This window comes from Lolium rigidum, chromosome 6 (genome assembly GCF_022539505.1).
Source record: "Lolium rigidum isolate FL_2022 chromosome 6, APGP_CSIRO_Lrig_0.1, whole genome shotgun sequence".
Taxonomy (NCBI): Eukaryota; Viridiplantae; Streptophyta; class Magnoliopsida; order Poales; family Poaceae; genus Lolium; species Lolium rigidum.
In genome coordinates, this window is record NC_061513.1 from 150,155,539 (window position 1) to 150,227,627 (window position 72,089).

Sequence of the window (72,089 nt, forward strand, 5' to 3'; positions counted from 1 at the left end):
GTCCAAGTCTTTCACACTCAAATCCCACCAAAGCAACGAATGCTAGGATGAGATTGGAGAGGAAGAACAAAGGGGAAAGTCAACCAAAGACTCCAAGATCTAGATCCCAAAAGATTCCCTCACTTAGAGAAGAAATGGTTTGGTGGAAGTGTAGATCTAGATCTCCTCTCTCAAATCCTCAAGAATGAGCAAGAATGGTTAGAGGAATCAAAGGGGAGAGCAAGTTCTTCAAAATGGAACAATGGAGGTGAGAGAATAGGAAGAACTATCTTGCTCAAAGTGGAAGAAAGGTCTATTTATAGCTAGGAGCAAATAAAACCGTTGGGGGGAAAAAGACAAGAGAAAGGCAAGAAAAACGGGCAGAAAAAAACTGCCCAGCCGGCTGCCAGGCCGGCCGACCGGCCCAGGCGCTGAGGAGCCCAGCAGGGGATCCGGTCGGGCCAGCCCAGCAACCGGGCAAGGCGGCGCGCCGCACAGGGCAGCGAATCGCCCAGGCCGCGCGGGGGCGCCGGGCCGCGTGGGCCATCCGGACGGTGAGGTGGCCCGGTGGAGCGCCCGGTCGGGCCGGAGAGGGAGCCGGGCTAGGGAGATGGGGGGCGGCGCCTGGCCCGGTTGGCGCCCGGTCCGGTTTGCGCCCGGTGCGGACCGGGTGGGCCGGCGTGCGGCCCGGCTGACCGGTCGCCCAGCCGGCTGCCCTTTCTTTTTCTTCCTTTTTCCTTTTCCTTTAATAACTAGTGCTCCCGAACTCCGATTCGAATGAAACTAATTTCGTTTGGAAGATAACAACAAATGCTATCCTATAGAAAGTGCAAACTCAAGAATCTGTAGAAGGGAAATTTATCATGAATATAAAAGGTAGAACCTTATATCATGAATAACCGGTAAAATCACCCAACCTCGAAAACGCAATAGAAGATGCATGCTGATGTCTACGGGAGCTTCTATTCTTGTAGACAGTGTTGGGCCTCCAAGAGCAGAGGTTTGTAGAACAGCAGCAAGTTTCCCTTAAGTGGATCACCCAAGGTTTATCGATCTCAGGGAGGAAGAGGTCAAAGATATCCCTCTCATGCAACCCCTGCAACCACAAAGCAAGAAGTCTCTTGTGTCCCCAACACACCTAATAGGTGCACTAGTTCGGCGAAGAGATAGTGAAATACAGGTGGTATAAATAAGTATGAGCAGTGGCAACGGCACCGGAAAAGTGTTTTGCCCGTGACGATAAACAAGCGATAGTAACGCAGCGGTAGTAACGCAGCAGAACAATAAACAAGCAGCGATAGCGATATTTAGGAACAAGGCCTAGGGATTAGACTTTCACTAGTGGACACTCTCAACTTTGATCACATAACGGAATAGATAAATGCATACTCTACACTCTTGTTGGATGATGAACACATTGCGTAGGATTACACGAACCCTCAATGCCGGAGTTAACAAGCTCCACAATTCAATGTTCATATTTAAGTAACCTTAGAGTGCATGAAAGATCAATTCGACTAAACCAAGTACTAACATAGCATGCACACTGTCACCTTAATGCTATGTAGGAGGAATAATACACATCAATACTATCATAGCAATAGTTAACTTCATAATCTACAAGAGATCATAATCATAGCATGAACCAAGTACTAACACGGATGCACACACTGTCACCATTACACCGTGCAGGAGGAATAAAACTACTTTAATAACATTGCTAGAGTAGCACATAGATAAATTGTGATACAAAATACATTGCAATCGTAAAGAGATATAAATAAGCACTTCACTATGCCATTCATAACAGTGAATAAGTATTCTGTGAAATATAGCCTAAGAGACCCACACGGTGCACACACTGTCACCTTTACACACGTGGGACAAGGAGTCTCCGGAGATCACATGAGTAAAACTCACTTGACTAGCATAGTGACATCTAGATTACAAGCATCATCATATGAATCTCAATCATGTAAGGCAGCTCATGAGATTATTGTATTGAAGTACATAGGAGAGAGATGAACCACATAGCTACCGGTACAGCCCCGAGCCTCGATGGAGAACTACTCCCTCCTCATGGGAGCAGCAGCGGTGATGAAGATGGCGGTGGAGATGGCAGCGGTGTCGATGGAGAAGCCTTCCGGGGGCACTTCCCCGCTCGCGGCGGTGCCGGAACGGAGACTCCTGTCCCCCGGATCTTGGCTTCGCGATGGCGGTGGCTCGGAAGGTTTTCCGTATCGTGGTTCTTCGCATCGTGGTTTTCGCGACGGAGGCTTTAAATAGGCGGAAGGGCAGCCTCGGAGGGGGCCCGGGGGCCCACACCATAGGGCGGCGCGGCCCCCCTCCGGCCGCGCCGCGGTGTGGTGTGGGGCCCCCGGGGCTTCCCTCCGGCGGCTCTCGGGTGTTCCGGAAGGCTCCGGGAAAAATAGGGACTCTGGGTCTTGATTTCGTCCAATTCCGAGAATATTTCTTTACTAGGATTTCGGAACCAAAAACAGCAGAAAACAGAAGCGGCCCTTCGGCATCTCGTCAATAGGTTAGTTCCGGAAAACGCATAAATATGACATATAATGTGCATAAAACATGTAGATATCATCAATAATGTGGCATGGAACATAAGAAATTATCGATACGTCGGAGACGTATCACATGCGAACTCCGTTTTCGATGAACTTGGGCTTGTTGTAAAGCTAGCAACAAGCTCAAGAACCTCACACAGAGAAACATCAAGAAGCAATAAGGATATGCAAAGTATGCAAAGGATTGAGCTCTCTAAGACGATGTGATCAAGTTACTCAACCGAAAGCCCCTCTTAATAGTGTGGCTATCTATCCTATAATCCGGTCTCCCAACATCCACCTTGAGCCGGTAAAAGGAAAACCTAGCAAGGCCATAACTTTGCCTTGCGCATCCCGCTCGATCTTGATGATAACTCTTCAAGCTTCACTCAAGCCGGAATGCCTCACTTGATCAATGTTGCTTAGTGAAGACTCACAAATGCTCCCCCATACACTACGATGGGAAAGCTTCATTGATGCACATCTTCACATGTCCATTATGACCAAATGGACGGCAAGCTTCAAGCGTGTGATCCACTCAAGATGCTCATCTTGAACTTGCCCAACTCAACCTTGTATCTTCTCATACTCACTTAAGATAGAGCATGGCTAATATTGAGTTCCACATAATAACTCCATCTTCATTTCTTCTTCTTGATCATATCACATATATGTCTTCAAATCGATGATCTTGATGCCAACACACAAGATGTATCTTTATTTACATGGCATCCATACTTGAATCCAACACATGGAATACAAGTAGAACCTATGGAATATACCTACATATAAACTCAATGAAAACATTAGTCCATAGGGGTTGTCATTAATTACCAAAACCACACATAGGGGCAATGTACCCTTACAATCTCCCCCATTTTGGTAATTGATGACAACCACAATAAGAGGGTTTATATAATGAATATTAGTAACAAGTACTCAACTTATCCGAGAATAAGTTGTATACAAGAGGTTGTATTTGATATGGTCAAGTAACACAAAGCTACTAGCCCATATCAAAACCGGCTCTACTCACACAACTACAACAAATGCGAGAGATGTGAGTAGAACCAATATATATAGAAAAACTCCCCCACAATGTATGCACGTGTGATGAACATGAATTCATTGCATATATTGTCAAGATTAACCTTTGGGATAGTTTCCACTATATATATACAACCATGCAAGACATATAAATATGGAATGCATGAGAGGACAAAACACTTAAGCACAAACCAAACTTAAGTATAAAATCATTCCCTTAAACCCTCTAAACTTCTTCCCCATTGGCATCGATTGTCAAAATGGGTGAAAATTTTAGAAGGCCAATATAATGTGAGTTCCTCCCCAAAGTGTGCACCTTTCATAATTTGAGTGGAATCAAGTGCACATATCCAATGACGAATACTTGAAGGAAGGCAAACTATATTGAGGATCAAAGATTGCATAAAGATAACATGGTGAAGTGAGCTTCAACAAATAAAGCAAGCAATCGAAGATCCAATTGGACAAACAAAGATATCATGATAAGAGATATATAGTGCTCTAAATAAAATAAGAAGGCTCCCCAAGGTTCGTGCACAATTTATAATGTTTGCATTTGAATACAATATGCACAAACATGGAATCCTTACTCCCTATATATCATTTTGAACACAACTAAGATAAAGAGAATATGCTTATCAAGAACAACTTTAGTCCAACAATTACGAGATATGAGTGCATGAAGAAAATAAATAAACCAAGCACTCATAAATCTTCTTTACCAACCCACTAAAAACAAAGGGGTAAAAGATGGTCGGCAAAGAACAAGGATAGCAAGGTGATGGATTAACGCTCTTATGTATATGAGTTTCTAAAGTGGACAAAGTGATCCATAAAGAAACATGCACACACAAGAGGTTAACACAATAGATAAGAAAAGATATCCAAGATGAAGTCATATAATATACCAAAGGATGTTTGCTTAAGAAGCATATATAGCCTATGGCTCCAATTTTCACTTATGGTATATGAATGAACTTCAACCAAGTTAAATCTCAAAAACATCACAACTAACAATAAGGGAAGTAAAGCTAGTTGGAATGTTTTGAGAAAGGCAACAAGTATCACAAATACGGATTTATTTCACAAATTCATCAATATTGCACACAAGAGCTCTTTGAGGAATTAATATGCAATAAATTGCTAGAGGGCATATTTGTGATAGGTGAATCATAAAATATGATATATATATATATATAACCTATCATATGCATCTTCTCAAATTACTCAAATGTTCAATAAGAAGTTTTATTTTAAAAGGGTTTTTCAAGAACCGCAATATTTTCGAAATAAATAATTTCATGCCAAGATACAACCTACAAGAGGTTGGATGCTATATGAGAATGCATGAATAAGAGATAGCAATGGCTTGATGTAGTAGATAAGAGTTCATCGATCATCCTAGCTTGACTCCAATTCTCATATGGTGACAACACCTTCCTTATAGACGAGACAAGCCTCCATTGCATCTCCAATGTACCTAAAACATCATTCAAGTACATCTTGGTCCCCAAACTTATTGGGTCCAACATGGTTAGACTAACCACAATATATAGGACACACTCCATATAAACATGTGCATATTTAGATGAAATTTGAATTTATGCACATCTTAGCCATTTAGGATTTGATGGAGTATATCCTACATAATGGATCAAAAGAAAGCAAGCATGCTACAAGTATAAACAAATTACATATAAGCATGCACCAAAACTTTTAAAGATCCAAGAAAGATATACTTTGGACAAAACACCAAAAGAATTAAATAAGGCATAGAGGTGTAACAAAACAAATTTGTTGTCCAAATTATATCTAAGAAGCAAATCACAAACGATTTGTTCAACAAGTGAACAAAGAAGAGACCATTGAGCATAAAGGATGAAATAAAGCAAACATGCTCAAAGATTTATCTCATTCAACAAATAAAGCATAGAAGAAGGAATGAGATAGCAAAACTTCCAAAAAAGAGCAAGGTTCAAACAAATAAACCAAACCCTCTACACTTTTCACAATGGCACAATGTACCGTAAGGAAAAGGTATGTATTCCAAAACAACCACTTGATATGAATCAAGGGGTTTTATCAAAAGTTTTTTCAAAAAGGGACAAGGAAGACATATGGGAGCAACAAAGATTTCTTGGAAATAAAATAAGGAAGTAAGAAACAATCCAAGGTGAAGATGATCCAAAAATTCAACCACATACAAGGTTATCAATTGTCAAAGACAATGAGTATATTGGAAATAATTTCCGGTGGAGTATTGACAATGATAGTAAGGATCAACTTCACAATAAAAGGCATAGGATAAGTATATAGAATTAAGAACTATGCACGGATGAAGATTCTTGATAACTTCAACTAGTCAAACAATCATGCACGGCAATGATTAGAATAACTTGAAGCAAGCGGTGTCCCAAATGAGACATAGAGATATGTATTTGAGGAAAAACCACACAAAGAATTTCTTATTCAAACAAGAACCCACAAGATGAGTAATAAAAGATTTTTATTAGGAATGGAGCTTGTTTGAGCAAACATGCCACCTAGGAACAAGATAGTTAAGAGAATCAACTCTAAGTGGCATAACCTTATATGTTCACATTTTCTAGGCTTGTGATATGTACAAAACATATTACTCCCCCATAATGTGATAAAACATTTCTTCTAATCAAGAGGCAACTAAAATTCAACTAGAGATGATTAATGGATATTTAGAATTTGAATTTATCATGAGTATGACACACCACATAGTGACTAGATAATCTTGCAATATCAATACTAAGTGGTGGTACCCATGTACACACATTTTAAACAAAGAGAGATGCACAAAGCATATCACTCCCCCAAAATGGGATGTTCCATTAATCACTTCAAAGAGAGCCAAATAAGATATCATCAAGATGCATTAGGCTCAAAACAATACACAAGTATATGGTGAGTCAAACAAACATACTTGAATACACAAGATAAGCAAGTAAGACACAACACATACATACACATATTTGGTACAAAACCAAACATGCAAAGGGGCAAGTAACTTACAATAAACATGAAAAGTTGAAGTATAAGTTACCGCAAAGAGGAACATTGGATATAAGATATAGATGATAATCCATACGACTTGGCTTGGTAAAAATATAATGTATGAAGATCCCTTAATTCTTCATGAAGTAGCAAAGTCTCCAATGCCCTCCACTTGTATCTATTGATCAGTTTGAGATTGTTGGTCCCCAACCAAGTTGGGTCCTAAGAGGTTAGTCACAATAGGCTTGGCAACCCAAATGGTTCTTTTCTTGAAACCACTTTGAGTTCCAACAAACTTGGCAAACACATTGCCATCCTTATCCTTCCCTAGAGAATAATCATTATCAACAATTATAGGGTTAGATAAGGTACCACCTAAGCAAGAAGAGGCAAAGTGCCCCTTCTCACGACATAAGTAGCAAGTGTTCCCCTTTCTCTTCTTTATTGATTTCTTCTCTTGGGGAACAATATCTTGATTCTTCTTGGGAAGTGGCCTATCTTCAACTTGAGGTCGAGCATGAGCTTGACCTTGACCTTGTGGCCGTTTCCCTTGTTGTTTCTCGCTCAAGTGCTTCTTCTTCTTCAATGGGCATGATCTAACATGATGCCCTTCAACCTTGCACTTGAAGCAAACCAACTTGGCCGGATCCTTGACTTTGTCTTGGCCCTTCTTCTTGTTGCTCTTGTTCTTGGACTTGTTCTTGTTATTGGAGTTGAATCCAATTCCACTCTTGTCATTGGGGGATTGTTGCACACTTAGCATCTTGTCAAGTGCGAATTTCCCTTCATGACGCTTTTCCAAGTCTTTCTTCAAAGAAAGGAATTGGGCCTCGAGCTCTTTTATTTCCTCTACATGGTTAGTAGAAATACAAGTACTAGAGGAAGTAGAAGCTTCATTGTTAGAGCAACAAGGCAAAGTGAGTAATCCAACACAAGGTGTATCACTAGTTTGACTAGATGGATTACAAGGACTAGCACATGGCAATATAGCATTTGTAGTAGAGATTGTGCTAACATCCATATGAGGCTCACAAGATGTTACCTTAGTGATACTTGCCTCATGAGCTAATTTTAGCCCATCATAGGAAATTAGAAGATCATCATGAGAGCTTGAGAGCTTTTTATGACTTTCTTCCAATTCTCTATAATTGCTAGTTAGCAACTCAAGTTGAGCCCTTAGCTCAACATTCTCCTCTAAGGTAGATGCTTCACAAGAATTAGAGTTAGTAGCACAAGCATCAACAATAGATTTTTCATTTTCAAGCTCATAGGATTCAATTTTTTGTGTAAGCATAAAATTAGTATGCTTCTCATCTTTTAGCTCATGCTTGAGGAGAGTGAATCTCATGTCCCCATTTTCAACATGGGACTCCAACTCCACTATGGTTTCCCTATATTTATTCAAGGTATCCATAGAGTGTTCGAGATTAGCACGAGCTTCTTTATTACCATGAAGAGAAGCATATATCGTTGCCATATTATGCACCAAGGTATTATATTCTTCATCATTATCATCATCATCACTCTCATCCTTAGAGGAAGTGTTAGGAGTCAAAGTAGGAGATACCTTTGATCCATTTGCCATAAGGCACATGTGCATACCGGAGGATGAAGATGAAGATATTCTTGAATCCTCATTTGAAAACATGTCTTGATCCATAGAGTGTTCGGTTTCCTCTATATTGTTAGTCAACAAACAACTAGAGGAAATATAAGCATTTTGATTATGGGAGCAAGACAAGGTAAGCATATCATCATGAGATCTATGTAAGCAATTTACACATGATATGCAAGGACTATCAACACAAGCATGTAGGTTATTTTCAACGCTAGATGTGTTTAAGTCCAAAGAGGAAGCATTACAATGGGATAGTGTTGGAGATATGCCCAAGAGGCAATAATAAAAGTGGTTATTATATATCTTTATGTTTATGATAAATGTTTATATACCATGCTATAATTGTATTAACCGAAACATTGATACATGTGTGATATGTAAACAACAAAGAGTCCCTAGTATGCCTCTTAACTAGCTTGTTGATTAATTGATGATTAGTTTCATAATCATGAACATTGGATGTTATTAATAACAAGGTTATATCATTGTATGAATGATGTAATGGATACACCCATATTAAGCGTAGCATAAGATCTCGTCATTAAGTTATTTGCTATAAGCTTTCGATACATAGTTACCTAGTCCTTATGACCATGAGATCATGTAAATCACTTATACCGGAAAGGTACTTTGATTACACCAAACGCCCCTGCGTAAATGGGTGGTTATAAAGGTGGGATTAAGTATCCGGAAAGTATGAGTTGAGGCATATGGATCAACGGTGGGATTTGTCCATCCCGATGACGGATAGATATACTCTGGGCCCTCTCGGTGGAATGTCGTCTAATGTCTTGCAAGCATATGAATAAGTTCATAAGAGACCACATACCATGGTACGAGTAAAGAGTACTTGTCGGGAGACGAGGTTGAACAAGGTATAGAGTGATACCGAAGATCAAACCTCGGACAAGTAAAATATCGCGAGACAAAGGGAATTGGTATTGTATGTGAATGGTTCATTCGATCACTAAAGTCATCGTTGAATATGTGGGAGCCATTATGGATCTCCAGATCCCTCTATTGGTTATTGGTCGGAGTGAGTACTCAACCATGTCCGCATAGTTCACGAACCGTAGGGTGACACACTTAAAGTTGGATGTTGAAATGGTAGTATTTGAATATGGAATGGAGTTCGAATATTTGTTCGGAGTCCCGGATGAGATCCCGGACATCACGAGGAGTTCCGGAATGGTCCGGAGAATAAGATTCATATATAGGATGTCATTTTATGTGAATTAAAATGTCGCGGAAGGTTCTATGGAAGGTTCTAGAAGGTTCTAGAAAAGTCCGGAAGAAACCACCAAGGAAGGTGGAGTCCACATAGGACTCCACCTCCATGGCCGGCCAACCCTAGTGGGGGAGGAGTCCCAAGTGGACTCCCCCTTATGGGGCCGGCCACCCCCCCATATGGGAGGTGGAACTCCCACCTTTGGTGGGAGTCCTAGCTTGGCTAGGTTTCCCCTCTTTTGGAAGGTTTTGGTTCGGGTCTTATTCGAAGACTTGGAGACCAACTCTTGGGGATCCACCTATATAATGAGGGGCCAAGGGAGGGGGCCGGCCACCCCAAGACCACAACCTGGCCGCCCCCCTGAGTGGCCGGCCACCCCTCCCAAACCCTAGCCGCCCCTTCTCCTCCATAGCTTCCGCGTGCTTTAGCGAAGCTCCACCGGAGTTCTCCACCGCCACGGACACCACGCCGTCGTCGTTGTCGGATTCAAGAGGAGCTACTACTTCCGCTGCCCGCTGGAACGGGAGGTGGACGTCGTCTTCATCAACAACCGAACGTGTGACCGAGTACGGAGGTGCTGCCCGTTCGTGGCGCCGGAACCGATCGTGATCAAGATCTTCTACGCGCTTTTGCAAGCGGCAAGTGAACGTCTACCGCAGCAACAAGAGCCTCATCTTGTAGGTTTTGGAATCTCTTCAAGGGTGAGACTCGATACCCCCTCGTTGCTACCGTCTTCTAGATTGCATCTTGGCTTGGATGGCGTGTTCGCGGTAGGAATTTTTTTGTTTTCTATGCAACGTTTTCCTACAGTGGTATCAGAGCAGTGTCTATGCATAGATGGTTGCACGAGTAGAACACAATGGTTTTGTGGGCGTCGATGCTCTTGTTATCTTTAGTTGAGTACTTTGCATCTTTATGGCATAGTGGGATGAAGCGGCTCGGACTAACTTTACATGACCGCGTTCATGAGACTTGTTCCTCGTTCGACATGCAACTTGTATTGCATAAGAGGCTTTGCGGGTGTCTGTCTCTCCTACTATAGTAAAGATTCAATTTACTCTTCTATTGACAACATTAGTATCAACGTTGTGGTTCATGTTCGGAGGTAGATTAGATCTATATCGAAAACCCTAAACCACGTAAAATATGCAAACCAAATTAGAGAGCGTCTAACTTGTTTTTGCAGGGTTTGGTGATGTGATATGGCCATAATGTGATGATGAATATGTATGAGATGATCATTATTGTATTGTGGCAACCGGCGGGAGCCTTATGGTTGTCTTTAAATTTCATGTTGAGTAGTATTTCAAAGTAGTTGTAATAGTTGCTACATGGAGGACAATCATGAAGACGGCGCCATTGACCTTGACGCTACGCCGACGATGATGGAGATCATGCCCAAAGATGATGGAGATCATGTCCGTGCTTTGGAGATGAAGATCAAAGGCGCAAAGACAAAAGGGCCATATCATATCACATATGAGCTGCATGTGATGTTAATCCTTTTATGCATCTTATTTTGCTTAGATCGCGACGGTAGCATTATAAGATGATCCCTCACTAAAATCTCAAGATAATAAAGTGTTCATCCTTAGTAGCACCGTTATCAAGTCTTGTCGTTTCGAAGCATCTCGTGATGATCGGGTGTGATAGATTCGATAAGTACATACAACGGGTGCAAGACAGTTTTGCACATGCGGATACTAAGGTGGCCTTGACGAGCCTAGCATGTACAGACATGGTCTCGGAACACATGATACCGAAAGGTAGAGCATGAATCATATGATTGATATGATGAACACTTTGAGTGTTCGCCATTGAAATCACACCTTTTCTCGTGATGATCGGGTTTAGGTGCGGTGGATTTGGTTCGTGTGATCACTAAGACAATGCGAGAGATATTGTTTTGAGTGGGAGTTCACCTAGATTTTTAATTATGTTGAATTAAAAATTTGAACTCATTTTGTCATAAACTTAGTCTAAACTATTGCAAATATATGTTGTAGAGATGGCGTCCCCAATCAATTTTAACCAGTTCCTAGAGAAAGAAAAGCTTAAGAGCAACGGTAGCAACTTCACCGAGCGGTTCCGTCATGTGAGGATCTTCCTCTCTAGCGGAAATCTGCAATATGTGCTTGATGCACCGCTAGGTGACCCTCCTGCGAAGCTGAAACCGATGAAGTAAAAGTGCATTTACGAGACTCGGAAAACTCGGTACTCTCAAGTTCGGTGTGCCATCTGTGCGATGCTGGAATCCGATCTTCAAAAACGTTTTGAGCACCACGATCCTCATGAGTTGATGAATGAGCTGAAAGCTATTTTTGAGACTCATGCGGCCGTGGAATGCTATGAAGCATCGAAACATTTCTTCAGTTGTATGATGGAAGAAGGCAGCTCCATTAGTGAGCACATGCTTGCCATGACTAGGCATGCGAAGAAACTCAGTGACTTGGGAATAGTGATTCCTAACGGTACGGGGATTAATCGTGTCCTTCAATCACTGCCACCAAGTTACAAGAACTTTGTGATGAACTACAATATGCGAGAACATGAACAAGGAGTTACTCGAACTCTTTGGCATGCTAAAAGCTGCTGAGATTGAGATCAAGAAAGAGCACCAAGTGTTGATGGTCAACAAGACCACCGGTTTCAAGAAACGAGGGCAAGTCTAAGGGAAAATTCAAGAAGGGTGGCAAGAAAGGCTGCCACGCCTCCTATGAAACCTAAGAACGGCCCTAAGCCGATGCTTGAGTGCTATTACTGCAAAGAGAAGGGACACGGGAAGCGTAATTGCTCCAAGTATTTAGCGGATACGAAGAGCGGCCTTGTCAAGAAGAAGAAAGAAGGTATATACGATATACATGTTATAGATGTTTATCTCACTAGTTCTCGTTCTAGTACCTGGGTATTTGATACTGGTTCGGTTGCTCATATTTGTAACTCGAAACGGGAACTAAAGAATAAACGACAACTACGCGAAGGATGAAGTAACGATGCGCGTTGGAAACGGATCCAAGGTCAATGTGATCGCGGTCGGCACACTTCCTCTACATCTAGCTTCGGGATTAGTTTTAAGCCTAAATAATTGTTATTATGTACTGCGTTAAGCATGAACATTATATCTGGATCTTGTTTAATGCAAGACGGTTATTCATTCAAGTCTGAGAATAATGGTTGTTCTATTTTTATGAATAATATCTTTTATGGTCGAACACCACAAAAGAATGGCTTATTTCTATTAGATCTCGATAGTAGTGATACGCATATATATAACATTGATGCTAAGCGAATTAAATTGAATGATAATTCTACTTATATGTGGCACTATCGTCTTGGTCATATTGGAGTGAAACGCATGAAGAAACTCCATACTTGATGGATTACTTGAATCACTTGACTTTGAGTCACTTGATAGATGCGAAGCATGTCTAATGGGAAAAATGACTAAGACTCCATTTTACGGTATGATGGAGCGAGCTACTTGACTTATTGGAAATCATACATACCGATGTGTGCGGACCAATGAGTGTAGCATCGCGCGGTGGTTATCGTTATGTTCTAACCTTCACGGATGATCCGAGTAGATATGGGTATATCTATTTCATGAAACATAAATCCGAAACTTTCGAGAAGTTTAAGGAATTCCAAAGTGAAGTAGAAAATCAACGTAACAAGAAGATCAAATTTCTACGATCTGATCGTGGAGGTGAATATCTGAGTTATGAGTTTGGCATGCATTTAAAGAAATGCGGAATACTTTCACAATTGACACCGCCGGGAACACCACAACGAAACGGTGTGTCCGAACGTCGTAATCGAACTCTCTTAGATATGGTTCGTTCTATGATGTCTCTTACTGATTTGCCGTTATCATTTTGGAGTTATGCATTAGAGACAGCCGCATTCACTTTAAATAGAGCACCATCAAAATCCGTAGAAACGACACCGTATGAATTATGGTTTAATAAGAAACCTAAGTCGTCGTTCCTTAAAGTTTGGGGTTGCGAAGCCTATGTAAAAAAGTTACAACCGGACAAGCTAGAACCCAAAGCGGAGAAATGCATCTTCATAGGATACCCTAAGGAAACTATAGGGTACACTTTCTATCACGGATCCGAAGGCAAAATCTTTGTTGCTAAGAACGGAACCTTTCTTGAGAAAGAATTTCTCACTAAAGAAGTGACTTGGAAGAAAAGTAGAACTCGATGAGATTAATGAATCTATACTCGTTGATCGAGTAGCGCGATACGGAAGTTGTACACATGCCGCCTACACCGGCAACGAGAGGAAGCTAATGATAATGATCATGAAACTTCGAACGAGGAAACTACCGAACCTCGCGGATCGACAAGGGAACGTACCAATCTGATTGGTATGATCCTTGTCTAAATGTCATGATTGTGGATAACAATGATGAGGACCTGCTGACGTATGAAGAAGCGATGATGAGCCCGAGATTCCAACAAATGGCAAGAAGCCATGAAATCCGAAATGGGATCCATGTATGATAACAAAGTATGGACTTTGGTAGACTTACACGATAGCCGAAAGGCTGTCGAGAATAAATGGATCTTCAAGAGAAAAACAGATGTTGATGGTAATATTACTGTCTATAAAGCTCGACTTGTCGCAAAGGGTTTCTGACAAATTCAAGGAGTTGACTACGATGAGACTTTCTCACCCGTAGCGAAGCTAAAATCTGTGAGGATTTTGTTAGCAATAGCTGCATTTTTCGATTATGAGATTTGGCGGATGGATGTCAAAACGGCGTTCCTTAATGGAGACATTGAGGAAGAGTTGTATATGGTACAACCCAAAGGTTTTGTCGATCCTAAAAATGCTTGACAAAGTATGCAAACTTCAGCGTTCAATCTATGGACTGAAGCAAGCATCAAGAAGTTGGAACCGACGCTTTGATAAGGTAATCAAAGACTTCGGGTTTATACGATGTCATGGAGAGGCCTGTATTTACAAGAAAGTGAGTGGGAGCTACGTAGCATTCACGATATTATATGTAGATGACATATTATTGATTGGGAATGATATAGAACTATTAAGCAGTGTAAAAGGTTATTTGAATAACAGTTTTTCAATGAAAGACCTTGGTGAAGCATCATATATATTAGGCATCAAGATTTATAGAGATAGATCAAGACGCCTAATAGGGCTATCACGAGTACATACCTGGACAAGATTCTAAAGAAGTTTAGAATGGACGAAAGTAAGAAAGGGTTTTTACCTATGTTACCGGGCAAGGTCTTGAGTAAGACTCAAGGACCAGCTACGGCAGAAGAAAGAGAAAGGATGAATCGGATCCCCTATGCTTCGGCGATAGGCTCTATTATGTATGCCATGCTATGTACAAGACCGGATATAGCGCATGCTCGTTAGTTTGACTAGCGAGATATCAAAGTGATCCGGGAATGGAGCAACTGGACAGCGATCAAGAATATCCTGAAGTACTTGAAAAGAACTAAGGATATGTTTCTTTGTTATGGAGGTGACCAAGAGCTCGTTGTAACAAGTTACACCGATGCAAGTTGGAACAACGATCCCGATGACTCTAAGTCACGATCCGGGTACGTGTTTATATTGAATGGTGCTGCATGTAAGCTGGGCAAGCTCGAAGCAGTGCACGGTGGCGAAGTCTTCAACGGAATCAGAGTACATAGCGGCTTCAGAGGCTTCATCAGAAGCGGTATGGATGAAGAGGTTCATTGTAGAGCTCGGTGTGGTTCCTAGTGCATTGGACCCACTAGTCATATACTTTGACAACATGGGTGCCATCGCCAATGCACAAGAACCAAGGTCACACAAGAGGCTGAAGCATATCAAGCTGCGTTACCACTCGATTCGCGAGTACATCGAAGATGGAGAAGTAAAGATTTGCAAAGTACACCCTGATCTGAATGTAGCAGATCCGTTGACTAAAGCTCTCCCTAGGGCAAAGCATGACCAACACCAGAATGCCATGGGTGTTAGGTTCCTTACAATGTAATCTAGATTATTGACTCTAGTGCAAGTGGGAGACTTGTTGGAGATATGCCCAAGAGGCAATAATAAAAGTGGTTATTATATATCTTTATGTTTATGATAAATGTTTATATACCATGCTATAATTGTATTAACCGAAACATTGATACATGTGTGATATGTAAACAACAAAGAGTCCCTAGTATGCCTCTTAACTAGCTTGTTGATTAATGGATGATTAGTTTCATAATCATGAACATTGGATGTTATTAATAACAAGGTTATATCATTGTATGAATGATGTAATGGATACACCCATATTAAGCGTAGCATAAGATCTCGTCATTAAGTTATTTGCTATAAGCTTTCGATACATAGTTACCTAGTCCTTATGGCCATGAGATCATGTAAATCACTTATACCGGAAAGGTACTTTGATTACACCAAACGCCACTGCGTAAATTGGTGGTTATAAAGGTGGGATTAAGTATCCGGAAAGTATGAGTTGAGGCATATGGATCAACGAGTGGGATTTGTCCATCCCGATGACGGATAGATATACTCTGGGCCCTCTCGGTGGAATGTCGTCTAATGTCTTGCAAGCATATGAATAAGTTCATAAGAGACCACATACCATGGTACTGAGTAAAGAGTACTTGTCGGGAGACGAGGTTGAACAAGGTATAGAGTGATACCGAAGATCAAACCTCGGACAAGTAAAATATCGCGAGACAAAGGGAATTGGTATTGTATGTGAATGGTTCATTCGATCACTAAAGTCATCGTTGAATATGTGGGAGCCATTATGGATCTCCGGATCCCTCTATTGGTTACTTGGTCGGAGTGAGTACTCAACCATGTCCGCATAGTTCACGAACCGTAGGGTGACACACTTAAAGTTGGATGTTGAAATGGTAGTATTTGAATATGGAATGGAGTTCGAATATTTGTTCGGAGTCCCGGATGAGATCCCGGACATCACGAGGAGTTCGGAATGGTCCGGAGAATAAGATTCATATATAGGATGTCATTTTATGTGAATTAAAATGTCGCGGAAGGTTCTATGGAAGGTTCTAGAAGGTTCTAGAAAAGTCCGGAAGAAACCACCAAGGAAGGTGGAGTCCACATAGGACTCCACCTCCATGGCCGGCCAACCCTAGTGGGGGAGGAGTCCCAAGTGGACTCCCCCTTATGGGGCCGGCCACCCCACCCCCCCCATATGGGAGGTGGAACTCCCACCTTTGGTGGGAGTCCTAGCTTGGCTAGGTTTCCCCTCTTTTTGGAAGGTTTTGGTTCGGGTCTTATTCGAAGACTTGGAGACCAACTCTTGGGGATCCACCTATATAATGAGGGGCCAAGGGAGGGGGCCGGCCACCCCAAGACCACAACCTGGCCGCCCCCCTTGAGTGGCCGGCCACCCCCTCCCAAACCCTAGCCGCCCCTTCTCCTCCATAGCTCCCGCGTGCTTTAGCGAAGCTCCGCCGGAGTTCTCCACCGCCACCGACACCACGCCGTCGTGCTTGTCGGATTCAAGAGGAGCTACTACTTCCGCTGCCCGCTGGAACGGGAGGTGGACGTCGTCTTCATCAACAACCGAACGTGTGACCGAGTACGGAGGTGCTGCCCGTTCGTGGCGCCGGAACCGATCGTGATCAAGATCTTCTACGCGCTTTTTCAAGCGGCAAGTGAACGTCTACCGCAGCAACAAGAGACTCATCTTGTAGGCTTTGGAATCTCTTCAAGGGTGAGACTCGATACCCCCTCGTTGCTACCGTCTTCTAGATTGCATCTTGGCTTGGATTGCGTGTTCGCGGTAGGAAATTTTTTGTTTTCTATGCAACGTTTTCCTACAGATAGATATGAAGAATCATCACTATTGAGCACAATATCAACATTGCAATTTTCCTCACCACTCACCATATCATTACCTCGTGTCTTGCTACACGTTAGTGAAGTGGAAGAAGATCATAACTCATCACGACCGGAGGTGGAAGCAACTTGGAGCTCTTCATGATGTGAAGGGGAAGAGAGCTCCTCGGAGTCACCACCGACCAATTGAGAAGTGGATCCACCAAACATTTCCTTAAGCTTGATCCACATCTCATGAGATGATTTTCGCTTTATATATATCAAGAACCTACGAAAATCGGGTCTCAAGGAGAATAAAAGCTCATTAGATACTTGAGCTTCAAGATGTAAGTTTTTCTCATCCTCTAAAGATAGATTTTGAGAATCCATCGGAGGAGAAAAACCGACATCTAGAAATTGCTCAATGTTTGGACACAAGGTCCGAAGATTGCAAAGCAAGAAATTTCGCCACAAATGATAATTTGTGCCAACAAAGATAATTGTGTCATTGTGCACTATACTAGCCGACATCTTTACTCTCAAGGCGGTGAAGCCTTAAAACAAGGAGAGACCTTGCTCTAATACCAATTGAAAGATCGAGATGTCGCCTAGAGGGGGGGGTGAATAGGCAATTAAAAACTCTTACGGATTTGTCTTGTAATAATGCGGAATTAAACTAACGTTTAGTTTACAAGCACAAACCCTAAGTATGCTAAGCTCAACTAAGTGTAACAATAGCAACTAGAGCTAAGCAAGATAGGCACAAGATATATGTAGCACAAGTTGTAGCAAGATATATGAACTTCAAGCACGATGGCTATCACAAGGAAAGAGAGCTCGGATATAGAAATAACCGAGGCACGCGGAGACGAGGATGTATTCCCGTGTTCCCTTCCTTTGCAAGAAGGTACGTCACGTTTGGAGGAGTGGAGGTCCCACGAAGGATTCCCCGCGCCACGAAGGCTCACCCTATTCTCCGAACCACACCCACGAAGGATAATGGCCCTTTCCTTATGGTTAGGTTTTCCTCCGCTCCGGAGATGGCAAGCTCCACAACCACTTCACAAGCTCCACGAAGGAGAAGCCCGGGCCTCTTCACAATCTTCTTGAAGAGATCACCGGAGCACCAATCACCAAGCCAACTAGGAGGTCTCCCTCCAAGAGTAACAAGCTCACGGTCTCTCACTCGAACTAATCGTGGTAGAGAGCTCAACACTATGCCATGATGCAAAGCAAGAACACTAGAGGTGTTCAAGTCTTTCACACTCAAATCCCACCAAAGCAACGAATGCTAAGATGAGATTGGAGAGGAAGAACAAAGGGGAAAGTCAACCAAAGACTCCAAGATCTAGATCCCAAGAGATTCCCTCACTTAGAGAAGAAATGGTTTGGTGGAAGTGTAGATAGATCTCCTCTCTCAAATCCTCAAGAATGAGCAAGAATGGTTGGAGGAATCAAAGGGGAGAGCAAGTTCTTCAAAATGGAACAATGGAGGTGAGAGAATAGGAAGAACTATCTTGCTCAAGGTGGAAGAAAGGTATATTTATAGCTAGGAGCAAATAAAACCGTTGGGGGAAAATACAAGAGAAAGGCAAGAAAAACGGGCAGAAAAAAACTGCCCAGCCGGCTGCCAGGCCGGCCGACCGGCCCAGGCGCTGAGGAGCCCAGCAGGGGATCCGGTCGGGCCGGCCCAGCAACCGGGCAAGGCGGCGCGCCGCACAGGGCAGCGAATCGCCCAGGCCGCGCGGGGGCGCCAGGCCGCGTGGGCCATCCGACGGTGAGGCGGCCCGGTGGGGCGCCCGGTCAGGCCGGGGAGGGAGCCGGGCTAGGGAGATGTGGGCCGGCGCCTGGCCCGGTTGGCGCCCGGTCCGGTTGGCGCCCGGTGCGGACCGGGTGGGCCGGCGTGCGGCCCGGCTGACCGGTCGCCCAGCCGGCTGCCCTTTCTTTTTCTTCCTTTTTCCTTTTCCTTTAATAACTAGTGCTCCCGAACTCCGATTCGAATGAAACCAATTTCGTTTGGAAGATAACAACAAATGCTATCCTATAGAAAGTGCAAACTCAAGAATCTGTAGAAGGGAAATTTATCATGAATATAAAAGGTAGAACCTTATATCATGAATAACCGGTAAAATCACCCAACCTCGAAAACGCAATAGAAGATGCATGCGAACTCCGTTTTCGATGAACTTGGGCTTGCTGTAAAGCTAGCAACAAGCTCAAGAACCTCACACAGAGAAACATCAAGAAGCAATAAGGATATGCAAAGTATGCAAAGGATTGAGCTCTCTAAGACGATGTGATCAAGTTACTCAACCGAAAGCCCCTCTTAGTAGTGCGGCTATCTATCCTATAATCCGGTCTCCCAACATCCACCTTGTGACCGGTAAAAGGAAAACCTAGCAAGGCCATACCTTTGCCTTGCGCATCCCGCTCGATCTTGATGATAACTCTTCAAGCTTCACTCAAACCGGAATGCCTCACTTGATCAATGTTGCTTAGTGAAGACTCACAAATGCTCCCCCATACACTATGATGGGAAAGCTTCATTGATGCACATCTTCACATGTCCATTATGACCAAATGGACGGCAAGCTTCAAGCGTGTGATCCACTCAAGATGCTCATCTTGAACTTTCCCAACTCAACCTTGTATCTTCTCATACTCACTTAAGATAGAGCATGGCTAATATTGAGTTCCACATAATAACTCCATCTTCATTTCTTCTTCTTGATCATATCACATATATGTCTTCAAATCGATGATCTTGATGCCAACACACAAGATGTATCTTTATTTACATGGCATCCATACTTGAATCCAACACATGGAATACAAGTAGAACCTATGGAATATACCTACATATAAACTCAATGAAAATATTAGTCCATAGGGGTTGTCATTAATTACCAAAACCACACATAGGGGCAATGTACCCTTACACATAGCTAGTAACATCACACATCTCAAGATATTTTGGTGATATGGCATGCCAATAAATGAAGGAAGAGAGTGAGGTGGTAACTAGCTATGTTACCATAACATCACACACCCCAAAGCAAAATGAGTCTACAACATAATAAATGACACAACGCATGACACCACATATAAGTTACTACCCACTATGAAGGTAGTAACCTAGACTAGTAACATGGCATATGTTACTAGTCTAAGTTACTCCCCACTATGACCATCCTTAGACTAGTCATAGTGGGGAGTAACTTAGACTAGTAACATGACATGTGTTACTAGTCTAAGTTACTACCTTCATAGTGGGTAGTAACTAATGTGTGGTGTCATGCATTGTGTCATTTACTATGGTGTAGACTCAACTTGTTTTGGGGTGTGTGATGTTATAGTAACATAGCTAGTTACCACCTTACTCTCTTTCTTCATTCATTGTCATGCCATGTCACCAAAATGCATTGGGTTGTGTGATGTTACTAGCTAAGTTACTCCCACTATGAGCAGTCTTATAGTGGGAGTAACTAAGGTAGTAACATAGATCTACATGCATTGGCAACTAGGCAAATTGATGACATGACATAGCATTGAATGAAGAAAGAGATGGTTGTGGTAACTAGATATATTACCATAACATCATATTTTTCAATATACTCATAGAATGAGTCTACAAGCTAATTAATACACTCATTCATGATACTACATCTAAGTTAGTATGCACTATGAAGGTAGTAACATAGACTATTATCATATGCATGACACTAGTCGATGTTACTCCCCACTATGAATAGTCTAATGGTTAATGAAGGAAAGGAGATTTTGGAGGAGCATTTACTCTAGAATGTAGGACATGTATAAACACTTTAAGGGAAACCTCTCTCCGTGTGCTAAAATGAAGCCACCGATCATCCAACTAGTGTAGCCAAGACCTAGACTCCACGTTTGCTCGAATAACTTTGCGGTAAATCATTTTAATTCTCCTCTTACTTTTGTTTTAGTCCTTTTAATTCATTCTTTAATTGATATACCGTGTTAAGTTGTCTGCCTTAGCAACCGTAGAGTATTTGTAAACCGCGGTGTGGGTGCGAGCGTAGTTGTGTTACATGATAAGCGTAGTTGCGAGGTTGGCACACACTTTTATTTTCTTAGATCGAGGTATGGGCCTTTCCCCCCTTCGTTGATAAATGGGCTAATTACTCCTCCTTCCCAAATTAGAATGCATATTACTTTTATTCAAAGCTAAACTTTGGAAATTTTATCAAATGTATAGAAAATAATATCAACATCTATAACATTAACTCAATGTTATTAGAAGCATCATGAAATATTTTCATATTATATGCATTTGATGTTATGAAAGTTAATATATTTTTATATATAGTTAGTTAACCTTTATAAAGTTTGACCAAAACTAATGTGTATCCTAATTTAGGAAGGGGGAGTATTTGCCATTGAAATTATTACAGTGATCGATTTGCCACACTTGTCGGCCATCAGTGGCTTCGCTAACAAGTGAGTAGTTTCTTCAGGTGAAAACATATGATCTCACCTCCAGCTAGATAACACCTCGTTGACATGCGCGTTGCCCTAGTTAAAAGTGTTGACTTGAAGTTTTTGATTTAGGGATGACAATCCCAAGTTTGATACTTGGTTGGACCTGTCAAGTATGATGGTCACTTCTCGAAGGATTTGTCTTGGAGTAGAGTAACTTTTGTTACTCCCCCCCGTCTCATGAAGGTTCTCTAGCATCTAGACACATTCAAATTTTGATAAATATCAGATAACCTTCGTGAAACGAAGGGAGTAGATCTCCAACTTTTTTTGTTGGTGACTTTTCACCAGCGATAGGTCCAGTGAATGTCGGAAACGACGATTATTCTCGGGCTACTTTTCCGTTTCATTATTGTAAGCTAATTTTATTCGGCAGCAGTGCTTGGATTTGGCTTGTATTGTTGGCTGTCTCTATTGATGCAGAGGCCAGACGTTGTCTTTTTATTTATTATAAAAAAGATAAATAACCTTATTGACAACTGTACAATAGTAAGCAGGCCCGACCTGAGCTTGGGGTGGGAAACGTTGACATTGTTCAATGTTCACCTGGCAACTGCCCACGTCGAACGATAAGACCCCATCCAAGTAATGCAAGGTTTGCAATAATTTTGGGAGAGGGTAGTGCGTGCATGCCCATTCATTGCCCAACTCCAAGCTTGCCATCCCAACTTTGCATGGATAGATAACAATTGATTTCGTTTGACTTCAATTCTGGTGGTACTGATCGTGATGAACGAACCGGTACTGATTTTAATCACGTACGCGGTCCCAGCATGTTAATCTGTATCCACTCCTTTGGTATGACTCTCCGGCTGTAGGAAGGTTCAAGGATCAAAACTGGCGGCGCGTGGACCGCTGCAGGAGGCCGGCTGGCCGGCCACTTGGCGCGGGTAGATAGGCGGGAGTCAGCGCGCGGCCGGCCGCCGCCGGGGCCTAGTGCTCGTGTGCGCGAACGGCGGTGAGTAAAGGCGTGGACGGTGGACCCTGAGACCGGAGCAAGTCACGACCAACGTGTTGGATAATTAGGCACAATTTCCATGATTAATTCCAGAATATTAAGCATGACGACAGTAACTACTAACATGTGAAACTCGAACATACTAGATGTAGTGATCAACATGAACAGTAGCATAGCAAACAGTACAACATCCATCGCTAAACGGATCGAGATATGTCGCACGTACCGATCCGGTGGAGGTGGCGGTGGAGGTGTAGCGAGATGATGTCGCAGCAGTAACGTTGTTGATGACAACGTTGTTGATAACGGGGACGACGGGTCGAAGTAGACGGCGTTGTAGACGACGGTAGGCAGCACCGCCCGACTTGGACGGAAGGCGACCCGTGATGGAGAGCTTGAGCGGTCGCGCGGAGCGCTTCCCAAAAACCTAGTCGCCCTCTCCCGTACGGGATCGCAAGGACGAGCGGTTCCGGAGACCTGCTCTCCCGTTCGCCGATGCACGTCGGCGCGCGGGATGGAGTAGGCTACGATGGCGGCGCAAGCGAGAGAGAGGTGGAAACCCTAACTCGTGTATTAGATGTGTTTACTGCGGTAGCCGGGCGAGAAGATTATATAGGCTCGGGAAACCCTAGGCAACGTGGGCCACGTCCACGTCGCACGAACGTTTTGAGTCGGTTACGAGATAGCCCACGATCCGGGAGCGACCCGAACCGACTAACGCGTGACGCGTCCGTCTAGGACTCTGTTCGTTTTCCTGAGCTGCAAAAAGTAAGGAAAGTCTCAGCTCGAGGCTCAATCCACTCACCACGAGCGCGGCGCGCGTCGTGACGTGTCGTGTCGTGTCGTGTCGTGTCGAGTCGAGTCGAGACGAGACGAGCGAGCGAGGAGGAGGAGGAGCGCGCGTGTAACACTCCTATTCTCACTCACTTACTAGTGGTGGAACAACCCACCTTATAAGGTGGTCTAACTTCCTCCCAACTTTCCATGTGGGACTAAACTTCCCACCTCTTGCCACTCCCTAATGAGCTGCCACCAACTTGGGCTCAAACTCACAAGGCTGCCACTATGTGGGCTTTGAGATTTATAGGAAAAACTGAAATCTAATTTGGGCCACTAAGTGTAGGCCCAATATTTCAACAATCCCCCACCGGATCTCAAATCCCCATTTAGAGATTTACCAATACTCATCTGCTTGTTTATATACCGGTGTTTCAGCGGAGACCGTTAAGTTGAACTTCCGCCTAGAACCTTAAGCTACATCCACTCACACTTGAACAATGGACTAAGCCTTGAATTGCAAGTTTTGCGTGAACGGGGTTTCACTCAAAGTCATGACCGGTACATGGCTGCCGGTAGCCTACCCCGCGGGTGAAGCATATGCGTCATACTTCATGGTCTCTTCATGAGTTTACTAGAGATCACCCAAATCTCATAGATTGCGACGTTTAACAATCGGACTCATATAGGTGTGTTATTTCAAGAATGCTCTGTAGGACAGACATCTTTGCTAAAATAGCCAACATAAACACATTAAGGCTTTTGCCAACCTGCCTTACAGCAATTGAGAGTTGTGCATCTTCACATAGAGAGGGTGACATAATACTCTCCTCAATTAAACCACTAGTTTGTTCTTCCCAGGTCCTAATTCACGGGATCTCCGATCACAAAGGTTGGGTTACCACTATGGCATAACATCAACGGGTCTCAAACCCATCTCCCTCGATGCACTTTCTATCACATTACGTGATAGTCCCTTTGTAAAGGGATCTGCCAGGTTTTTGTCTGTTTGAATATATGTAACAGTTATTACTCCGGAGTTTCGCAATTTCACGACGGACTTCAAACGTCTCTTGACGTGTCTTGATGACTTCGCGTTATCCTTAGAATTGTTCACTTTGACAATTACGGTTTGATTGTCACAATTCAAAAGGATTGCCGGAACAGGTTTCTCAACCACGAGCAAGTCCATCAAGAGCTCACGCAACCATTCCGATTCAACGAGTGGTTGTGTCTAAAGCGATAAGTTCTGCTTCCATAGTTGACCTCGTCAATATGGTTTGCTTACAAGATCTCCATGACACTGCGCCACCTCCAAAGGTAAATACATACCCACTTGTGGCGTACGGATCAGCTACATCCGAGATCCAATTCGAATCACTATATCCTTCAAGCACAGCTGGGTGCCCCGAATAATGAATCCCATAACTCATTGTACCACATAGGTAGCGCATGACCCTATCAAGTGCATGCCAATGATCGGTACCGGGTTTGACATGAACCTACTCAACTTGCTAACAGCAAAAGAGATGTCGGGTCTAGTCGCGCTCGCTAAGTACATGAGTGAGCCAACGATCCGAGAATATCTCAATTGATCTATGGCAATCCTCCGGTTCTTGCGTAGTGTCACACTCGGGATCATAAGGTGTTGAAGAAGGCTTGCTATCAATATAGCCGAACCGGCTCAAGATCTTCTCAACATAATGGGATTGCGTTAGAGTAATCCCACTCTCGTTCTTAATCAGCTTGATGTTCGGAATCACATCGACTTCTCCCGGATCTTTCATATCAAAGCTCTTTGACAAGAAAGACTTGACCTCGTGTATTACTTTCATGTTTGTACCAAAGATCAGAATATCATCCACATACAAACATAGTATAACACCTTCGCCCCCACCATGGCGATAGTAAACGCACTTGTCGGCCTCATTGACAACAAAGCCTACAGAAGTCAAAGTTACGTCAAACTTCTCATGCCATTGCTTAGGTGCTTGTTTCGAGGCCATATAAAGATTTCAGCAACTTGCACACCTTTCTCTCTGCACCTTTTACTACAAACCCATCGAGCTGATCCATATAGATTTCCTCTTCCAACTCTCCATTAAGGAAAGCTGTCTTTACGTCCATTTGATGAACGATAAGACCATAGGAGGCAGCCATGGATAGTAGTACTCGAATGGTGGTAAGTCTAGCGACAGGTGAATAGGTGTCGAAGTAATCTTCGCCTTCTCTCTGTGTGTAGCCTTTCGCTACAAGCCGCGCCTTGTACTTTTCAATAGTACCATCGGGTCTTAGCTTCTTCTTGAACACCCATTTGCAGCCTACGAGGCTTGCATCCGTGGGGTCGTTCGACAACTCCCAAGTTCCATTAGAAAGAATCGAGTCCATCTCATTTTGGACAGCTTCTTTCCAGTCATCTGCATCTGGAGATGCATATGCCTCTGCAATGGACGTGGGAGTATCATCCACAAGGTACACAATGAAATCATCACCAAAGGATTTTTCAATCCTCCGTCTCTTGCTCCGTTTAGGAGCTTCATTGTCATCCTTCTCAATGACAATCTCATGTGATTGTTCAAAATACTCATTAGATGTACTAGATTCAGGAACTATCTCGGTAGAAATTCTAGCAATGCTATGCATATCTTTCATAGGAAACATATTCTCAAAGAATGTTGCATCACGAGATTCCATAATAGTATCAACATGCATATCGAGTACTTCAGATTGAACTACTAAAAATCTATAGCCTACACTCCGCGGAGCATAACCTAGAAAGATACAATCCATTGTCTTTGGTCCGAGTTTGCGCTTCTTAGTAATTGGAATATTGACTTTCGCCAAACATCCCCATGTGCGCAAATACGAAAGTGATGGTTTTCTCCCGAGACCACTCCTCGTAAGGGGTTTTATCTTTATTCTTGTTAGGAACTCTATTCGGGACATGACATGAAGTCAATAAAGCCTCCCCCCACCATGCCTTTGATAAACCAGCGAGTGGCTAACATGGAATTCACCAAGTCGGTCGGCGTGCGGTTTTCCTCTCGGCAACCCCGTTTGATTGGGGCGAATAGGGAGGCGTCCTCTCATGAATAATGCCATGTTCCTCACGGAATTCATCAAAGATTTTAGGAAAATATTCGCCACCACGATCCGACCTAAGACGCTTGATCTTTCTCTCTAGTTGATTTTCAACTTCAGCCTTATAAATTTTAAAGTAGTCTAAAGCTTCATCTTTAGTTCGCAACAAATAAACATAGCAAAATCTAGTCGCATCATCAATCAATGTCATGAAATATCTCTTTCCACCTTTTGTCAACACACCATTCATCTCGCATAGATCGGAATGTATGAGTTCTAGAGGTGCCAGGTTTCTCTCCTCGGCCGCCTTGTGAGGCTTCCGAGGTTGCTTTGATTGCACACAACTATGGCACTTAGAACCTTTGGCAATGGTGAAATTCGGAATTAAACTTAAACTGGATAGCCGAGACATTAAACCAAAATTAATGTGACATAAACGAGAATGCCAAACACCGGTATCGTCACTAACATTGCCACATATATGGTTCACGAGACTTATTACTGAAATCGAAAGCGAAAAGCGGAACAAGCCTCCGCACTCATAGCCTTTACCAATAAATTGTCCAAACTTGGAAACAACTACTTTATTCGACTCTAAAACAACCTTAAACCCATCTCCGCATAGAAGGGAGCCGCTAACGAGATTCTTGTTCATAGTAGGGACATGCTGCACGTTCCTCGGCTGCACGATCTTCCCCGAAGTGAACTTCGGATCTACCGTGCCAACACCACGAACGAAGCATGTGACCCATTCCCCATCAAGACGGAAGAATCCCGGGCGACTCGGTAAGAAGTGAACATGGATATGTCGACACACACATGAACATTAGCACCTGTATCAATCCACCAACATGGAGATTGAAGTACCGAAAGAACAGATAAAGAGATTACCGTACCCATCGGCATTGCTAGCGGTCACCGTGTTGACTTGCCTCGCCTTTTTCTTGCGGTCTGCCCTCTCCGGACAGTCCTTAGAAAAGTGGCCGGTCTCTCCACATGTAAAGCAGCTCGGATCTGCTTTGTTTATCATCTTCTTCTTCTTGAAGGTTGTAGTCTTCATAGGCTTATTGAAGGAGGGCTTGTTATTCCCTTTGTTCTTGCTTGTAGGGTTTCTTCGCACCATGTTGGCGCTAGACTGACCCTCTCCTTTCTCGGTATTATCCTTAGCCCGAGCTTTCTCCTCAACATCAAGAGATGCTATCAGATTTTCAAGCGATATCTCCTGTCTCTTGTGTTTGAGAGTTGTGGCAAAGTTCCTCCATGAAGGGGGCAACTTAGCGATGATGCATCCAGCCACAAACTTGTCGGGTAAGGCACACTTAAGGAGCTCAAGCTCTTTCGCAATGCACTCGTATCTCATGAGCTTGTTCGACTACGAACGGTTGTTAACCATCCCGATGTCATGGAAGTTCTCCATGATGTACGGTTCATCGCTCGCATCGGTTGCACCGAACTTAGCATTCGGTGCCTCCCGGAGCTCTTTACCATCCGTTATGTGCATGTACACATCACACAGACGATCAGCAAGAATGCTCAGAACGCATCCGACAAAGAGTGTATTGTTTTCCTTGAACTTGTTCTGATCTTGATCAGATATAGTTCCTTCAGGTAAACCATCAGTAACATCGAACACTTTCAGATGAGTAAGCCAGAGCATGGCCTTATACTGCCATCTCTTAAAGTGCACACCGGTAAACTTATCCGGCCTCAGTGCATCGGAAAAACCAGCCATTGTTAACTCAGGAAATTGCCTACAATTAGGTTTTTGGATTGTTGGATAATTAGGCACAATTTCCATGATTAATTCCAGAATATTAAGCATGACGACGAGTAACTACTAACATGTGAAACTCGAACATACTAGATGTAGTGATCAACATGAACAGTAGCATAGCAAACAGTACAACATCCATCGCTAAACGGATCGAGATATGTCGCACGTACCGATCCGGTGGAGGTGGCGGTGGAGGTGTAGCGAGATGATGTCGCAGCGAGTAACGTTGTTGATGAAAACGTTGTTGATGACGGGGACGACGGGTCGAAGTAGACGGCGTTGTAGACGACGGTAGGCGGCACCGCCCGACTTGGACGGAAGGCGACCCGTGATGGAGAGCTTGAGCGGTCGCGCGAGCGCTTCCCAAAAACCTAATTCGCCCTCTCCCGTACAGGATCGCAAGGACGAGCGGTTCCGGAGACCTGCTCTCCCGTTCGCCGATGCACGTCGGCGCGCGGGATGGAGTAGGCTACGATGGCGGCGCAAGTAGAGAGAGGTGGAAACCCTAACTCGTGTATTAGATGTGTTTCTGCGGTAGCCGGGCAGAAGATTATATAGGCTCGGGAAACCCTAGGCAACGTGGGCCACGTCCACGTCGCACGAACGTTTTGAGTCGGTTACAGATAGCCCACGATCCGGGAGCGACCCGAACCGACTAACTGTGACGCGTCCGTCTAGGACTCTGTTCGTTTTCCTGAGCTGCAAAAAGTAAGGAAAGTCTCGGCTCGAGGCTCAATCCACTCACCAAATCCACTCACCACGAGCGCGGCGCGCGTCGTGACGTGTCGTGTCGAGTCGAGACGAGGCGAGCGAGGAGGAGGAGGAGCGCGCGTGTAACACTCCTATTCTCACTCACTTACTAGTGGTGGAACAACCCACCTTATAAGGTGGTCTAACTTCCTCCCAACTTTCCATGTGGGACTAAACTTCCCACCTCTTGCCACTCCCTAGTGAGCTGCCACCAACTTGGGCTCAAACTCACAAGGCTGCCACTATGTGGGCTTTGAGATTTATAGGAAAAACTGAAATCTAATTTGGGCCACTAAGTGTAGGCCCAATATTTCAACACAACGTCCAGCATCAGTGAGTGCCCGGTTGCGTCTGCCTATGCTACTCCCTCCATACCGTTAGACACGACAATTACGCATTTCGAGAAAGAAGTTTGACTATAAATTTAGTCAACAAAATACAAGATATATACCACAAAAATTATACTATTAGATTCATATTTAAAAGAAGTTTTCAATAGTATAATTTTTGTTATATATATCTTATATTATGTTGACCAAATTAGTAGTCAAACTTCTTTCTCGAAATGTGTAATTGCTCTTTAAACCGGTATGGAGGAAGTACTACGTCCTACGCGCACGGCCGAGCGCCTGAGCTGTAGGAGTCCGGTCGAGACGTCGAGTGGAGAGGTGCTGGAAAGCTCGGTGTGAAATAAAATTCGAAACTCACGAGCTTAATGAGTACTTGAAAACTCGGCTCAACTTGGTTTAAATTCGAACGCTAATGAGTCGAGCTCAGTTTATGTTTTTAGCTTGTTAAGAAAATGAGTTTTTGATTTAAAAAAATGAGTTTAATGAGTTGAGTTGCGAGTACTCGGTAAACTCGTTAATATCATTATGTTGCTATGCTAGCGCATATATTAGTCAACACTAGAGGAAAACTAAAAGTAGCTACCAAAATAAACATGAGCACGTAGGTTACATTTGCCGAAATCTACATGAAGAGGCATAGATGACTAACCATTCTTCTTATATTCTTATACACGATGAAACATCGTTCAATTTCTTAATGATCTTATCAAGCTTATTGAGCCAACTCGAGTATTTATCAAGTCGAGCCAAGCTGAGGTTGAGCTCGTTATGTTAATGAGTTAAGTGAGCTCATTAACTAATGAATATTTGCAAGTTGAGTCCCGTTTGCCTTCGATCAGTGCTTGGTTCGGGATCACCTATGTTTCGCCGTTAAAAAGATGCAGTGGTGGGTCGACATGGGAATCTCAAAAGAAAAGCTTAGCTGACACGGAAGGACTCACTGTTCATCCATTTTCTTTCTGGTTAATTTTTTTAAATGGAGGCAAAAGCTTTGCCTCATCAATTAATTAAGAAGAAGGTGCTCAGTTTTTAGGAGAAAATCGAGCGAAAACCTACAACAATAAGGTCAAACCTACACCAAGAGTACACCCATAAGAGAACAACACCAAAAGAAAATCCTGAACAATCAGTTATGTCTTCGTGACCAAAAAATTGTTAATAGCGAAATTGAACATTGAAAATCTTTTTTTATATGTTATCTTGTTAAAATGGTAATATTTAAACAAGTTCTTGATTTTTAAAAATGTTTACGGGTCTAAAAAAGGTTCGCGGGTACGAAAAAAGGTTCATTGGTTCAAAAGTTGTTCTCGGATTAAAAATACAGGTATGAAACAAGGTTCAAGGGTACGAAAAAGTATCGTCGGTCCAAAAATATGTTCACCAGTTCAAAAGTTGTTCTCGGATTGAAAACACAGTTATGCCCAAAAGGTTCGCCGGTACGAAAAAATGGTTCGCAAGTCCGAAAAATGTTCAAGGGTTCAAAAATTGTCGCGCATTCAAAATATCTCCATAGTTCTTCACAGTGATTTAAAAAAGTTCATCGTTCAACAAATTGTTCAGGAGCAAATTCTTCGCGAGTTTTAAATAGTATTTTAATTTTTTTAGCTAGTTTGAAAAATTATTTAAAAGGAAATTGTTCGTGAGTTTTAAAAAGTATTTTCAAAACTGTTCACGAGTTTAAAAGATTGTTCACCAGGAAATTGTTCGCGAGTTTTAAAAGTATTTTCAAAACTATTCACTAGTTTAAAAAATTGTTCACGAGGAAAATGTTCGCAAGTTTTAAAAGTATTTTCAAAACTATTCACTAGTTTAAAAAATTGTTCACGAGGAAAATGTTCGCAAGTTTTAAAAAGTATTTTCAAAATTGTTCACGAGGAAATTGTTCATGATGTCAACGAAGGGTTCAAATTAAAAAAAATCACTTGGTAAATATCCTTCAAATTTTAGAAAAATATTTAAGGCTTGTGCTTCCATAGACCCCCAGGCTCACAATTACATAAACGTACCGAAGGGGTATCATGGTCTTCCATCGGGAGTGCAGTTAGGGTTTGGGTAGCCCGCCGAAACTCATATCCAAACCTATGTATTTCTATAAGGGGTATACTATGTATGTACATATCGGTGTTTTGGACCCACATCTCAGATCTCAATAGGCATTGGCACGTCGCCGTTCACCATTGCCATGTCCAAACGATCGCAGCTTCGATTAGGGAGGCCATCTCCGGTTGTGCCCAGCTCTGGTGGGTACTTTGCCCTCCCTGCACGGTAATGATTCCTCCCGCCTCTGCCTACCGATCGAAGGGATCCCACATCCTTGTTTCGTACCTAGGGTTTTGATCCCTCCATCTCCACCTCTTGATCCAAGGGCAGTTGGCACCGCCATTTTCACGTACCCCCCCCCCCCAAATCGAGATCAGCTCCTAGCAGCCGCCGGTTACGGTGGCCATCTCCGATCCTGCCTGGATCCGGTGGATACTTGGTCGTCCCCGTACGACAAGGATGGCAGCCACTGTTGGAATCCTCCTGCCTCCGCATGGTGATCGAAGGGATCTCATGGCCCCCTTTCATGCCTAGGGTTTTGATCCCTTCGTCTCCCACACTTGATCCAAGGGCATTCTCGGATAGCCACCGACGCGAAGAAGGTGAGCCTCACACTGTCCTTGCCTCTATTATGCCATAGCGTTTTTCAGATGTGTTATTGCATGTCTACTTAGGTGTTTGAATTGGTAGTTCAATTTTTTTTATCAAGTATTGGGATATTGTTCTTCATCTACAATACACAATGAATTTCAAGTTGGGTTTATGTTAAAGCATGAACAGATGGTCGTATACAGTTCTGTTGATTAGGCTAGTGATGTTGCTTTGATTTGTTTGGATAGATGGATGACTCTATGTCTACATGTATTAGCCGTGACAAAGCATCTGTGTTCGATTATGAGCTCCTTGGATTGGAGGATGTAGATATGTTGTCCTTAGAATGTGAATTTGGATGTAACTTTTCACATAGATACATTTTCATATATTAATTTTTTTTTTGAGTTTGTATGCAAAAGATATTCCCGTTTTACCGATACATGACACAATTGTGCAAAACAAATCGAAATTTCATGTTTGTTAATTTCTCTTGCAACTAGATGACATAACCCATGAACAACTCGAAGGATTTTATTTTTGATATTTTATTTATCAATTTCTTTAATTTTTTTGAAAACTAGAAAGGCGATCCACCGGGTGGGTAGAATTTTTGGTACCCCTTAGTAGTGGCGCACCACTGGGACCATATTTTCATCATTTTAAAAAATTGCGGCACACCACTTGCATGGTGTGCCACTGCTGTCTCACATAGCAGTGGCGCACCACAGGTTAACCTCGGAAGGGGGGTGTACCAAGCAAAAAGTTAGTAGTGGCGCACTATTGGTCAGGTGGGCCACTTCTAACATTCCTACCAGTGGAGCACCACGTTTTGGTCGCCACTGCTATATAGCAGGTGCGCCACTGCTAGCAATCCTACGACTAGGTCTTTTTCTAGTAGTGCTCGCAGCTGCAACTCGATTGGCTCGGTGTCATCGACGAACCGGGCAAACTTGTCTGGCAGCCCTTGATGGCGAGTGACATGGGATCCTCGTCGATGCCGAGGATGAACTCGAAGGAGCTTGCCTCCTGTGAAGATGACGACCGTGGCCTCGACTGCCTCGCCGGCCAGCTGGACCGGCCATGGATTCTCTCGCAGGTTGTGTATATCTGTGAGGGGGGTACGATGGAGGTTGTGGCGGCTAAGGTTTGTGCGGAGGAGATGATGATGCAGCCGAACGCGCGCCCCTCTTTATATACGCCGGACGCAGCCGAGGGGCGCAATATGCGTGGCATCGCCATAACTTTTTTGGCAGAGGTGAGCGGCGACCGCTCGACATAAGACGCATTATCATTAACGTGGCGCAGACTGCCGAAGCAATACCTCGTTGCCAGCACTGACGCGTGCAAGAAGATCCGTCGATATATATCGCTGCCAAACGGATCCATGGAAGAAGCAAGCGGACACTCGGACACTCGACGAGACCGTGCAGCGTCCGTCTCCACGGACAGCTCACTATACGCCAGCATTTTTCGACCGAGCACGATGGGCAAACAGTCGCCCCGTTGAAGATGGCTAAGGCGGAACGTGTCCAGGCAATAATTAGAAATTGAGAAATAATAAAATACCCCGTTTAGAACATAAACAACCCAGGGCGTTGCCACCGGCGCCGCCGTCTGCCGGTCGCCGCTGCACCTCCCCGCAGATCGCTGCACCCCAGCCGCTCCCTGCTCTTCCACCAGCGCCGCCAGCGAGCTGCTCCGTTTGCGCCGCCGGCGATTTAGGCCTGGACTAGTTGAACCGGACGAGACGAACCAGAGGAACCAAATCGCTCGCTCGTTTCGCTCCCTTGGCGGCGACGTGCAGAGGCGGCGGAAGTGACCTCATCCCGTCGAGCGCCGGGCCGATCTTCCCTCCTCGCGGTATCTTCTCCGCGCCGCCGTCCGTCCGACCGTTCCGCAAGCCGCGCTTCAGCGGGGATGCAGAGGCCGGGAGATTTCAAGCTTCCCCCCTTCTTCAACTACCCGCCCTACTTCACGTAATCCCTCTCTGCCCCCACGCCGTTCTTATCTTCTAACTCTGCACCAAAGAAGGAGAAGCCTGTATTTTCTTACAGCGGTAGTACCAAATGGCAGCTTGAACACATGCTTGCATGATTTCCGGTTCTTCAGTGTGTATAGGAGTAGGGGTATTGGATGGTTGCTAAGCAATTGTTACATTCTTATTAAACAGTGCTTGGTGGAAGCTTGGGCAGAAACTTCTGCTCAAGTACTATGTTGGTAATGAAATTGCTTTTTGGGCGAGTCATTATTTTTGGCGCTGATCTTAGTTTGGAAAAAAGTATACAGTTAAGTAATTCGTGATTCTTCTTTAGTATCATGCCCTTTTGCAAGAATTAAACTTTTTATTCGTATTTCGGGTGTATCATATAATCACATGATTACATTCTTCACTTACAAAATATCATTAACCACCGTGTGTTATGCATTTTGCAGTCTATAAAAGCATTATATACTTTATTGACAACCTACCTCAGAATAAAACAAGGAATAATTCCTTCAGATTTTAGAGAAGTTCTGAACGTGTATGCAGGATTTGTGCATCAGGATCTTTAATAAAATTGTCTTTGTAAGCTTAAGCACTTGTTTCTTCAAAATCTGCCTTTGGTCAAAACTCACATGTATCTCTTATGAAATCTCTACTTCATAGCATCCCCAAAATTGTAATGCGGTACTTAGTTCAGTGTGTCTAAGCCTCTCCCTTTTGATATGTGGTGCATTTTTCTTGCATGTTCCAACAGTATGTTTGTAGCAGTTGAAGCATTTTCTTTGCTTTACTAGTACTTACATTTGCTTGAGTTACTACATAAGTGAACTTTTGGCTATCTTATCTTAAATCCAGCTGTGAAAAACCTTCGTTAACACTTGTTTTGACCCTATATTATAATATTGTACTCTATATACGGACTGATAATAATAGCATGAATTTGCTTGCATGCAGTTTGCAGCCTGTGAGGGAAACACGTGAAAAGCAAGTGCAGCTATGGAAAGATCTGATACTTGATTACTGTAAAAGTCATAAGATGTATATAATCTCCTTGGAAGAAGATTTTCCGTTGTTCTCCAATCCAAATATTGAGAGTAAGTTGTATTCATCTGAACCTTGTTTTTTTTTTTACCATGAAACCATAGGGGAGTCCCCTAGGGTATAATTTTCTATTAAATTAGATTAGAAAAATACATTAGTGAGAGGATTACAAGGGCTGTACAATGACGGAAAGAAGAGGGAGGACAGCAGAAGTTAATCTAAAGACATCTAAAAATTCTCAATCCATTCTGCAAGACTTTCTTTGTATTTAGGTTTCACCCTTAGAGAGTGGATTTGGTGATCAGGGGGGTACGTGAGCACCCCCTAGCTGCCGTTGGATCAATGTTGAGATTCATTTTCTGGCTCACGGCTACCAAACGACGTTAGTATCTTTCTCTGGCGGAAAAAGCTGCTAAACGCGGGCCTCCAGATCGATGACCATGCGGTTTCCTCCAGGAAAGAAAGATAAACTTATCCCCACTCCGTCCGCATCCTCCACACATTCATCCTCCTCTCTCTCATAGAGCTCACCGGAGGTTTCCTCCAGGATGCATCGGCCGCCGTCGGGCGGGGGCGCCGCCTAGAGGTGTCGAGGTCGCCGTCGGGAGGGGGCGCCGCCTAGAGGTGTCGAGGTCGCCGTCGGGTGGGGGCGCCGTCGAGTTCCTCCGCGCCTCCGCGCCTGTTGCTAGCGTGGCCATATGTGAGAGAGAGGAGGGGATTTAGTGGTTGAGGAGCGGATAAGAGCAACGCTTGAACATTCAAGAGGTAGCTTTGCGGTCGATTGTTTATTGCGAATCATGATGGGAGAGATGATAAAGCGATGGGGTTGGAATGAGACAGAGAAAAAATAATCTACCACTTCACATCTGATACAGCTCACGTCTGATACAACTGACATGTGACACCAATGATTGTGTTTTTATCTCACGGATAGCAAACGTCCGTTAGACACGTGTCGAGTAGTTAGGGGGTGCTCACGTACCCCCCTGATCACCGGGCTTCATCCGTTCACCCTTATAGGAAATCAGAACTAAGTCTTTCTTGGACACCACCCTCCAAGCTTGAAACGAGGGCCTTATCTTCTCAAAGATCAAGCCATCACGCTGCTTCGAAATACCTCATAGCACAAGTGGCAATTTCAAAAAATTGGACCTTGGAAGCTCCTTTTCGCTCGCTCTAACATATCATCCGATCCATGTGTGGAGTTCCATTGGATACCTAGCTTCTGCCAACATTTCACAACAAAATCACAATTGAAAAAAAGACGGTCCCAGGTTTCTCTATGTGCAGGCGGGCACATGCCCCAATTAATTCCAGAATCCAAAGTCCAATGCCTGCGCTCCATCATATCACGTGTGTTGAGTCTATCCACTAGGAAGAGCCACATGAATACCTTTTGTTTATGCAAACATCTACTTTTCCAAAGTTTTTTATAAATTGGGGAGACAGTCAGGCCTTCAAAGAGAAACTTATTGTAAGCCGGGGGAGACCATCAACTAGAGAAAAAATTTAGTTCCACATTATTAGTTTAGATAGAGTTCGAGTGGTTTATAAGGTAACCTTTTCTACTCACACCAAGTGAATGGGAAGAGTAGAAGTTCATGTGCACTTCTCCACACCTCACACACGCTATATGAGGAGACGAGAGATAGAACCGATATAGAGTTCTCCTCTCCCTTCTAGGTTCCTTTTGCTGCACCACCCTCTAGGCTACCCACGCTTCATCAAAGCCTTTTCTCCTCAAGATTTGCAAGATAGCATGTTCAACAAGGTCAGACGTCTTTTCAAAATCTAGCTTCAAGACGATGTTACCATTTGGAGCAGATTTGCAGTGATGAAGATACTCGAAAGACCACGCCAGACAGTCTTGAATGGTACGACCTTTAAGAAAGCCGTATTGGTCTCATGCACTACCTGAAGATTTTTCTTCTGAAGTCTGTCCGTGAGCATTTTGGTGAGAAGCTTTAAGCATGAATTCAACAGAGAAATAGGACGTATGGTAATTTGGTGTCTCTGGCGAAGCCTTCTTCGGTATCAACGCAATAATCAAATCATTTATACTTTGAAGAGTTACAGATCCTTCCTGAAAATCTTTCAGAGTTTGGAAAAATCAGTTTTGATTATATTCCAACAATTCTTTAGGAATTGGCCGTTAAAGCCATCTGGAGCCGGGACCTGATCAATCTCGTCTGAAGTGTAGTTAACTGAAAGCTTGTGCAGGTCCTGGACCCTTTGAATAGTTTCAAGAACCTCTTTTGGCATAATGTAGCTGTAGTAACTCCCAGCCGATCTCTAAAAGCTGTCCAGAAAACTGCTGCTTTCTCTTGATATCTGTTACCTCAGTGCCATCTGACAAGGTCAAGCTCGCAATGTTATTCTGCCGTCGAACTATAGCCATTGAGTGAAAAAAGAGGTGTTTCTGTCCCCCAAGCTTTGCCCATCTAATCGTGCAATGACTTCCCTGAGCAAGTCTTTGCAAGTTAGCAGATGGCAAATCCTGTTTTAAAATATGTTTCTAAAATTCCATTCAGTGAGTGTAACTGCCTTTGCTCTTCGTAGTCATCAAGCATGAGTATCACTGCATTACAATTTGCAATCAGAACATCCCATTCCAACATTTTAAGGCCTTCCTCAACAACTTGAGCTTAGCAGAGATTTTCTTATCCCATGACAAAGGCTAGCCCAAATATTAGCTACTAGTACTTCATAAAACCCAGGTTGGCGGATCCAATAATTTTCAAAACGAAAATGGCAGCTTTAGTGATTTTTGAAACAATCTTAACAACACAGGGCAGGTGATGAGATACAGGTCTCGCGAGTGGGTAAACTTGGGTGTTAAGGAAAGTAAGAGTCCATTCTGTGGTCGTGAAGTACCAATCTAGCTGCTCTATAAGTGGAATAGACTGCATGTTGTTCCAGCCTTCCAGGTATAGGCTCGACCCTTCATTTAGCTCTACTAAACCAAAATGGCTAATGACTTCGTTAAAGGTGAACATGTCATTGAAATTGGCACCATCTCTATTTCGATTCTCAGCTGATAGATAGAAGTTGAAGTCACCAAGTAAGAGCCAGTGAGCGTTCACATGTATAACAAGATTAGAGAAACACATGGAACCATACTGTCTGAACCTTGTTTTGACTATCACTCTTCTGCAATTCAGCAAAACATCTCTTCTTAGCTTATCGTTGTACTGTCTGGTATGTTGAAAATTATAGAATATAGTGATCTGGTATGATGGTAATGTGTTTGAAATGCCTTCCATGGAGGCTTGTGAGCATGACGTACTATTTATACATGAAAATTTATTTACTCCACTAGTTTACTATGTATTTGGATATTTCCTTTGGCGCTGCGCTGAGCATACATGCTTTACATTATTCAGGGTCTCTAAGCTATGAAGCAAAGGAAGTGTTCCTTGCAGCTCTTGTTAGTGAAGGTTTATTCTGCACAACATTGAATCTTTCAATATTGATGCAAGCTCCATTTAGTTTTGTGTTGTGCATCTACTTGATCCAAGTTCAAACTGCAGGGCGTGCTGAATGGATTGACAAAAGTCACAAGAAGTGTCTCATTCTTTGGCTGCGGATTCAAGATTGGGCCAACTACATATTTGACTTTGTAAGACTTATATGTTACTTGGCATGTTTCCTCCACAGCTATCAGTTTACCAACGAATAGTGGCAGTGACTTAATCATGCCATATTATTTTTCTTCATGTTGTGCTTGTAGGTGAGGGAAAATGGGTTGGAAGTAACAACAATTGAAGATATACGATCTGGAATTGAAACACATGGAACCGGTAAGTATACCAAACTTCAATGTGGTGAGATTAGATTTACCATGTCCAATTTCCGTGACACTAGATGCATTTTCTTGCTTCAGAGCAATTTGCGGTCAAAACAACACATTTTTTCGATAAAGGGAGTATTTATTTTCATGTTTACCCAAATTGTATGTGCCTTTGCATTATAGCCACCACAAGCTTCACGAGGAGTCAGTCTTTTTTTTGTTTCCTGTTTCCGTAATTGGTTAGTTTTGATAATAATCTATTGGAATCATGCAGTTAGAGTATTCCTTTTAGTCCAGCTGTTCTATAAAGCCCATGATCATCTTCGATATCTACTTTCAGTAAACCAACAATGCTCCAAAAGTCCTGTTCCTTACTTCTATAGTGCCACGACACAATCTCCTCTTCATGACTATGCCCTCCAGAGTTTAGGCAGTGGTATAAATCGGTGGCCGTCAGTAATACATAGCCATGTCTGGTATATCATAGTAAAAGCTGTACTGTGGCTAGTTTGGTTCGGATCATTTTATCCTGTGGCATCTGTTGCAGAACTTGCGGGGATCGATCGTGGTGTCCTCATGCGAGCTTTGAAGCTGCTGGAACAAAAGGGAAAGGCAACTATCTTCAAGGGCACTTCAGCGGACGATGAAGGCGTCAAATTTTCGGCTTAAAAAACATTGTGCAACCCCAACGAACAGATGATTAATCTTGATCGGTGTCCTTGAACTCTATGCGTCCCTTTTTACCTGAGTATTTGTCGGCATATTTCTCAGTATATTAGGGCTTGTTTGAAATGGAGGGAATTCAAAAATAGCTACAGTGGTTTCATTTGTGGAAGAAAGGAATAAACTCCTGGAAATTCATTATAGTTTCTTGCAGATTGTGGTTAGATTCTTGTGACTAGCACATAAACACCTCTGTTGAACCGTTTCTCCCTTCACATGTAACACGAGAAGCAAGCTGTTGCTAGCATAGTAATTAGCACAGGGTAGTTAGCTTTCTTGTGTTGTGCTCTATCACTATCAGGTTTCAGGCAATCAGCCAGTCAGACAAGAGCTGGCTTCCACTCATGTCTACTTGGCTTGCAGCAATTCAACAATTGGATTCTCTCAAACGTTCACTGACATGTAGGCCATAAAGAATCAGTCAGTCGGCAGGGGTTCCCACCAGAATCTGTAGATTCTTTGTTTCTTCGATTATGAGGAGGAAACGCGGCAGTCTTTCCGTCCGTTTCAGTCCACCTCACTTGCCAGATATACATGCACATATCTCCATATCTCTCGCCATCCATTAATTTATTGTTGTTCCATTCAGAGAAGAAAATAAGGAAGAATATATTTCCGTTTCATGAGCAGCCAGCCACTGATAAGAGAGGGTATCGGTGTAGTGGATGGGGGCATTTGATTTTGATACTACTATCTGCTTTCACTGCCTTTGCCCATCGACCATGGCACCAATAAAGTAAGCAGGTCCCAGGGAACGATGATTCGATGAAGACGAATAAATAAAACCAGCACGCTAACCCGCAGCAAGCAAGCTGCAACTAGCATCAAGATAGACAGCAAAGGGGAGAGGCTCATTTACATATATAGCCCTGCTCCTACCCTTTTCCCTGGTTCCATTATTGGTTCTTGTGAAGGGCGGAGAAACAGAAGCAGAGAGCAAAGAGGACATCAGTCCTTCAATCAGTGAGGTTTGTTCTGTTTCGATTCCCCTCCAGATTGTTTATAGATGCAGGTTTGATGATCTCTTTGTTCTGGTTCTTGGAAAAACAGGAGGACAAGCAAGTGTATGCATGATGGCGTCTAAGAGGATACAGAAGGAGCTCAAGGACCTGCAGAAGGATCCCCCTACCTCATGCAGCGCAGGTCTTGTTCCTCTCTTGCTTGCTCCTTTTGGCGTGTGAATTTGGGGGTTCTAGGACATGCACTTGCTTGTGTAAGAGTTTGATTTTGTGCACATGCTTCTGAATGATCTGTTGTGCACATGCTTGCGTTTTCACATAGGACTGTACCCTTGGAAAAATGCTCTGCTTAGCAGTTATTTGGAGTAACGCTGTATGCTCTGCTTCCCCAGAAAAGGGAAAGGAGAGCAGGTGCGATGTATGTTTGGAGTTCATGATGAAGTGTAGGCATGAACTTGGACTTGGATCCTCGGTAGTGTGAAGATGAACTGGCACATCAGCACAGTCTGTCGAACGCGTAAATGATGCAGTCGTGCAATCAGTAATGACTAATGAATGCCACAGTGATTGACGCATAAGGTTTACCCTGAGGCACTCTAACAAACGACAATTGTCTATTCATTCTGGATAGCGTAAGTCTTCGGAACACAGAAATCCCTGGCTGGATGTGGGGGATTTGGTGGGGTTTAGTTCCAAGCCAGCCTTAACATAAACAGTAGGCATCACCAGATATTGTTTCATGGTTAGCGGAAAGGTAGAGGTTGCGAGAGTATTCTTCTCACTTGTGGCTGTCTCGCGACAGCGTAGATTCTGCGATTTCGACACATGTGTCAACCGTGTTGTAACTCAGCCGCTTGGCCTTCTCTTCTATGAAACCGACATGTCTTTCCATGAGGTATCCTGGTAAAAGATCGTTTCATGCAATTCGTATTCCAAAATTGTTAGAAGTAATTGAATACATAAAGATGGTTCTCTAACTACGCTTCAGTTATATGAGTTTCATAGAAACAGATATTCTGTACCACTTAAGGCATCATTTAACAGTATGATGCAGAATAATGAAATTGAGCTTTCCTTGCAAAATAGCTAACTATTGATCTGGTGTGTTGTTATCGATGTTCCATGGCAAATGCTTTCATAGCTATATCCATGCTGGTTTTCATCGGTAACTGTCGGTCAATACTAAAAAACAGTGGTATACTGGTTTCTCACTGGCAGAAAATACTTGATCTGTTAATTGGGATCAGATGCATTCCTTTTCTTATTCATCTTTACAGACTCATATGGCCAAAATATTCGAACGCATTACTCAAGCTGTTACTTCTAGATCTATTGTATAGATGTATATATTTTGGATTTTACCATCAGCCTTCAGAGTGTACATGTAGCATACTATTTCATCCAATGTAATATTCATCACACTATTAGGTTGGCATGTGCAAAGCACAACATGGTTATGTTGGAAACAGTGTAGCTAAGTGTTCCAAAATACTCCTAAACTTGCAGACATATCACTTGGTCTGACGCTCCCTGAACTAGAGAATTGTGCATTTTATTACTGTGTCAATCAAGGTGCTAACTGCATTTTACTAGCAAATATCAAACTAATCATTATGTGAAAACTTGGGTTTCTTTTAGACAAAATTTGAGTTCATAAATGCACCATGCACATTACTGTAAGTCTGTAACTAGTCCTCAGCCAGTTCCTAAAATTGTTTTGTTTCTGTGGTTTACAAAAAAAAAAAGTATCTGCATAAATCTGTACGTCTTGCATTACTATATTTATTTCAGATATAAACGTAAATCGTTTGCCCTAGCAAGGCATTCAGGATTGCTGATTAGTGTTCAAACTTGACCCTATTTTTTCGTTGAGTGTCCCCTTTTCCCTTTTTAGTCCATTCGATTGACCTTGTTCGAGTTTCATTTCTTGTTAAAGATTTAAAGGCTAAAGCTAGACCACATGTCTATCAGATACGATGGTTATAACGCAAATGATTGTACTTCAAATTTAGTTCACACGGTATACATGTATTGATGATGATATGATAACTATTTAACAGGTCCTGTGGGTGAAGATATGTTCCATTGGCAGGCAACAATAATGGGTCCATCTGACAGCCCATATGCTGGTGGAGTTTTCCTAGTTACTATCCACTTCCCTCCTGATTATCCTTTCAAACCACCAAAGGTACTTGGCAATCACCTAATGGTTGATTGGTTCTCTGCATTTCCTTTGTTCCATTTATTATTTTAAATTTGTATCCCATATGCCTCAGGACATTCCATAGTGCACATCTAAGAATGGAACTCTGGCAGATGTGGTTCATATGATTGTATTTGTTCGTCTTGGAAAACATGCGATCTCATCTAGTTCGGTTTGGTTCATCTTTTTGGCTTTCTTTTCTGATCTGTTTGAAAACCTTAAATGGGTTCCAAATGTGCGACAGGTATAGCAGTTCATGCTAATAACTAGTCTGCGGTAGCTTAACCGTCAGGTGTCATGCCAGTAAGCACACTTGCTGAAGACTTAGAACCTTTCACGTGAACTAGTTTGGGATTTGTAAATTTATGTATTTTACTAGTTAAGGTGGAGGTTGTGTGGGTGTTTTGGTAAGCAATGGTTTCAGTTAGATTGTTACATCCAGTTAGAAAATTGCCCCCATAATTCTTCAAACGTGAACACTTGGTGCGGTGTCTGCAATGCTACTTCAGTTGTGTCTGCAGTTCTTGTATGTCCACATCAATCACCTGAGATTATCATCTGCTTACTTTGATGGAACACATAACTAATTAAATTTTCTTAGAAGCTCTACAATCTATGGTTATCTTAGGCAAGGTTGAAAGTTTCAGTCTGAAAAGTTCATTTTCCATACTGAATATCCATAGCGTCACAAAAAAGAACACATTGGGCAGTATGTGACCTCTCTCTTTGACCTGCAAATTTGCAGGTAGCGTTTCGTACCAAGGTGTTCCATCCAAACGTCAACAGCAACGGGAGCATTTGCCTGGACATCTTGAAGGACCAATGGAGCCCTGCTCTGACTATCTCCAAGGTCTGCTATTCCGACTTAATAAACCCTGTTTCTTCTCCGGCTGCTTTGGACCTCGACGGCAAGGGCTGATCGAACTCATCATATGCACTCTGTCTGCTTTCAGGTGTTGCTGTCCATCTGCTCCCTGCTGTGTGACCCGAACCCCGACGACCCTCTGGTTCCCGAGATCGCCCACATGTACAAGACGGACCGGCACAAGTACGAGAGCACCGCCAGGACCTGGACGCAGAGGTACGCCATGTGATATGAGACGGGCGGGCGGATCGCCGGAGCCGATCTTGTAAACATTCTCTGTCTATGTGCGTATGTGTTGTATGGATGATCAAACAGGCTCTGCACTTCTGCAGTTGCTCAATTGCTGTTACTTGGAACGAACATCGAACCGGTGTTAGATAATTTGGATTCAGACAATGTTGTCACCTAGTCTACCAGCATGTCAGTGTTTGCAATGCAATGGTTAGCTAAACCCTTGTTTAACTATGGTGTCACATAAACATTTTGCTTATGATATCGTGCCAAGAACCTTCTATTCTTCTATTAGGAACCTTGAGTTGCTTAGCTGTTGCGTGCTTTGGAAGGGACCGTTTGTTTACCTACTACCGCGCATCCGTACCGTACTAGTCTGATGATCCAGGAGGATTTTGAGCTCATCTGGCGTTTAAAAGAATTAATTCAATTAGATGATCCACGAGGGTTCTCAGCTCACCTGGCGTTTAAAAGAATCAATTCGATTAGAGTGTACAGCAGTATAGTAGTAGGGAGCACAGTTCGAATTTCAAAGTTTTGTTCGTTTCAAGAAATTAACAGGTGAAGTCATCAGGAGTTGGGCTGTAAATCGGGTGGGGCGAGATGCTTGCCGTCTTTTGTGCAGGCAACGCAGTATCACCGTGCATGAGTTTTTTTAGGTGACAAAAATATGAGAATTTGGACTCGTATGCTCTCTTTATTTGCAATACAAACATATTTAAAAATATTAAAATATTCTCAACAAAATGTTGCATGTACATCTCCACATCCTAGCTGCTTAAGTAGTCGTTTCGAGGAAAAAACGAACTTTCAGGTGGTATGTGCAAAGAAGACAAAATTCAATACAGTACTAAAATGCTGGTTCGAGGCTTTTTTTGTTTCTTTACAGGGCCACAAAAATGATAATTTTTTTACCAAACTTAAAGCGAGCACACAGAAAGCAGAGATATACGGACCCAAAATTCCAATTTCTAACATGTGTAAGTTCGTTTTCTAAAGGGTGCACATGAACCTGGAACCAAAAGTGCATTTTCAAGGGCTCCTTTGATTCATAGGATAGAAAAAATCTAGGAATAGAAAAAGCATAGGATTATGATGTCATGCATACTTAAATCATATGGGAAGAGGAAGTTTGTTTGATTGTAGCAAAGAAAATTTTTCATGAGATATGATCTAATGTTTTTTTTCTATAAGATTTTATACTACACGGATCTTATAGGATTAGTTTCTATAGGATATGTTCCTATAAATCAAACAACTTGTGTATAATATTTTTCTATAGGATCGAAATCCTACACTATTCATATACAATTTCTTTGAATCAAAGGGGCCTCAGTTAGTTCTATTCTAGTTCTAAATCAAGTGCATGAATTTATCTAGATTCCAGGGTGTGTACCTTAAAATATATCTAAAAATACACAAATTTACGACAGTTAATTTGGGACGGAGGAGGAAGTACTACTTCCACGGTGAAACTTGGTGGCGAGAACCCAGGACCGAACAATAATTTGCCGTATTTGGCGAGTTTTCTTTCCACTCCCTTTGTGACGAAAGTTTGATTTGAACATGTTTGTACTAGTGCTACAGTGTCCGTGTGCTTTTGGCCATGACCACACACACAGTGAGATTGGATGGTCATACATTGATCTGGCCCGATCGAGCCGGCGAACCCTACTCAACTTTTGGCGCCGGACTTTGAGAAGGCAGGGAGAGCGAGAGGTGCAGGTCGCGGCAGCCTTGTGCCTGGGCAATAATGCCGGCGGCACAGGGGCTGTTGGTTGTTGCGGCGTCCCAAAAATGAGCCCCTGGCCCCGTAATCATCCGCCGCTCACGTGCCCGCTCTGCAGCTTTCGCACCACCGTCGCTACCTCTGTGGCGGAGCGGTGGACGTGGTATCCGGCGACCGGCGGGGATCGTGCCTCTACTTTCTTGTATTTTCCGGGCATGCGTGGCCGGTGCTGCTTTGGGATAACAGCAGCGGCGTGCGTCTCTGGAGCATGTATGGAGATGGGGCGGGTATCCCGGCGCCGATCGCGCCGCCCGAGAACGGCCAAGGCGCAGCAGACGCGCGGTGGAACTGGAAGCAGCACCACTCCGTGAAACCATGGCCATGCACGCCAGGACGCACCGCAAGGCTCCAACCCGATGCGCCTCTCTTTTTCCCCACCCCACAGCGGCAGCGCGTGATGGTCTCGTGTCCCGAGCGCCAGCAGCGGCATTTGGGCGATGGGTCGAGACGGCCGGCCATAAACTGCTACCGGCCATGTATTCCGGTTTGACATGGCACGGTTTCCCATGCGGTCTCTGGAGCATCTGCATGCTATCTCTTCCGTGCCGCTGCGGCGAGCACGCTGGGCCAATGCCCGCCTCTCTGTCGCCGAGCTTCTTTTCCAAGGTGCAGTCCATACCGCCCATTCATGGCCCGGACCGAGATAACGGAAAGTGCTCATCACGGAATGACACAGTACGCGTCAAAAAGCTGCAGGTTGTCCACGTCAGGTCTAAGCATCTGAGGGCATTCAGAGCAAGAATACGTAGTAGAACTGGCAGCCGGCTATAACAATTTGTCACATCATCTATAATTAACTTATAGCTAGCATGTACAATACTAGTAAACTACAAAATTATAGTACTTAGGCTGGTCATAGTGGTAAGTATCATGTACTAGTATCATGCATATGATACTTGTGTATGATACTATCTTTATAGTGGTTAGTATCATGAAGTAGCATAGTCATGCTATATTTATTGCTTTTTAGAATCTCAATCAAATCTGTGAACAAGATTTGTTTGATATTAACTTTTCTCGTGACATGCGATATGATACAGTATCTACTTATGTTACTCTAATCTCCTCTCTCCTCCTTAATTAGCTGCCACATCAGCATTTTTGTCGGACCAATATGCATTATACTAGCTATGATACTAGCACTATGGCTAGCCTTATAGAGCAAGTACAATAAGTCCTAGTCAGCTGGCTATAAGAATTAAAATAATATATTGTTGCCTAGTTGGAGGAGAGAGAGGAGGAGAGAGAAGAGGAGTGGGCTCAGGTTGGTCATAGTGGGGAGCAACTTAGACTAGTAACATATGCCATGTTACTAGTCTAGGTTACTACCTTCATAGTGGGTAGTAACTTATATGTGGTGTCATGCATGTATCATTTATTATGTTGTAGACTCATCTTACCTTGGGGTGTGTGATGTTATGGTAACATAGCTAGTTACCACCTCACTTTCTTTCTTCATTTATTAGCATGCCATGTCACCAAAATGCATTGAGATGTGTGATGTTACTAGCTATGTTACTCCCACTATGAGCAGTCTTATGCAAGAGCCAGCTCTTAGACGTGCTCCTAGGCACTATGTGGGAGTGAATGGTGGGCCATGCACTAATAAAGTAGTACAATTTTATAGCTCACTATTGTACATGTTGGCTCAAAAATGACTATAGATGATATGGCACTTGGCTTATAGCCAACAATTGGCTTTACTATTGAACTTGCTCTTACATTACATGGCACACTTTTTAGTCTCACATAGTGCCTAGGAGCACGTGCTAGAGCTAGCTATTAGATGACTATACCTTATTGTACTTGCTCTCAGCGGCATGACGTAACCGAACGAAAAATGACTATTTACGTTCACGCGGTCGATAAATAGGTTTGCACCTTAGCCCAACGGTTCGACGTAAAATGTTTGGCCTGTCCGCAGGACGCAAACACAGCCTAAATTTGCTCCGCTGCGCGAACGCAACGCGCGACCTCGTATGCGTAAGTGGCCCTGCACGTCCGGGACATCGGAAAACGCCTTTGTTTTCGCGCTGGCGCGGGCCAAGGCCGAACCCAATCCAGGAAGTGTCGCGAAAGAGCAACCGTCGGAATGGCAACCGCGACGATCGAGACGCCTTCCCAAGCGCAAAAAACTACCACCCTCTTCGATTTGTACGCCACCTTCTCAACTTCCTAACGCGGCTCAATAAAAGTCGTACGCCTGCGCAATCGGATCTCCCACCGGCCGCCACCATTCATCTATGGGATTACCATCCCAACCATGAGCAACCTTTTTCTTTGCCATCGGACTCTGACAGCAAGGGAAAGTCGTCGGGATGGTGACATTGGTGAAAAAGAGTTGGCACGCCGAGTAGCTCAAGCTCCCCACAGAGCGACGGCCAGGAGGAGGCTCACGACACCATCGTCGACGACGGTCAAGAGGAGGTAGGGGATGTCGTCGCCGAGGGCCAAGAGGAGGAGGAAGAGGATGAAGAGGCCATGTGGGAACAACTGCAGGCGGAGGAGGTGATGACGCGTGAAGCACACGTCCGTTGGGAACCCCAAGAGAAAGGTGTGATGCGTACATCAGCGAGTTTTCCCTCAGTAAGAAACCAAGGTTATCGAACCAGTAGGAGATGAAGGCCACGTGAAGGTTGTTGGTGAAAGAGTGTAGTGCGGCGCAACACCAGGGATTCCGGCGCCAACGTGGAACCTGCACAACACAATCAAGATACTTTGCCCCAACTTAACAGAGTGAGGTTGTCAATCTCACCGGCTTGCTGTAAACAAAGGATTAAATGTATGGTGTGGAGAATGATGTTTTCTTGCAAAGAACAACAGAGAACAATGATTGCAGTAGGTTGTATTTCAGATGTAAAAGAATGGACCGGGGTCTACAGTTCACTAGTGGTGTCTCTCCAATAAGATAAATAACATGTTGGGTGAACAAATTACAGCTGGGCAATTGACAAATAGAGAGGGCATAACAATGCACATACATATCATGATGACTACTATGAGATTTACTTAGGGCATTACGACAAATAACATAGACCATTATCCAGCATGCATCTATGCCTAAAAAGTCCACCTTCGGGTTAGCATCCGCACCCCTTCCAGTATTAAGTTGCAAACAACAGACAATTGCATTAAGTATCGTGCGTAATGTAAACAATACAAATATCCTTAGACAAAGCATTGATGTTTTATCCCTAGTGGCAACAAGACATCCACAACCTTAGAACTTTCTGTCACTGTCCCGCATTCAATGGAGGCATGAACCCACTATCGAGCATAAATACCCCCTCTTGGAGTTACAAGTATCAACTTGGCCGAGCCTCTACTAGCAACGGAGAGCATGCAAGATCATAAACAACACATATATGATAGATCGATAATCAACTTGACATAGTATTCCATATTCATCGGATCCCAACAAACACAACATGTAGCATTACAAATAGATGATCTTGATCATGATAGATAGCTCACAAGATCTGAACATGATGGCACAATAGGAGAAGACAACCATCTAGCTACTGCTATGGACCCATAGTCCAAGGATGAACTACTCACGCATCAGTCCGGAGGCGGGCATGGTGATGTAGAGCCCTCCGGTGATGATTCGCCTCTCCGGCAGGGTGCCAGAGGTGATCTTCAGAACCCCCCGAGATGGGGTTGACGGCGGCGGCGTCTCAATAACTTTTCTCGTATCGTGGCTCTCGGTACTAGGGTTTTCCGATACGAAGGATTATATAGGCGAAGAGGCAGCGTCGGGAGAGCCAGGGGGCTCCCTCCCCACACCTGGCGCGCCGTGGGGTGGGCCGCGCCGCCCTATGGGGTGGCCCCCTCGCCGGCCGCCTCCGACTCTTCTTCGGTGTTCGGAATCCTCCGTGGAAAATAGGGCCGTGGGCTTTTGTTTCGTCCAATTCCGAGAATATTTCCTGTGTAGGATTTCCGAAACCAAAAACAGCGAAAAACGAGAACCGGCGCTTCGGCATCTTGTTAATAGGTTAGTACCGGAAAATGCATAAAAATGATATAAAGTGTATATAAAACATGTGAGTATTGTCATAAAACTAGCATGGAACATAAGAAATTATAGATACGTTTGAGACGTATCAAGCATCCCTAAGCTTAGTTCCTACTCTCCCTCGAGTAGGTAAACGATAAAAAGGATAATTTCTGAAGTGACATGCTACCATCATAATCTTGATCAATACTATTGTAAAGCATATGAGATGAATGAAGTGATTCAAAGTAATGGTCTATAGTTTGCTAACAAATAGATAATAACTAAATAACTGAATCATATAGCAAAGACTTTTCATGAATAGTACTTTCAAGACAAGCATAAAAAAACCTTGCATAAGAGTTAACTCATAAAGCAATAGATTCTTAATAGAAGGTTTTGAAGCAACAAAAAGGAAGATTTAAGTTTCAGCAGTTGCTTTCAACTTTCAACATGTATATCTCATGGATAATTGTCAACACAAAGTAATATGATGAGTGCAAATAAGCAAGTATGTAAGAATCAATGCACACAGTTGACACAAGTGTTTGCTTCTAAGATAGAAAGAAGTACGTAAACTGACTCAACATAAAGTAAAAGAAAGGCCCTTCGCAGAGGGAAGCAGGGATTACTCGTGTGCTAGAGTTTTTTATTTTGAAAACATGGAAATAATTTTGTCAACGGTAGTAATAATTCATATGGGTTATGTATAAAACTCCCTATAAGTTGCAAGCCTCATGCATCAAATACTAATAGTGCCCGCTCCTTGTCCTAATTAGCTCGGATTTCCATGGATTATCATTGCATTACATATGTTTCAACCAAGTGTCACAAAGGGGTACCTCTATGCCACCTGTACAAAGGTCCAAGGAGATAAATCGCATTTGATTTCTCGATTTTGATAGATGTCAACTTGAGGACATCCGTACCGGGACAACATAGAAAACAGATAATGGACTCCTCTTTTATGCTTTAAGCATTCAACAACAGATAATATTCTCATAAGAGATTTGAGGATTAATGTCCAAGCTGAAACTTCCACCATGATACATGGCTTTGGTTGGCGGCCCAATGTTCTTCTCTAACAATATGCATACTCAAACCATTTCAAATCATGGAAAATCTTCCTTACTTCAGACAAGACGAACATGCATAGCAACTCACATGATATTCAACAAAGGTGTGCCAGGTTGATGGCGTCCCCAGATAACATGGTTACCGCTCAACAAGCAACTTATAAGAACTAAGATACACAGGGACATATTCCTTACCACAATAGTTTTTTAGGCTACTTTCCCATGAGCTATGTATTGCAAAAACAAGGAATGAATTTTTTTTTGAAAGGATTTAAAGGTAGCACGCAAGCAATTTACTTGGAATGGCAGAAAAATACCACATAGTAGGTAATTATGGTGGACACAAATGGCATAAGTTTTGGCTCAAGGTTTTGGATGCACGAGAAGCATTCCCTCTCAGTACAAGGCTTTGGGCTAGCAAGGTTGTTTGAAGCAAACACAAGTATGAACCGGTACAACAAAACTTACATAAGAACATATTGCAAGCATTATAAGACTCTTCACTGTCTTCCTTGTTGCTCAAACACTTTTACCAGAAAATATCTAGACTTTAGAGAGACCAATCATGCAAACCAAATTTCAACAAGCTCTACAGTAATTCTCCACTAATAGGTTTAAACCACATGATGCAAGAGCTTAAACATGATCTACTTGAGAGCTCAAAACAATTGCCAAGTATCAAATTATTCAAGACAATATACCAATTACCACATGAAGCATTTTCTGTTTCCAACCAAATAACAATAAATGAAGCGGTTTTCAACTTTCGCCATGAACATTAAAAGTAAAAAGTAAGAACACCAGTGTTCAATATGAAAAAGCGGAGCGTGTCTTTCTCCCACACAAGGAATGCTAGGATCCGAATTTATTCAAACACAAACAAAAATAAAAGCACACAGAAGCTCCAAATAAAGCACATAAGATGTGACAGAATAAAAATATAGTTTCACTAGAGGTGACCTGATAAGTTGTTGATGAAGAAGGGGATTCCTTGGGCATCCCCAAGCTTAGATGCTTGAGTCTTTTGAAATATGCAGGGATGAACCATGGGGGCATCCCCAAGCTTAGGCTTTTCACTCTTCTTGATCATATTATATCATCCTCCTCTCTTGATCCTTGAAAACTTCCTTCACACCAAACTCAAAACAATCTCATTAGAGGGTTAGTGCATAATCAAAAATTCACATGTTCAGCGAGGAAACAATCATTCCCAACACTTCTGGACACTACCCAAGGCTACTGAAATATAATGGAGCAAAGAAATCCACTCGAACACAGTAAAAGAGGCAATGCGAAATAAAAGGCAGAATCTGTCAAATCAGAACAGTCCGTAAAGACGAATTTTTTCGAGGCACTTAACATGCTCATATGAAAAAAGCTCAAATTGAATGAAAGTTGCGTACATATCTGAGGATTACTCACGAATTTTTGCAAGATTTTACGATGTTCCTACAGAGAGAACGGCTCAAATTCGTGACAGCTAAAAATCTGTTTCTGCGCAGAAATCCAAATCTAGTATCAACCTTCTATCAAAGACTTTACTTGGCACAACAATGCAATAAAGTAAAGACACAAAGGTATTGCTACAGTAGTAACAAGCACCTTGACTCAAATATAAAACAAAAATTGCAGAAATAAATTAATGGGTTGTCTCCCATAAGCGCTTTTCTTTAACGCCTTTCAGCTAGGCGCAGAAAGTGTAAATCAAGTAACATCAAGAGAAGAAGCATTAACATCATAATTTGCTATAATAATAGAATCAAAAGGCAACTTCATTCTATTTCTAGGGAAGTTTTCCATACCTTTCTTAAGAGGGAATTGATATTTAATATTTACTTCTTTCACATCAATAATAGCACCAACGGTTCGAAGAAAAGGTCTTCCCAAAATAATAGGACAAGATGCATTGCATTCAATATCCAAGACAAAAAAATCAATGGGGACAAGGTTATTGTTAACCGTAATGTGAACATTGTCAATCCTCCCCAAAGGTTTCTTTATAGAATTATCAGCAAGATTAACATCCAAATAACAATATTTCAAAGGTGGCAAGTCAAGCATACCATAGAGTTTCTTAGGCATAACAGAAATACTTGCACCAAGATCACATAAAGCATTACAATCAAAATCATTGACCTTCATTTTAATGATGGGCTCCCAACCATCTTCCAACTTCCTAGGAATAGAAGCTTCGAGTTTTAATTCCTCTTCTCTAGCTTTAACGAGAGCATTTGTAATATGTTTTGTAAAGGCCAAGTTTATAGCAAGTTTTTGCAAGAACTTAATAACTTCAGAGATATGACAATTATCAAAATCAAAACCATTATGATCTAAAGCAATGGGATCATTGTCCCCAATATTCTGAAAAATTTCAGCACTTTTATCACAAACAGTTTCAGCAGTTTCAGGCAATTTTGCATGCTTTGTATTAGAAGTAGAAACATTGCCAACACCAATTATTTTACCATTGATAGTAGGAGGTTTAGCAACATGTGAAGCATCAACATTACGAGTGGTGGTAATAGTCCAAACTTTAGCTACATTATTCTCTTTAGCAAGGTTTTCTTCTCTTTCCCACCTAGCATGCAATTCAGCCATCATTCTAATATTGTCATTAATTCGAACTTGGATAGCGTTTGCTGTAGCAAATGACTTAATATCTTTAGTTTCATTAGGCATAACTTTCAGTTTTAAAAGATCAACATCAGCAGCAAGACTATCAACCTTAGAAGTAAGAACATCAATTTTACCAAACTTTTCCTCAAAAGATTTGTTAAAAGCAGTTTGTGTACTAATAAATTCTTTAAGCATGACTTCAAGACCAGAGGGTACACTCCTACTATTGTTGTAAGAATTACCATAACCATTACCATTATTAGAAGGATATGGCCTATAGTTGTTACCAAAATTATTCCTATAAGCATTGTTGTTGAAATTATTACTTTTAATGAAGTTCACATCAACATGCTCTTCTTGAGCAACCAATGAAGCTAAAGGAACATCATTAGGATCAACACGAGATCTACCATTAACAAGCATAGTCATAATAACATCAATCTTATCACTCAAGGAGGAGGTTTCTTCAATAGAATTTACCTTCTTACCTTGAGGAGTCCTTTCAGTGTGCCATTCAGAGTAGTTGATCATCATATCATCAAGAAGCTTTGTTGCAGCACCCAAAGTGATGGACATAAAAGTACCTCCAGCAGCTGAATCCAATAGATTCCTTGAAGAAAAATTTAATCATGCATAAAAGGTTTGGATGATCATCCAAGTAGTTAGTCCATGGGTAGGGAAATTATTTACCAAAGATTTCATTCTCTCCCATGCTTGGGCAACATGTTCATTATCCAATTGCTTAAAATTCATAATGCTACTTCTCAAATATATAATTTTAGCAGGAGGATAATATCTTCCAATGAAAGCATCTTTACATTTAGTCCATGAATCAATACTATTCTTAGGCAAAGATAGCAACCAATCTTTAGCTCTTCCTCTTAAGGAGAAGGGAAACAATTTCAGTTTTATAATATCCCCATCTACATCCTTATACTTTTGCATTTCACAAAGTTCAACAAAATTATTAAGATGGGCAGCAGCATCATCAGTATTAACACCAGAAAATTGCTCTCTCATAACAAGATTTAGTAAAGCAGGTTTAATTTCATAAAATTCTGCAGTAGCAGCAGGTGGAGCAATAGGAGTGCATATGAAATCATTATTATTGGTGCTAGTGAAATCACACAACTTAGTGTTCTCAGGTGTATTCATTTTAAAAATAATAAAAATAAGTAAAGCAAACCGAATTAAATAAAGTAAAACAAGTAACTAATTTTTTTGTGTTTTTGATATAAAGAAAGCAAACAAGACAAAAAATAAAATAAAGCAAGACAATAAACAAAGTAAAGAGATTGGGTGTGAGAGACTCCCCTTGCAGCGTGTCTTGATCTCCCCGGCAACGGTGCCAGAAAAAGTTTCATGGCGCGTGACGGGGCTTGATGGAGTGTTGATTCCTCCCCGGCAACGCCGCCAGAAAAAGTGCTTGATGACGCGTGAAGCACACGTCCGTTGGGAACCCCAAGAGGAAGGTGTGATGCGTACAGCAGCGAGTTTTCCCTCAGTAAGAAACCAAGTTTATCGAACCAGTAGGAGAAGAAGGCCACGTGAAGGTTGTTGGTGAAGGAGTGTAGTGCGGCGCAACACCAGGAATTCCGGCGCCAACGTGGAACCTTCACAACACAATCAAAAAAGATACTTTGCCCCAACTTAACAGTGAGGTTGTCAATCTCACCGGCTTGCTGTAAACAAAGGATTAAACGTATGGTGGGGAGAATGATGTTTGCTTGCAAAGAACAACAGAGAACAATGATTGCAGTAGGTTGTATTTCAGATGTAAAAGAATGGACCGGGGTCCACAGTTCACTAGTGGTATCTCTCCAATAAGATAAATAATATGTTGGGTGAACAAATTACAGTTGGGCAATTGACAAATAGAGAGGGCATAAGAATGCACATACATATCATGATTACTACTATGAGATTTACTTAGGGCATTACGACAAAGAACATAGACCGCTATCCGACATGCATCTATGCCTAAAAAGTCCACCTTCGGGTTAGCATCCGCACCCCTTCCAGTATTAAGTTGCAAACAACAGACAATTGCATTAAGTACTGTGCGTAATGTAAACAATACAAATATTCTTAGACAAAGCATTGATGTTTTATCCCTAGTGGCAACATCACATCCACAACCTTAGAACTTTCTGTCACTGTCCCAGATTCAATGGAGGCATGAACCCACTATCGAGCATAAATACCCCCTCTTGGAGTTACAAGTATCAACTTGGCCGAGCCTCTACTAGCAACGGAGAGCATGCAAGATCATAAACAACACATATATGATAGATCGATAATCAACTTGACATAGTATTCCATATTCATCGGATCCCAACAAACACAACATGTAGCATTACAAATAGATGATCTTGATCATGATAGGCAGCTCACAAGATCTAAACATGATGGCACAATAGGAGAAGACAACCATCTAGCTACTCGCTATGGACCCATAGTCCAAGGATGAACTACTCACGCATCGGTCCGGAGGCGGGCATGGTGATGTAGAGCCCTCCGGTGATGATTCCCCTCTCCGGCAGGGTGCCGGAGGTGATCTTCAGAACCCCCCGAGATGGGGTTGACGGCGGCGGCGTCTCAGTAACTTTTCTCGTATTGTGGCTCTCGGTACTAGGGTTTTCCGATACGAAGGATTATATAGGCGAAGAGGCAGCGTCGGGAGAGCCAGGGGGCTCCCTCCCCACACCTGGGCGCGCCAGGGGGGTGGGCCGCGCCGCCCTATGGGGTGGCCCCCCTGCTGGCCGCCTCCGACTCTTATTCGGTGTTCTGGAATCCTCCGTGGAAAATAGGGCCGTGGGCTTTTGTTTCGTCCAATTCCGAGAATATTTCCGTGTAGGATTTCTGAAACCAAAAACAGCAGAAAACGAGAACTGGCGCTTCGGCATCTTGTTAATAGGTTAGTACCGGAAAATGCATAAACATGATATAAAGTGTATATAAAACATGTGAGTATTGTCATAAAACTAGCATGGAACATAAGAAATTATAGATACGTTTGAGACGTATCAGGAGGCAGCTGAGAAGGCGATGACGGCGAAGAAGGAAGCGAAAAAAAAGGAGAAAGCCCGCTATCCTCGTAGCACGGTGAACCAAACCCGCGATCTAAATGGTCTGATTATTTCATTGGGCAACGGTCCGGCCAGCCAGACCAACGTTTCTAGCGAGACAATCCATTCTGCATTAAAAAAAATTAAAAGGACAACACAACTTGAGATTTTTATTCAAATTTTGCTATACCACGTTTGAATAAACTACAACTGAATTTAAAATACAAATAACCCTACTCGCCGTCGGTCGGCGGAAACGACGGCCCAGCTTTGCCGCGGTTCTTCGCCCGAGGCATACTCTCCCACCCGTATCGGTAACGGGCGGTCGACGATGAGGCCTGGGCAGAGGCGGCTCACCAGATCATCGCTAACCAACCTGATCGTGAACTCGATGTTCATGGCGAGATACTCATCTTCACGGCAGGTTTCCTCGGCTTGGATCCGAGCGTTTAGCCTAAGGATCCTCTGTCGCGCATCCTCCCTGAAGAGCCGCCCAGCCTCCTCGGTAGGTAACCGCTCGCGGGAGACTGCCATGACGCGTTGACGAGTTGCTGGTCAGCCTTCTCTAGTGTGCCAGCCGGAAAGACTCTAGTATCGCCGCCTGCTGCGGATCGGCCACTGGATCATCCTCCTCGTCGGACGCTTCGTGTTCCAAATTGATCTCAGACTGCGTGTCCTGGAGGACATACTCCGCTATGTCGGCCTCGCTGAGGCCTGCGTTGAAAATGTCTGACGGGCTCCACCTTCGCTCCAGCTCCGGCTTGGCAGGCGGAGGCGAAGGTGTACGCGTCGTGCGGCCATTGCGGCCGAACATAGAGTATGTGGTGGTCTTTGATGGGTTCGTAGCATAGAAAGCAAAAAATCTATCGCAAGAACGAACAAAACCAAGATTCAATCTAGGAAAAAAACAAGATCTAATCTAATAGATTGGAGAAATGAGATAGAAGAGAACATTACCCTTGAAGATCCAAAGTAGTAACGAGATCGGATCTCATGGATGACGTAGTCGTACACTTGCCGAACTCAAGTTCGCGGTGAAGTCCTTCCGGCGCTGCAAGCGGGCAGCACCTCCATACTCGGTCACACGTACGATGTCGATGAAGACGTCCTCTCCCCGTTCCACCGGGCAATGGATGTAGTAGATCCTCCTCAGAATCCCAGTGATACGTCTCCAACGTATCTATAATTTCTTATGTTCCATGCTAGTTTTATGACAATACCTACATGTTTTATTCATACTTTATATCATTTTGATGCATTTTCCGGTACTAACCTATTAACAAGATGCCAAAGCGCCAGTTCCTGTTTTCTGCTGTTTTTGGTTTCAGAAATCCTACACAGGAAATATTCTCGGAATTGGACAAAACAAAAGCCCACGGCCCTATTTTCCATGGAGGGTTCCAGAACATCGAAGAAGAGTCGGAGGCGGCCAGCAGGGGGGCCACCCCATAGGGCGGCGCGGCCAGGCCCCCTGGCGCGCCCATGTATGGGGAGCCCACCCCCTGGCTCCCCCGACGCTGCTTCTTCGCCTATATATTCCTTCGTATCGGAAAACCCTAGTACCGAGAGCCAAAATACGAGAAAAGTTCCAGAGACGCCGCCGCCGTCAACCCCATCTCGGGGGTTCAGAAGATCTCCTCCGGCACCCTGCCGGAGAGGGGAATCATCACCGGAGGGCTCTACATCACCATGCCCGCCTCCGGACTGATGAGTGAGTAGTTCATCCTTGGACTATGGGTCCATAGCAGTAGCTAGATGGTTGTCTTCTCCTATTGTGCCATCATGTTTAGATCTTGTGAGCTGCCTATCATGATCAAGATCATCTATTTGTAATGCTACATGTTGTGTTTGTTTGGATCCGATGAATATGGAATACTATGTCAAGTTGATTATTGATCTATCATATATGTGTTGTTTATGATCTTGCATGCTCTTCGTTGCTAGTAGAGGCTCTGGTGATACGTCTCCGATGTATCGATAATTTCTTATGTTCTATGCCATATTATTGATGATACCTACATGTTTTATGCACACTTTATGTCATATTCGTGCATTTTCTGGAACTAACCTATTAACATGATGCCGAAGTGCCGCTTCTGTTTTTCGCTGTTTTTGGTTTCGGAAATCCTAGTAACGAAATATTCTCGGAATCGGACGAAATCAAGACCCAAGTTCCTATTTTCACCGGAAGCATCCGAACACCCGAGAGCCGCGGAGGGGGCCCCGTGGGCCCCGGATGATAGGGTGGCGCGGCCCGGGCCCCGGCCGCGCCGGCCTATGGTGCCGCCGCCTCTTCGACCCTCCGACGCTGCCCTTCCGCCTATTTAAAGCCTCCGTCGAGAAAACCCCGATGCGAAGAACCACGATACGGAAAACCTTCCGGAGCCGCCGCCATCGCGAAGCCAAGATCCGGGGGACAGGAGTCTCTGTTCCGGCACCCTGCCGGAGCGGGGAAGTGCCCCCGGAAGGCTTCTCCATCGACACCGCTGCCATCTCCACCGCCATCTTCATCACCGCTGCTGGTCCCATGAGGAGGGAGTAGTTCTCCATCGAGGCTCGGGGCTGTACCGGTAGCTATGTGGTTCATCTCTCTCCTATGTGCTTCAATACAATAATCTCATGAGCTGCCTTACATGATTGAGATTCATATGATGATGCTTGTAATCTAGATGTCATTGTGCTAGTCAAGTGAGTTTTACTTATGTGATCTCCGGAGACTCCTTGTCCCACGTGTGTAAAGGTGACGAGTGTGTGCACCGTGTGGGTCTCTTAGGCTATATTTCACGGAATACTTACTCACTGTTATGAATGGCGTAGTGAAGTGCTTATTTATATCTCTTTATGATTGCAATGTGTTTTGTATCACAATTTATCTATGTGCTACTCTAGTGATGTGTTATTGAAGTAGTTTTATTCCTCCTGCACGGTGTAATGGTGACAGTGTGTGCATCCGTGTTAGTACTTGGCATATGCTATGATCATGATCTCTTGTAGATTGTGAAGTTAACCATTGCTATGATAGTATTGATGTGATCTATTCCTCCTACGTGGCGTGAAGGTGACAGTGTGCATGCTATGTTAGTACTTGGTTTAGTCGTGTTGATCTTTCTTGCACTCTAAGGTTATTTAAATATGAACATTGAATTGTGGAGCTTGTTAACTCCGGCATTGAGGGTTCGTGTAATCCTACGCAATGTGTTCATCATCCAACAAAAGAGTGTAGAGTATGCATTTATCTATTCCGTTATGTGATCAAAGTTGAGAGTGTCCACTAGTGAAAGTCTAATCCATAGGCCTTGTTCCTAAATATCGCTATCGCTTGCTTGTTTATCGTTTTACTTGCGTTACTACTCGCTTGCGTTACTACTTGCTTGTTTATCGCCCGGGCAAAGCACTTTTCCGGTGCCGTTGCTACTACTTATTCATACCACCTGTATTTCACTATCTCTTCGCCGAACTAGTACACCTATTAGGTGTGTTGGGGACACAAGAGACTTCTTGCTTTGTGGTTGCAGGGTTGCATGAGAGGGATATCTTTGACCTCTTCCTCCCCGAGTTCGATAAACCTTGGGTGATCCACTTAAGGGAAACTTGCTGCTGTTCTACAAACCTCCGCTCTTGGAGGCCCAACACCGTCTACAAGAATAGAAGCACCCGTAGACATCAAGCACTTTTCACGGCGCCGTTGCCGGGGAGGAAAGGTAAAAAGGCACTCATACTCCGGTTCCGTGTAACAGTACTTTTCACGGCGCCATTGTGTTTGTGCTCGAAGCTATTTCCTTTAGATCCTGCAATTTCATCTTTTTGTTTCTTGTTTACACTAGTTTGTCATAATGGACAACAATGAGCTTCTTATTCTATTTCCGATTTAAAACATGGATTGTTTGATGCGAAAATTAAAAAACCTATGAAATCTTATTTGCATGCTTGGTAGTAATATTAGTATGAACGCTTTGAACACCATTGTTGATAATGATATAGAAAGTTCTAAGCTTGGGGAAGCTGGTTTTCATGATCTTTTTAGTCCCCCAAGCATTGAGGAGAAAATTTTCTTTGATGATACTTTGCCTCCTATTTATGATGATTATAATAGTGGTCTTTTGGTACAACCTACTATGGAGAGTAAATTTTATTGTGATTATACTATGCCTCCTACACTTGATGAGAATAATAATGATAGCTACTTTGTTGAAATTGCTCCCACTACAACTAATAAAATTGATTATGCTTATGTGGAGAATAATAATTTTATGCATGAGACTCATGATAAGAATGCTTTATGTGATAGTTATATTGTTGAGTTTGCTCATGTTGCTACTGAAAGTTATTATGAGAGAGGAAAATATGGTTGTAGAAATTTTCATGTTACTAAAATGCCTCTCTATGTGCTGAAATTTTTGAAGCTACACTTGTTTTATCTTCCTATGCTTGTTACTTTGCTCTTCATGAACTTGTTTATTTACAAGATTCCTATGCATAGGAAGCATGTTAGACTTAAATGTGTTTTGAATTTGCCTCTTGATGCTCTCTTTTGCTTCAACTACTATTTCTTGCGAGTGCATCATTAAAACTGCTGAGCCCATCTTAATGGCTATAAAGAAAGAACTTCTTGGAAGATAACCCATGTGTTATTTTGCTACAGTACTTTGTTTTATATTTGTGTCTTGGAAGTTGTTTACTACTGTAGCAACCTCTCCTTATCTTAGTTTTGTGTTTTGTTGTGCCAAGTAAAGTCGTTGATAGAAAGGTTGATACTAGATTTGGATTACCGCGCAGTTCCAGATTTCTTTGCTGTCACGAATCTGGGTCTACCTCCCTGTAGGTAGCTCAGAAAATTAAGCCAATTTACGTGCATGATCCTCAGATATGTACGAAACTTTCATTCAATTTGGGAATTTTCATTTGAGCAAGTCTGGTGCCCTAATAAAATCCATCTTTACGGACTGTTCTGTTTTGACAGATTCTGCCTTTTATTTCGCATTGCCTCTTTTGCTATGTTGGATGAATTTCTTTGATCCATTAATGTCCAAGTAGCTTTATGCAATGTCCGAAGTGTTAAGAATGATTGTGTCACCTCTGAACATGTTAATTTTTATTGTGCACTAACCCTCTAATGAGTTGTTTCGAGTTTGGTGTGGAGGAAGTTTTCAAGGGTCAAGAGAGGAGTATGATGCAATATGATCAAGGAGAGTGAAAGCTCTAAGCTTGGGGATGCCCCGGTGGTTCACCCCTGCATATTATAAGAAGACTCAAGCGTCTAAGCTTGGGGATGCCCAAGGCATCCCCTTCTTCATCGACAACATTATCGGGTTCCTCCCCTGAAACTATATTTTTATTCCGTCACATCTTATGCACTTTGCTTGGAGCGTCGGTTTGTTTTTGTTTTTGTTTTGCTTGAATAAAATGGATCCTAGCATTCACTTTATGGGAGAGAGACACGCTCCGCTGTAGCATATGGACAAGTATGTCCTTAGGCTCTACTCATAGTATTCATGGCGAAGTTTCTTCTTCGTTAAATTGTTATATGGTTGGAATTGGAAAATACTACATGTAGTAACTCTAAAATGTCTTGGATAATTTGATACTTGGCAATTGTTGTGCTCATGTTTAAGCTCTTGCATCATATACTTTGCACCCATTAATGAAGAAACACTTAGAGCTTGCTAATTTGGTTTGCATATTTGGTTTCTCTAGAGTCTAGATAATATCTAGTATTGAGTTTTGAACAACAAGGAAGACGGTGTAGAGTCTTATAATGTTTACAATATGTCTTTTATGTGAGTTTTGTTGCACCGTTCATCCTTGTGTTTGTTTCAAATAACCTTGCTAGCCTAAACCTTGTATCGAGAGGGAATACTTCTCATGCATCCATAATCCTTGAGCCAACCACTATGCCATTTGTGTCCACCATACCTACCTACTACATGGTATTTATCCGCCATTCTAAAGTAAATTGCTTGAGTGCTACCTTTAAAATTCCATAATTCACCTTTGCAATATATAGCTCATGGGACAAATAGCTTAAAAACTATTGTGGTATTGAATATGTACTTATGCACTTTATCTCTTATTAAGTTGCTTGTTGAGCGATAACCATGTTTCTGGGGACGCCATCAACTATTCCTTGTTGAATATCATGTGAGTTGCTATGCATGTCCGTCTTGTCTGAAGTAAGAGAGATCTACCACCTTAATGGTTGGAGCATGCATATTGTTAGAGAAGAACATTGGGCCGCTAACTAAAGCCATGAATCATGGTGGAAGTTTCGATCTTGGACACATATCCTCAATCTCATATGAGAATAATAATTGTTGCCACATGCTTATGCATTAAAGAGGAGTCCATTATCTGTTGTCCATGTTGTCCCGGTATGGATGTCTAAGTTGAGAATAATCAAAAGCGAGAAATCCAAAATGCGAGCTTTCTCCTTAGACCTTTGTACAGGCGGCATGGAGGTACCCCATTGTGACACTTGGTTAAAACATGAGCATTGCAAAGATCCGGTAGTCCAAGCTAATTAGGACAAGGTGCGGGCACTATTAGTATACTATGCATGAGGCTTGCAACTTGTAAGATATAATGTACATAACTCATATGCTTTATTACTACCGTTGACAAAATTGTTTCATGTTTTCAAAATAAAAGCTCTAGCACAAATATAGCAATCGATGCTTTCCTCTTTGAAGGACCATTCTCTTTTACTTTTATGTTGAGTCAGTTCACCTATCTCTCTCCACCTCAAGAAGCAAACACTTGTGTGAACTGTGCATTGATTCCTACATACTTGCATATTGTACTTGTTATATTACTCTATGTTGACAATTATCCATGAGATATACATGTTACAAGTTGAAACCAACCGCTGAAACTTAATCTTCCTTTGTGTTGCTTCAATGCCTTTACTTTGATTTATTGCTTTATGAGTTAACTCTTATGCAAGACTTATTAATACTTGTCTTGAAGTACTATTCATGAAAAGTCTTTGCTTTATGATTCACTTGTTTACTCATGTCATTACCATTGTTTTGATCGCTGCATTCACTACATATGTTTACAAAGAGTATGATCAAGGTTATGATGGCATATCACTTCAGAAATTATCTTTGTTATCGTTTTACCTGCTCGGGACGAGCAGAACTAAGCTTGGGCATGCTTGATACGTCTCCGACGTATCGATAATTTCTTATGTTCTATGCCATATTATTGATGATACCTACATGTTTTATGCACACTTTATGTCATATTCGTGCATTTTCTGGAACTAACCTATTAACATGATGCCGAAGTGCCGCTTCGTTGTTCTCGCTGTTTTTGGTTTCGAAATCCTAGTAACGAAATATTCTCGAATCGGACGAAATCAAGACCCAAGTTCCTATTTTCACCGGAAGCATCCGGAACACCCGAGAGCCGCCGGAGGGGGCCCCGTGGGTCCCGGATGATAGGGTGGCGCGGCTCGGGCCCCTGGCCGCGCCGGCCTATGGTGCCGCCGCCTCTTCGACCCTCCGACGCTGCCCTTCCGCCTATTTAAAGCCTCCGTCGAGAAAACCCCGATGCGAAGAACCACGATACGGAAAACCTTCCGGAGCCGCCGCCATCGCGAAGCCAAGATCCGGGGGACAGGAGTCTCGTTCCGGCACCCTGCCGGAGCGGGGAAGTGCCCCCGAAGGCTTCTCCATCGACACCGCTGCCATCTCCACCGCCATCTTCATCACCGCCGCTGGTCCCATGAGGAGGGAGTAGTTCTCCATCGAGGCTCGGGGCTGTACCGGTAGCTATGTGGTTCATCTCTCTCCTATGTGCTTCAATACAATAATCTCATGAGCTGCCTTACATGATTGAGATTCATATGATGATGCTTGTAATCTAGATGTCATTGTGCTAGTCAAGTGAGTTTTACTTATGTGATCTCCGGAGACTCCTTGTCCCACGTGTGTAAAGGTGACAAGTGTGTGCACCGTGTGGGTCTCTTAGGCTATATTTCACGAATACTTACTCACCGTTATGAATGGCGTAGTGAAGTGCTTATTTATATCTCTTTATGATTGCAATGTGTTTTGTATCACAATTTATCTATGTGCTACTCTAGTGATGTGTTATTAAAGTAGTTTTATTCCTCCTGCATGGTGTAATGGTGACAGTGTGTGCATCCGTGTTAGTACTTGGCATATGCTATGATCATGATCTCTTGTAGATTGCGAAGTTAACCATTGCTATGATAGTATTGATGTGATCTATTCCTCCTACGTGGCGTGAAGGTGACAGTGTGCATGCTATGTTAGTACTTGGTTTAGTCGTGTTGATCTTTCTTGCACTCTAAGGTTATTTAAATATGAACATTGAATTGTGGAGCTTGTTAACTCCGGCATTGAGGGTTCGTGTAATCCTACGCAATGTGTTCATCATCCAACAAAAGAGTGTAGAGTATGCATTTATCTATTCCGTTATGTGATCAAAGTTGAGAGTGTCCACTAGTGAAAGTCTAATCCCTAGGCCTTGTTCCTAAATATCGCTATCGCTGCTTGTTTACTCGTTTTACTTGCGTTACTACTGCTGCGTTACTCATCGCTTGTTTACTCGCCCCGGGCAAAGCACTTTTCTGGTGTCGTTGCTACTACTTATTCATACCACCTGTATTTCACTATCTCTTCGTCGAACTAGTACACCTATTAGGTGTGTTGGGGACACAAGAGACTTCTTGCTTTGTGGTTGCAGTGGTTGCATGAGAGGGATATCTTTGACCTCTTCCTCCCCGAGTTCGATAAACCTTGGGTGATCCACTTAAGGGAAACTTGCTGCTGTTCTACAAACCTCTGCTCTTGGAGGCCCAACACCGTCTACAAGAATAGAAGCACCCGTAGACATCATCCGGCCAAGTTGATACTTGTAACTCCAAGAGGGGGTATTTATGCTAGATAGTGGGTTCATGCCTCCATTGAATGCGGGACAAGTGATGAAAAGTTCTAAGGTTGTGGATGTGCTGTTGCCACTAGGGATAAAACATCAATACTTTGTCTAAGGATATTTGTATTGTTTAAATTACGCACAGTACTTAATGCAATTGTCTCGTTGTTTGCAACTTAATACTCGGAAGGGGTGCGGATGCTAACCCGAAGGTGGACTTTTAGGCATAGATGCATGCTGGATGGTGGTCTATGTTCTTTGTCGTAATGCCCTAAGTAAATCTCATAGTAGTCATCATGATATGTATGTGCATTGTTATGCCCTCTCTATTTGTCAATTGCCCAACTGTAATTTGTTCACCCAACATGTTATTTATCTTATTGGAGAGACACCACTAGTGAACTGTGGACCCCGGTCCATTCTTTTACATCCGAAATACAACCTACTGCAATCATTGTTCTCTGTTGTTCTTTGCAAGCAAACATCATTCTCCACACCATACGTTTAATCCTTTGTTTTCAGCAAGTCGGTGAGATTGACAACCTCACTGTTAAGTTGGGGCAAAGTACTTTGATTGTGTTGTGCAGGTTCCACGTTGGCGCCGGAATCCCTGGTGTTGCGCCACACTACACTCCTTCACCAACATCCTTCACGTGGCCTTCATCTCCTACTGGTTCGATAACCTTGGTTTCTTACTGAGGGAAAACTCGCTGTTGTACGCATCACACCTTCCTCTTGGGGTTCCCAACGGACGTGTGCTTTACCGTCACAAGCAGCAACTTTGTTGGCGCCGTCGCTGGGGAGGAATCAACACTCCATCAAGCCCAGTCACGCGCCATCAAACACTTTTCTGGCGCCGTTGCCGGGGAGATCAAGACACGCTGCAAGGGGAGTCTCTCACACCCAATCTCTTTACTTTGTTTATTGTCTTGCTTTATTTTATTTTCTGTCTTGTTTGCTTACTCTATATCAAAAACACAAAAAAATTAGTTACTTGTTTTACTTTATTTAATTCGGTTTGCTTTACTTATTTTTATTATTGTTAAAATGAATACTCCTGAGAACACTAAGTTGTGTGACTTCACTAGCACCAATAATAATGATTTCATATGCACTCCTATTGCTCCACTCGCTTCTACAAGCAGAATTTTATGAAATTAAACCTCGCTTTACTAAATCTTGTTATGAGAGAGCAATTTTCTGGTGTTAGTACTGATGATGCTGCTGCCCATCTTAATAATTGTGTTGAACTTTGTGAAATGCAAAAGTATAAGGATGTAGATGGGGATATTATAAAACTGAAATTGTTTCCTTTCTCCTTGAGAGAAAGAGCTAAGGATTGGTTGCTATCTTTGCCTAAAAATAGTATTGATTCATGGACTAAATGTAAAGATGCTTTCATTGGAAGATATTATCCTCCTGCTAAAATTATATCTTTGAGAAGTAGCATTATGAATTTTAAGCAACTGGATAATGAACATGTTACCCAAGCATGGGAGAGAATGTAATCTTTGGTAAAGAATTGCCCCACCCATGGACTAACTACTTGGATGATCATCCAAACCTTTTATGCAGGATTAAATTTTTCTTCAAGGAACCTATTGGATTCAGCTGCTGGAGGTACTTTTATGTCCATCACTTTGGGTGCTGCAACAAAGCTTCTTGATGATATGATGATCAACTACTCTGAATGGCACACTGAAAGGACTCATCAAGGTAAGAAGGTAAATTCTGTTGAATAAACCTCCTCCTTGAGTGATAAGATTGATGTTATTATGTCTATGCTTGTTAATGGTAGATCTCATGTTGATCCTAATAATGTTCCTTTAGCTTCATTGGTTGCTCGAGAAGAGCATGTTGATGTGAACTTCATTAAAAATAATAATTTCAACAACAATGCTTATAGGAATAATTTTGGTAACAACAACTATAGGCCATATCCTTCTAATAGTGGTAATTCTTATGGTAGATCTGTTTTGCCTAGTGAGGAAAAGATGCTGGAAATTGAAAGAGCTACTAAGAGCTTTATGCAATCATAGTATGAGCAAAATCAATTGTTTACTAAAACTATGAATGAACAATATGCCTTGTTGAAAAATATAGGGAATCAACTTGAGAATTTGAATATGGAAATTTCTGGTTTGCAAACTAAGCTTTCAAATGCTGAAAACCGAATTTCATACATGTCTGAGTCACAAGCTTCTTTAATTAATAAAATGGCTGCTAAACCTGAGGATAATGATAACAAAATTCTTACTACATCAAACGCTATCCAAGTTCAAATTAATGATAATATTAGAATGATGGCTGAATTGCATGCTATGTGGGAAAGAGAAGAAAAACTTGCTAAAGAGAATAATGTAGCTAAAGTTTGGACTATTACCACCACTAGTAATGTTGATGCTTCACATGTTGTTAAACCTCCTACTATCAATGGTAAAATAATTGGTGTTGGCAATGTTTCTACTTCTACTACAAAGCATGCAAAATTGCCTGAAACTGCTGAAACTGTTTGTGATAAAAGTGCTGAAATTTTTCGTAGTATTGGGGACAATGGTCCCATTGCTTTAGATCATAATGGTTTTGATTTTGATAATTGTCATATTTCTGAAGTTATTAAGTTCTTGCAAAAACTTGCTAGAAGTCCTAATGCTAGTGCTATAAACTTGGCCTTTACAAAACATATTACAAATTCTCTCATTAAAGCTAGAGAAGAGGAATTAAAACTTGAAGTTTCTATCCCTAGGAAGTTGGAAGATGGTTGGGAGCCCATCATTAAAATGAAGGTCAATTATTTTGATTGTAATGCTTTATGTGATCTTGGTACAAGTATTTCTGTTATGCCTAAGAAACATTATGATATGCTTGACTTGCCACCTTTGAAATATTGTTATTTGGATGTTAATCTTGCTGATAATTCTATAAAGAAACCTTTGGGGAGGGTTGAAAATATTCACATTACGGTTAACAATAACCTTGTCCCCGTTGATTTTGTTATTTTGGATATTGAATGCAATGCATCTTGTCCTATTATTTTGGGAAGACCCATTCTTCGAACCGTTGGTGCTATTATTGATATGAAAGAAGGAAATATTAAATATCAATTCCCTCGTAAGAAAGGTATGGAACACTTCCCTAGAAATAGAATAAAGTTGCCTTTTGATTCTATTATTAGAACAAATTATGATGTTAATGCTTCTTCTCTTGATGTCACTTGATTTCCACTTTTTGCGCCTAGCTGAAAGGCGTTAAAGAAAAGCGCTTAGGGGAGACAACCCATTATTTTATTTCTGCAATTTTTATTTTATATTTGAGTCAAGGTGCTTGTTACTACTGTAGCAATACCTTTGTATCTTTACTTTATTGCATTGTTGTGCCAAGTAAAGTCTTTGATAGAAAGTTGATACTAGATTTGGATTTCTGCGCAGAAACATATTTTTAGCTGTCACGAATTTGAGTTGTTCTCTCTGTAGGAACATCGTAAAATCTTGAAAAAAAATCGTGAGTAATCCTCAGATATGTACGCAACTTTCATTCAATTTGAGCTTTTTCATCTGAGCATGTTAAGTGCCTCGAAAAAAACGTCTTTACGGACTGTTCTGTTTTGACAGATTCTGCCTTTTATTTCGCATTGCCTCTTTTACTGTGTTTGAGCGGGTTTCTTTGCTCCATTAAATTTCACTAACCTTGGGTAATGTCCAGAAGTGTTGGGAATGATTGTGTCCTTGCTGAACATGTGAATTTTTGATTATGCACTAACCCTCTAATGAGATTGTTTTGAGTTTAGTGTGAAGGAAGTTTTCAAGGATCAAGAGAGGAGGATGATATAATATGATCAAGAAGAGTGAAAAGTCTAAGCTTGGGGATGCCCCCGTGGTTCATCCCTGCATATTTCAAGAAGACTCAAGCATATAAGCTTGGGGATGCCCAAGGCATCCCCTTCTTCATCAATAACTTATCAGGTCACCTCTAGTGAAACTATATTTTAATTCCGTCACATCTTATGTGCTTTACTTGGAGCGTCTGTGTGATGTTATTTTCGTTTTGTTATTTTCATTCCCTGAATAAATCGGATCCTAACATGCTTGTGTGGGAGAGAGACACGCTCCGCTTTTTCATTTGAACACTTGTGTTCTTCGTTTTACTTTTAATGTTCATGGCGAAAGCTGAAGGCCGCTGCATTTATTGCTATTTGGTTGGAAACAGAAAATGCTTCATGTGGTAATTGGTATATTGTCTTGAATAATTTGATACTTGGCAATTGTTTTGAGCTCTCAAGTATCATGTTTAAGCTCTTGCATCATGTAGTTTAAACCTATTAGTGGAGAACTACCGTAGAGCTTGTTGAAATTTGGTTTGCATGATTGGTCTCTCTAAGGTCTAGATATTTTCTGGTAAAAGTGTTTGAGCAACAAGGAAGACAGTGTAGAGTCTTATAATGCTTGCAATATGTTCTTATGTAAGTTTTACTGTACCGGTTCATACTTGTTTTTGCTTCAAACAACCTTGCTAGCCAAAACCTTGTACTGAGAGGGAATGCTTCTCGTGCATCCAAAACCTTGAGCCAAAACCTATGCCATGTGTGTCCACCATAACTACCTACTATATGGTATTTTTCTGCCATTCGAAGTAAATACTTCTTGTGCTACCTTTAAACAATTCAAAAGTTATTATCTCTTATTTGTGTCAATGTTTTATAGCTCATGAGGAAGTATGTGTTGTTCTATCTTTCAATCTTGTTGGGCAGACTTTCACCAATGGACTAGTGGCACATCCGATTATCCAATAATTTTGCAAAAAGAGCTGGCAACGGGGTTCCCATCCCCAATTAATTAACTTTCATTAATAATTCTCTTCACATGTTTTGCCCTGATTCATCAGTAAGCAAATTAATTTTGCAAATAGACACTCCTCCATGGTATGTGAAATGTTGGAAGGCACCCGAGGATTCGGTTAGCCATGGCTTGTGAAAGAAAAAGGTTGGGAGGAGTGTCATCCATAAATAAAACTAAAGTACATGTGTAAACAAAAGAGAAGAGGGATGATCTACCTTGCTGGTAGAGATAACGTTCTTCATGGGAGCCGCTCTTTGAAAGTCTGTTTGACAAGGGGGTTAGAGTGCCCACTACTATTCGTTGACAACAACAAACACCTCTCAAAACTTTACTTTTATGCTCTCTATATGATTTCAAAACTTGAAAATCTCTAGCACATGATTTAATCCCTGCTTCCCTCTGCAAAGGGCCTTTCTTTTACTTTATGTTGAGTCAGTTTACCTACTTCTTTCTATCTTAGAAGCAAACACTTGTGTCAACTGTGTGCATTGATTCTTACATGCTTACTTATTGCACTCATCATATTACTTTGTGTTGACAATTATCCATGCGATATACATGTTGAAAGTTGAAAGCAACTGCTGAAACTTAAATCTTCCTTTGTGTTGCTTCAAAACCTTCTATTAAAAATCTATTGCTTTCCGAGTTAACTCTTATGCAAGACTTTTTGATGCTTGTCTTGAAAGTACTATTCATGAAAAGTTTTTGCTATATGATTCAGTTGTTTAGTCATTATCTATTTGTTAGCAAACTATAGACCATTCCTTTGAGTCACTTCATTCATCTCATATGCTTTACAATAGTGTTGATCAAGATTATGTTGGTAGCATGTCACTTCAGAAATTATTCTTTTTATCGTTTACCTACTCGAGGGCGAGTAGGAATTAAACTTGGGGATGCTTGATACGTCTCCAACGTATCTATAATTTCTTATGTTCCATGCTAGTTTTATGACAATACCTACATGTTTTATTCATACTTTATATCATTTTGATGCATTTTCCGTTACTAACCTATTAACAAGATGCCGAAGCGCCAGTTCCTATTTTCTGCTGTTTTTGGTTTCAGAAATCCTACACAAGAAATATTATCGGAATTGGACGAAACAAAAGCCCACGGCCCTATTTTCCACGGAGGATTCCAGAACACCAAAGAAGAGTCGGAGGCGGCCAGCAAGGGGGCCACCCCATAGGGCGGCGCGGCCAGGCCCCCTAGCGCGCCCAGGTATGGGGAGCCCACCCCCTGGCTCCCCCGATGCTGCTTCTTCGCCTATATATTCCTTCGTATCGGAAAACCCTAGTACCGAGAGCCAAAATACGAGAAAAGTTCCAGAGACGCCGTCGCCGTCGCCGTCAACCCCATCTCGGGGGGTTCTGAAGATCACCTCCGGCACCCTGCCGGAGAGGGGAATCATCACCGGAGGGCTCTACATCACCATGCTCGCCTCCGGACTGATGCGTGAGTAGTTCATCCTTGGACTATGGGTCCATAGCAGTAGCTAGATGGTTGTCTTCTCCTATTGTGCCATCATGTTTCGATCTTGTGAGCTGCCTATCATGATCAAGATCATCTATTTGTAATGCTACATGTTGTGTTTGTTGGGATCCGATGAATATGGAATACTATGTCAAGTTGATTATTGATCTATCATATATGTGTTGTTTATGATCTTGCATGCTCTCCGTTGCTAGTAGAGGCTCCGGCCAATTTGATACTTGTAACTCCAAGAGGGGGTATTTATGCTAGATAGTGGGTTCATGCCTCCATTGAATGCGGGACGAGTGACGAAAGTTATAAGGTTGTGGATGTGTCGTTGCCACTAGGGATAAAACATCAATGCTTTGTCTAAGGATATTTGTATTGTTTAAATTACGCACGGTACTTAATGCAATTGTCCGTT

At 42.5% G+C, this 72,089-nt stretch overlaps 2 protein-coding genes across 2 annotated transcripts; both read left to right on the top strand.

Moving 5' to 3' along the window:
• The first annotated feature begins 33,724 nt into the window (after positions 1 to 33,724).
• On the top strand, positions 33,725 to 39,803 carry LOC124661869 (vacuolar protein sorting-associated protein 25-like). The gene is made up of 6 exons (XM_047199759.1): positions 33,725 to 34,090; positions 35,053 to 35,192; positions 38,523 to 38,576; positions 38,670 to 38,758; positions 38,870 to 38,939; positions 39,477 to 39,803. The coding sequence occupies exons 1-6, from the start codon at positions 34,032 to 34,034 to the stop codon at positions 39,596 to 39,598; spliced, it is 534 nt and encodes a 177-aa protein (XP_047055715.1). The 5' UTR covers positions 33,725 to 34,031; the 3' UTR covers positions 39,599 to 39,803.
• Positions 39,804 to 40,357: 554 nt separating this feature from the next.
• LOC124661870 (ubiquitin-conjugating enzyme E2 5A) lies at positions 40,358 to 44,141 on the top strand. Its single transcript, XM_047199760.1, has 5 exons — positions 40,358 to 40,620; positions 40,703 to 40,795; positions 42,672 to 42,799; positions 43,560 to 43,664; positions 43,768 to 44,141. Exons 2-5 carry the CDS (start codon positions 40,723 to 40,725, stop codon positions 43,906 to 43,908), a joined length of 447 nt encoding a protein of 148 aa, XP_047055716.1. The 5' UTR covers positions 40,358 to 40,620; positions 40,703 to 40,722; the 3' UTR covers positions 43,909 to 44,141.
• The last annotated feature ends 27,948 nt before the right edge of the window (positions 44,142 to 72,089 follow it).

Coding starts and splice junctions, on each gene's coding strand:
- LOC124661869 (XM_047199759.1), top strand. CDS start 34,032: ATGCAGAGGCCGGGAGATTTCAAGCTTCCCCCCTTCTTCAACTACCCG. Junction 38,759..38,869: donor CCAACTACATATTTGACTTT/GTAAGACTTATA, acceptor TTGTGCTTGTAG/GTGAGGGAAAATGGGTTGGA. Junction 38,940..39,476: donor AATTGAAACACATGGAACCG/GTAAGTATACCA, acceptor CATCTGTTGCAG/AACTTGCGGGGATCGATCGT.
- LOC124661870 (XM_047199760.1), top strand. CDS start 40,723: ATGATGGCGTCTAAGAGGATACAGAAGGAGCTCAAGGACCTGCAGAAG. Junction 42,800..43,559: donor ATCCTTTCAAACCACCAAAG/GTACTTGGCAAT, acceptor GCAAATTTGCAG/GTAGCGTTTCGTACCAAGGT. Junction 43,665..43,767: donor CTGCTCTGACTATCTCCAAG/GTCTGCTATTCC, acceptor GTCTGCTTTCAG/GTGTTGCTGTCCATCTGCTC.